This window comes from Rhinichthys klamathensis, unplaced genomic scaffold (assembly GCF_029890125.1).
Source record: "Rhinichthys klamathensis goyatoka isolate OS25496 unplaced genomic scaffold, OSU_Roscu_1.1 h1tg000497l_1, whole genome shotgun sequence".
Classification (NCBI taxonomy): Eukaryota; Metazoa; Chordata; class Actinopteri; order Cypriniformes; family Leuciscidae; genus Rhinichthys; species Rhinichthys klamathensis.
This window is the reverse complement of record NW_026606980.1, coordinates 192,265-264,353: the sequence shown is the minus strand read 5'-3', so window position 1 is coordinate 264,353 and position 72,089 is coordinate 192,265.

The following is a 72,089-nucleotide window of genomic DNA, read 5'->3' as shown; positions in this document are numbered from 1 at the left end:
CAGCAGCAGGACACAGATCCTGGGCTCAATCCAGATCTGTTCTACACCACCAGTCATTTGTCAAAGGATCTCTCTGCGCTCTCAGTCCACAGCACAGACTCTCATCTAGAATGAATGATGGGAATCGAGGCAGGACTGGACCACCGCTGAGATGTACCACAGCACATCTCTTATGAGCCTAATGACCCTCCCGTGACATCAGAGTCAATTTAGGTTTATTGTCCTTTATGTCGTGTCACTTAGAGGAAAAGTTTACCCAAAAATGAAAATTCTGTCATCATTTACTCGCTCTCATGTTGTTCCAAAATTGTATGATGCATGTTCTTCTGCAGAACACAGAAGGGAACGTTTGCACTCTTGCAAAGTGTGTTAAAACCAGACCGATGTTTTCAGCTTTTTTTGACATGCATAAGTAAAATTAAATATATATTTTTGATAGACCCTTTTTGGTCTGATTTTTTGAGCGCATACAATTCTTTTTGATGTTTGCAGAACACAAGAAAATATTTTTTCTCACTAGTTTTTTCATAGTCAGTGATTTAGGGTACATATACACATCATTGATGTACTAAAACAGAAAAGCATGACATCACCGTTTTCATAAGTTTTGTAGTTTACACAGAGATGATAACAGTATAGTTTTCAAAAAAGTGCACTTTGAAACCCGTTTTCAAACGTTTATTTTTTCAGGCCCCCATGAAGTCCCGACCAAAATGCATAAAACGTTTTCCGTTTTTAATTGAAAATGGTGTCGTCTAAACGACCCCTTACAGTCTGTCAGTAATTGTCGGTAAAATGTGGTGAATTTGTACACAAGTGATAAATTGGTGACTTTAGTGGCAGTGCTTTAAATGAGATGAATTACGAGACTAAAATTTCCTTGTGTTACCATCCTGGTTACTTTGCTAAAGTGCAAATTACCAGCATGCAATCAGCAAGGAAAGTTGGCTAAGACAAACTTAAAGTCACCATGACATCAAAATGGACATTTCTTTCTTGTTTATAGAATATTGCAGTGTTTGTTATAAATTTATAAAAATTGACAAAATCAAGTCCCACCCTACATTTTTTTCTCTTCCGAAAAGCTGTTTCACTCGGATATAAGTCACAATATAGGGAAGAAAAAATTATGGCAACTTACGTTTCAAGCTGACTTAACATTTTTATCTGTAGTTTTAAAAACCTTGACTGTAAGAAAATGTATTGTATCTTATTATTGTCTGTACAGTAAAGCTTTAAAGGCAGAGAGCCATACAGACAGACCATGAGCTGTTAAAACCTTGTGACCTTGAATTGTATTTGTTTTTTTACAAGTTTTTGATTGTCTGCTACATATTAAAACAAAGTTCAACTGGTTCGCAAGGATTATGAGCATTCTGTATTCCTAGTAATCAAAAAATGATTTGTGAGTGATTGTCAACAGGATCAGCGGTGTTCCCAGTGTTAGATTCTTTTGTCTTCATAAAAAGCTTTGATTTCAGCTGAAGTCAGTCCTGCTTCCAGAGGAAACTGGGGAAGAGTGCAAACAGAATGTCGGTAATAAATTTGGAGACAATAGAGAAGAAAATTAGACTGCATTTCAGCGATCCCTTTTGTTATTTATGAAAGGATAAATAAGGATAATGAGTGGTGTAAAAATACCATGTACATTTTTAGTTTCCTCTTTGTTCACTCTTTGCGATGGCTATAATTAATGGTGGCCCTCACGCAAGCTTTTTGTCCTCCCAGAGGGATGTGCTGTACGGTTGCTAATTCAGTTTTGCAGTTCATTCAAATATTTGGGGTTTTCTTATAAACTGGCAGAAATATCCCATTTAAAATGATCAAACAATTAGATGTGTAGTAATGATATATTACACTTGCGACGACTTTATTGGGAGCAGCAATTTTAGTATTATCATATGACATCCCCTTCAGCCAATAAAATTACAATCTATGTGTCATGTGCTTGACATTTTTGGCAACAAGGAAGTGAAGGAGACATTAGCACATGTTAGGTCCCATGTTGTCTAGGCTCCTTTGTGAGTTAATTTAAGACAAGGAAATATATATATATAAATTCCATTAAAAATATATATTATTAACATCCAAATGTGTTTGACTATTTTTAATGCACATTTTGTAAAATCAATAACTCGTCAACAAAATCAACAAAACATCTGTAAGAATCGAAAGGAGAAGGTTAAATAAAGTTAGATGGTACGCGAGATATCGCGAGCGTAAGGGAAAGAAAAAAGGTGAAAAAGAGGAGGAGTCGAGAGAGGGGAAGTGAAGAGATGAGTGGGTTGAAGGAATGGTCAATGTAATCGGTGGAACGATGTTTAAGAGAAATGTTGAAATAAACACTGAGTTCTGAGCACAGAAGTCTTAGTCTGCCTCTTCTATCAAGCGACCGCGACAGAAGCAGAAAATAGTCAAGAATCCACGCATTATACTCGGTAAGCACGGATTTCTCAAGACCCGCGAATCTGAGTATTACACTGGTGGCAGTGCTGGTTGGCTATTTTTTATCTTTCTGTTTTCGGTATGGACATTTGAACTGCTTGACTCTGAACAACGTGGAATAGCCACATCAACCTGCAGGCACGTTAATATTGCCCATAATATTTTACGTGCTATATTTTTGCAAGTTCGGATTACGTGCCATATTTTTTTTCTTTCTTTTTTTTTTTTCTTCTCCCCCCCCTCTCGCCGTTGCTCGCACGCACAAAATGTCTGATGGTGAGCATGATATCGTGGAGCAGCCGCAACCACATAATTCACATGTGCCCTTCAGAATTGATCTTCCTGCTCCCTTTTCGGGCGATAACGCTGAACCATTCGGCTCCTGGATACAAAGATTTGAAGTTGCACTTAATGTCTCTGCCACACCACCAGATAAAGCTAAACTTCTTCCTGCTAAGCTCACGGGACCCGCATTTGCATATTGGCAGTCTCTCTCCCCTGCTGTTAAAGCGGACTATGATCTGACTAAGGCCAGTTTAGGTGCTGTTTTTGGACGTGCCACGTTTTTGGCCACATTTCAAACATATTTGAATGCTCGTCCCCGCAAGCCTCAAGAGCCTCTCGAAGTTTATGCAGCTGAGCTCACCAGCTTAGTGACAGAAGCTTTTCCTCAGTATGATGTCACGGCTCGAAATTGTGAAATTTTTCGTAGATTTGTTACTGGCTTAGACCCTGCACTTCAATTGAAAATACATGAGCATGGAGCAGTGACCTTGGACAATGCTTTAAAAATAGCCAGTCAATGTGAACGTGCACAGTTGGCCATCAGCATAGCTAATCCAACAGCTATCATGCCAGTTACTGTGCATCAGCAGCCTTTATCTGCCACAGCGACGCCAACGCCCGTCGCAGATTTGGCGTCGGCCATCGCTGACCTCCGGATGGACCTGCATACTTTACGCCAGTCTCACGAGCGTCGGACTGACGACCGCCTTGATGTACTCTCACAACAGATCGCCAACCTCCAGCACAAGATGACAGAAACTACACACGCCTGCGCAGCTGTTGACTACAACATAACACCACGAACTCGCCAGTCTGAGTGGGATGACCATCACCATCGTCGTCAGGATGGCCGCTACCCGTCACAGCACCCACAGAGAGAACGACGACAACGACCTTATGATGACTACAGCTCCTCGCACCGCTGCCGCTCTTCTCATGATCACGCTACATCTTATGAAGACCCCCGTCATCAGAGCCATCGCAGCTATTCTCCCCCTCCCCTGTGTTGTGAGTCACACACCCCATATCATTCACATCCCGATCAACATAGCCCCCATAGACACAATTATACACACCCTAGGCCAGACCGCTCCCCCTCGAGAGAGCGCCGACCCCATTTGGTCTATGATGACAGATCACATGCCACTCGCTCACCCTCACCAAACTCACATTACAGGCATTCTACTTATCGCACCCACCGCTCACCATCACCAGCTCCGCATTACAAACAGCCACCACACTCTCACACATCCCCTACCCGCCATGTTCATTTCTCTTCAGTAAAAAGAGATACTGCCCCTCCTTCGCCACATCAGGGAAACGAGTAGAAGCTGTCATTGGGGACCAAATGTCAGCTCCAGCACACTCAATGGTCCACTCTGATGATATGTGCTACACATCCACCCCACCTACACCATTCATTCAAGTTACGCTGGCTGGTACCGAAATCTATGCTCTTGTCGATACCGGTTCGGGTTTATCCCTCATTACCGACGACTGTCGTAGATCGATCCCAGCCTTGGCATCTCAACCTGTTAATAAGTCATTTGTGTTGGCCTCCTCAGTCACAGGACAACCATTAGACATACTGGGCTCTGTAACAGCCCTTGTGCATATTGGGGATGCCACATTTTCTCATATTTTTCACATAACACGAACAGCAACCCATCCGGTGCTTATCGGATGGGATTTCATGGTCAAACACGCAGTTACGGTCGATATACCACACAAACAGCTACGATTGTATGACACTACAGTATGTCTTTCACCGCCACAGTCATTCATTCCAGTACAGGGCGCAGCGTTCTCTATCGCACAGGTAACTGTGCCGCCAATGTCAGAAATGACGATCTCCATTTCTATTAAAGACGGTGTTGTCGCAAACCCCTTCACAGCCTCATATGTAGGTATTGTAGAGCCTCAGTCTCCCCAGGCTGTGTCTTTAGGCATCGCACGCACTCTAACGTCGATTCAAAATGGTAGAGGCATCGTTAGAGTCGTTAATCCGACCAGCCAACCGGTCTCTTTAGAGGCGGGATGCCCCGTGGGCCAGTTTTTCTCTATAACGGGAAATACACAGGATGAATATGTACTAGTTTCATCTGTTACCACCTCCACTGACAAAACATGCACTGTTCAGGACACGCTTTTAGCAGATACCTGCTTAGATGCAGACCAGCAGTCTTTGCTTAAGGATTTGCTGACAGAATTTGCAGACATTTTTAGTTCACATCCACACGATTACGGACGGACCGATTTAGTCACACACACCATTAACACTGGAGATGCAGCGCCAATCAAACTACGCCCATATCGCACATCACCAGCGACGCAGAATATTCTACAAGAAGAGGTGTCTAGGCTTTTGGAGTGTGACATCATTGAGGAGTCACAGAGCCCATGGTCAGCCCCGGTTGTACTCGTTCGAAAGAAAGACGGTACACACCGGTTCTGTGTGGACTACAGACGACTCAATGCAGTCACAATCAAGGACTCACACCCTCTTCCTCGGGTCGACGACACTCTTGATAGGCTGTCTGGGGCACAAATGTTCAGCACGATTGATTTGACGGCGGGTTATTGGCAAATACCCCTTAACCCGGCAGACAAAGAAAAAACTGCGTTCTCGACGGGAGCAGGGCTTTATCAATTCCGTATGATGCCCATGGGTATGTCAAACGCGCCGCCTAGCTTTCAGCGTTTAATGGAGTTGGTGCTCCGTGGTCTTCATTGGAGCATTTGCTTGATCTATTTAGATGACATAATCGTTTACAGCGCAGATTTCGCACAACATCTGAAACACTTGCGCGACGTATTTGGACGTTTCCGTTCGGCCGGACTTAAACTCAAGCCGTCTAAATGTCATCTGGCATGCTCCTCGGTTACGTTTCTGGGCCATCGTGTCTCCAGTGCCGGAGTTGAGCCTGACCCATCAAACATTGAGAAAGTTAAGACGTGGCCAATTCCAAAGTCCGCCACGCAGGTCAGGGCTTTCTTAGGTTTATGTTCGTATTACCGAAGGTTTATAAAAAAACTTCGCTCATACAGCAGAGCCCTTACACCGGCTAACACACAAGGGTGTTGCGTTCACTTGGTCAGTTCAGGCGGATGAATCGTTTCACGTCTTAAAGGAAGCATTGACGTCGCCGCCTATTATGGCGTTTCCGAACCTTTCGATACCCTTCCTACTTTACACAGACGCGTCCTTGTATTCAGTCGGCTCTGTCCTCTCACAGCACTTGGATGGCAAGGAGCATGTTATCGCGTACGCCAGCCATGTGCTGTCTGCGTCGGAAAGGAAATGGTCCACTTTCGATCGAGAACTATTCGCCATTGTGTGGTCAGTTCGCCATTTCCGCCACTACCTTGCGTGCCACCCATTTACTATCATCACGGACCACAAGCCGTTGGTCGGACTAAAAAAAGCTCCCTCTGGATCACGATCCAACAGGTAGACGCGCGCGCTGGGCAGTTGAACTAGACCTTTATGATTGGTGCGTGCGCCACCGCGAAGGTGCCAAACACTTGAACGCAGACGCTATGTCTCGACGGCCTCAGGGTGAGGTTGTTTAACAAGATAATGGCAACGAACGGAAGTCCGCAAAGTTTTCGGTCGCCACACAGACCACATTGTTCAAGCCTCAGTCAAACCCTGCGTCAACACCTTTGCAAACACCAAAAATGGATGTTAATTCTCTAGTAGTCACGCCTGTTCCAAGTTATGTCACAGCGAACCTTATTCAAATTCAAAGCGACTGGAAAGTAGCAGAACAACAACGATCTGACTCTGACTTGGCCGCTGTCCTCTCATGGGTAGAAACGGGTCATAAGCCCCCTTTGTGGAGGCTCCGGAACGCGTCACCATACGTTAGGAAATTGTGGTCACAATTCAGTCGGTTAACAATACATGAAAATGTCTTGTGTAGACTGTCGCGTGAATCTCCGGCGGATGACGTCCTCCAAATTATCATTCCGACGTCCTTGGTTCCAGACGTACTGACCCATGTGCACGGCGATCCTTCAGTTGGCCACTACGGACATGCTAAAACCCTGAATAGGGCTAGGCGGCTCTTTTATTGGCCCTACATGTCTGCAGACATTTCTAAACATTGTTCTTGATGCGCGGCCTGTCAGTCACGACGTTCGCCTGTGCCTCGACCACAAGCTCCGCTCATTTCCATTTCTCCTGATCGACCATTCGAAATCGTCGCCGCGGACATAACCGAGCTGCCTCCGTCAACTAAAGGAAACCGTTATGTTTTAGTGATGATGGACCTGTACACTAAATTTGTAAATCTGTATCCTTTGAAGGATCAGACAGCTATCTCTGTGGCAGGTTGCATTTTTGATCATTACATACCGCAACATGGGGTTCCGGATGCCTTGCACTCCGACCAAGGCAGACAATTCGAATCTGACCTCATTCAAAATCTCTGTAAGTTATTGGGCATTAAAAAGCTCCGCACATCACCCTACCACGCCCAATGCGACGGCGCTGTGGAGCGCTTCAATCGTACCCTAAAAGATGAGCTTGCTAAATATCTCTGAGTCTGGTAGGGAATGGGACGAACACCTCACACATGTCGCATTAGCGTACAACACCATCAATCATTCCAGTACCGGGTTCACGCCATTCTTTTTAGCGCATGGACGCGAGGCCCGCGTTCCCTTAGACGTGCTATTTCAGGACAGCACCTCTGTCACTTCAGCCACATCGGGTACGCCTGCAGCGTTTGCTCATTCACTACGACGCAGATTATCCTCTGCTTATCGATCAGCAACTGCCTTCCAGGACAAAGCGCAAGAACAACAACGACATTACTATGATCGTCATGTGAAGTACACTCCATACAAGGCGGGCGACTTGGTACTCCTTGATGACCCAGCCAACAAGCATAATAAACTACGTCCTCGCTGGGTGGGTCCTTATGAGGTTTTACAGTCAATAGCACCTCTTGGTAGTCTTACTCCCGTGGATTTTGCTGTTCGTGATACTTCCAAACCACACGCCAAGACCAAAGTCATTCACTATAACCGCATGAAGCCATACATCACTGACCACTCACAAACACACGCACCCCCCTCACCTCAGTTAACCGCCAAACCAAACACACTGAACACACTATCAGGTCTCCTTCCACCTCATGTTACGCCAATGGCCCCAGGGCCTTCCGCTGGACCCCGCAGGCCACGTTTGCCGCCAGCACACCAACCTTTGCCGCAGCACGGCCCCTTACCTGATGTTTTAAAGGACAATGCTAGAGACATTTGCCCCGCACCTCCCTTGGTACAGCCCTCCCAAACGCCAACTTCGGTGGTAGTGGGAGTACCCGCTGGTTCCCCAGTGGCCCCGGTCACGCAGTCCTCCACACTACACGGACGACCAAGGTTGCGTCGAATGCCGGCTTATTTGAAAGACTTTCAATTGTACTAAATGGTGTACCTTGAATGGTGTACCTTGCGGTTTTGATGTGAGTTGGTTATATCATTATACAGTAGGAATAGTATAATGAGTATTTTGTGTTATTTTTTTATTTTTATTTTATTTTTTGATACCACTGTAAGTTGTTTAACAGTATAACAAGTTCATTGTTCTCATGGTTATACAGCAGTGAAAAACAAAAGTGTATAATAATGTGTACGTTTCATGACATGCACTGTTATATCACGTTCTCTTGCGTTTTGTGTCAACATACATAGAAATGAGGACATTTCTTATAGGAAGGGGAGTATTATGTAAGAATCGAAAGGAGAAGGTTAAATAAAGTTAGATGGTACGCGAGATATCGCGAGCGTAAGGGAAAGAAAAAAGGTGAAAAAGAGGAGGAGTCGAGAGAGGGGAAGTGAAGAGATGAGTGGGTTGAAGGAATGGTCAATGTAATCGGTGGAACGATGTTTAAGAGAAATGTTGCAATAAACACTGAGTTCTGAGCACAGAAGTCTTAGTCTGCCTCTTCTATCAAGCGACCGCGACAGAAGCAGAAAATAGTCAAGAATCCACGCATAATACTCGGTAAGCACGGATTTCTCAAGACCCGCGAATCTGAGTATTACACATCTATGCGTTATGCATAAATGACAAAGTCCTTTTAGGGAATACATATTTTCTGTGTAGCTGGCACTATTGTTAATTTCTGGCACAAATTTGTCTGTGCTTTAGGTTGATGTAGCTCACATAAATGCCCTCTTTGCTTTCATTTCATTTTTGTATCATTATTTGATGCTGCTACACATCAAATATAACTGCCTGATCACATTAGTACTTGTACATAATGTTTAAATTAAGATTTGGAATTGGATATGTGCTGAAACATACAATATGGATGTATTGAGATAATGTTAAATGTAATTGCATTTACGTATACACAGCTTTAAAATTGTATTTTATATTACAAATATTTGTACAGTTACATTTCTCTTGTGATGAAATCCTTCAAAATGTTGAAGACAGCACCAGAAATCATACTGAAAAGAATGAAATAATGATAATGTCAAATCAGGTAAATGCATTATTAAATAAATCTGATGACATTGAACATATTTAATTTTATTGTTTAAATACAATAAAATCAACTTATTGATTCCATAAATTCAATGTTATATTAACCTAAAATGTTTTGTAAAACATTTGTACATCTCTAATCTTGTTTAGTCATAAAATATTTCAGTTTTAGATGCTGTCAGTGCATCAATAATGAATGTTTCATAGTCTATGCCAAAGTATGAAAATATGCATGTCAGAATCACACATACAAATACCTACGATTACTAATACGATCTCATTGAATATTATAAGAGTGGAATCATGCACACATAAAAGTCTGTGTGGTGTTTGACTGCTGTGATAAATATGTAAACTTTTGGGCTTGTTAAACAACAGTGATGAACAGCAGTTCTTATCTTTGATATATCGAAATGGTTGCGACTTTGCAAAATAAATTGTTGACCCGCACACACACATACTGCATGAGCAGCTCAGCCTACAGACGTGTTTTGAACCACTAGCCGTATCGCACAAACAGATCTTGCATAAGCAAGTGTTTCTGTCAAGTGCAGTTGGCATCACAGCCTGAAAAGGACAATATTTTTAAAGCATAGCACATGACAGCTTCACCAGTGGACTTTCCATCTTAAACTTTAGGAAAGGCTTCATTTTTGTTTGACATTGAGTATATCTTTGTTCCCTCTTCTTCCATGACTGTTTTCATCTTGCTTTTGAAAATTCTCTAATTTTTTTTTCTTGCACTGGCCCTGACTGCATGTGCTTTCCTTGGTTTTGCTGTAAAACAGAAGACCAGCCTTTTTTTTCTGTTTTCTGTCCTTCTCAGAGAATATGTTTGCTTTTGGGCCTCTTAAACTATTCCCAGTCAAAACAGTGTTGTCACTTGTATGTCATGCCAGATTGTCACGCATGAAGAATGATTTTACCGTTTGGAAAGAGCTGTGTGGTGGGTTTTAGTTCCACTTGTTCTTGACTTCCGATTTTTGAAAACGTAAACACATTAAAGCACCTGGATGAATCGTTTGTATCTTTGTACTCCAACTTTCTCAGCATTTTCAAGCTTGAAGCCTCTGTGTGCTTGTGCTTTTGTGAAAAAGCTTTTCTCCAGGCCTCTCAGCAACACATTTCACGGTGTGTTACAGATCTGTTAAAGTTGTGCAAGTGGATTGTCAGTTTGTTATTGGTCTAAAAAAAAAGTCTATGGTCCTTTTTTCATAAAATGAGTCTTGTATTGTCTGTCTTTCCTTCTCACTGGCCACTCTGTTTCTCTGTTGTGCTTTCTTTCTGTTCCTTCTCTAATAGCTGTGTGATAGTTGTCAGTTTTACTGTCTCTTGTTTTGTAAAACTGCTTTTCCAATGTCTGCTGTTTTTTCACACGGGTTTCTTGTCTGTATTTTATTTAACCATTGTGCTGGTGTTGTTGAGCCTGGGTTGACAACTGCAAACTAAAATCTGGTATTTATCAGTTCATTTTCGGTTGCATTAATTCGAGTAAGAATACATTTATATACTTTACTAGCTTGGCTCATTACATTACAAGTAAGTGATTTAACGTGATGTTTTTCCACTTCAGCAAAGGGGGCAAACTTAGAATTTTTCCTTAGTGTATTAATCATTGAAAAAATGAACGAATTTCATAATACCGTAAAATATTATTATAATTCAAAATGACCATGACCCTTCCAAAATAGTTGTAAAAATGCTCAAATTTGATGAATAGAATATTATTTGATGAATAGAAGGTTCAAAAGAACAGCATTTTATTCAGAATTTTTTGTAACATTGTAATTTTTTTCACTGATATATATTTCAGAGAATATTAGTTAGAATATGAATCAACCTCCTTAGCCATCTTGCCACACTACCATCTTCACAAGCGTACACACTTACATGCAATTGTAAATCCGGCCTAGTTTCAGTGATTGCTTACCTTACAATTGACGGCATTACATGCAATTACTGTGCCTTGGGTCTGAATGGTCGCTAGACTAGGCCAGACAGCTGGGCATCACAGCTGACATAAATGGTAGCTGGAGATTGGCATCTTTTAATACCATGCTGCATAAAAGGCTAATCTTGCTCAATCAATGGCCCATTGAAATATTGTATGGAGTAAGGTAGGAGACAGGGGCAGCCAATGCTGACAGCCCGTAGTTCTGTGTATTCTAGTTCTGGGGGCTGCATTCACTTCACAGTGGAGGCCATTCTGCCTTTTCAAAGACCATTTGCTTATACTGATGATTTCCTGCTTTAGTTTCCAATGCAAAGCTGTGGTGAACAATCATACACTTTTTGTGTCCTCATACAGTGTTCTAAACTTTAAGTTAATTTAGACATATTTAAATACACATATTAATACACATGACAATTAATAGCTCAGTTGCTTTAATGATTTGAAGTCAATAGTTTTCAGAGTAAGATTTATTATTATTTAATCCCAAGTGTGTTGTCTTTGTGCTCTGTTTTTCTATTTTCTATTCAATGTTTGATAAGTGCATTTATTTTGTGCAGAGTTCTTAAATTAATTTCAAGTGAAGCATGAATAAATGATAATGAAGAGAAACGAAGAGTCCTAGAAAGAATTGTATTTAGTCAATTGCATATTCAAGATATATTCATTTCATTATGTTGAGAAATATCAGATGAGACTATAGATTTTATGTGCTTATTTAAATGATGCACATGCACAATTTTTTTCTTTAATTCAAAGAGAAATTACAACTATTGTTCTGTTGCTTTGTGTGAATGTGTTTACTGTATTCTACATATATTTAGTCCACTGGATTTGGCGTGTTTGCTGTGTGCATTTGGTGTTTAATGCTGTACCATGTTTCTGAGGTGCAGGCGTTTTATTGCATACTAGAGGATTGGCCCGAATCAGCCCATATGGTAGCATAAATATTAGCAATACACATAAATAACTCCAGTATATATTCCAAGAGGTTCAGGATAACGTGGATCCTACAAACAACCATGAATCAATTTTAGGAAAATAAATAAGTATTCTTCAAATGAGTTGCCTGTGGGCCCATATGGACAAGTGACTCTGCAATTTCCTGCTTTGTTTCATCTTATTTATTTTTCATTTCAGCTGTGAGACATGGAGGAGAATGATTGTTTGAACAAATGTCTCTGATGCTTCTGAGGCCATAGGGTTGTACTTATCTTGTCCACACAGGTGGGGGTCAAATTATTTGCGGAGAAGTATGGAAATGCGGATGGAAATCTGTTTGTTTGGTGGAAGTCCTTAACTTGACCCTTAGTTAAGCATTAAGCGCCGAAAGCTAACAAACATTCCTTAGACAGGTAAAAACGACGAGGCTTTGGATGCACTCTTTCACAAACCACATTCAATAACAATATTTTCCCAAATGGAACACCATATTTTGCTGCAATTGATATTTTAAGCATTCAACAGCTTCCTATCTGAATTTATGAAATATGAAGTTTTATGATAGATGTTATTCGGCAGCAAATTCTTGGCTGTCTTTTGGTGTTTTTGAGAAAAATGTTCTGGAGAAAACAGTCAGGTGAACTGAAAATAACCACATTCAAATCAATTTGATCCGTTTGGTCTTTTAAATCTGCTTCTTGACTGATTCTGCAGTTCTGTCTCAATATCCCTTACGAAAAAGAAGTTTATTCAAGTGTGCTATTAGTATACTTATTTTTAACTAAAAATAAGAAAGTATAATTTCAGTCTTTTTCAGTGGTTTACAGAAATATTCTTTACTGCTTAAAAATTTGCTTGCACTTAAGTATACTTGACTTATGCTGACAGAAAGGTCTAAGTATTTTTGGCCTACTTGTACTCAATCTTAATCGAGATATACTTAAAAGTATAATTAAGGATTCTAAGTATACTTGGCTGTTAGTAGTGTTTACTCTTTTGATTGAGTAGCCTATTAAATACTTTTTTTAACTGAGTTTTTATTCTGTCTTATAAATTTACATTGTTTGAAAATATTGATTTATAATGAAAACAGTTATGTTCCTAATTCTGAGCATCTGCTTTTTTTTGTTGGCTAGTCCACTGGTAGTGTACATAGGAATTTACTTCAAATCTACTTTACTCTTTCCCCTGAAGTTTACTACTTAAGGTATACTTAAAAGTATAATTTTATAGACTAAAAAGTGAGCCAATTTAGTTTTGAAAAGTAGTATTGAAACAGTACACTTACCAGTATACTTCTAGTACATTGATATTAGTATACTTACATAAAGTATGCTTAAAAATATACTTGAAATTTACTAAAGTACTGAACTTAAAGTATGCTTGTTTTTTTTGTGAGAGATATAAGACTCAGTTTTCCCACTCAAAACTGTTTCCAGATTCAGCTCATGTGCATGTGAACACCAGAAGGTTCTTCTGAACAGATGGCACATCATACACCATGAAAGGAACGGATAGTAGCTGGCAGCGTTCACCCATGAGAAAGACACTTTAAAAAACCATAAATGGCAACTGTATCAGCATTCGCAACAGCTAAAACTGTAAATTGTACCATTCTGTAACTTACTTCAGTGTGTCTGGAGAAGCTATAGACAGGTGCTCAAACAGACTTCAGTTTAGACGGTCACTGGACCAGACCAAACAAAATGAACAGTGCGTATAATTGTGGGATGACTCAAGAAAAACACATTATTATGTTTTGTGCATTAACACATGGTGCCCACTTCACAACTCTGAGTAAAATTACCTAGAAATTTCTGCATTTGAGACATGGATCAATTTTTAAAACGGCTGCAATTCACTAAATTGTTGCTTCAGTGCAAGTCTATTCACAAAGTTACAACAAGTCTGTGCATCTATCTATAAATAATTACTGAATTGAATAAACAACAAAATGATGTACAATTTTGAAAAGACATGAAAGTATGACAGAAGTTTTGTTTAAAGTAGTATTTGTGTGTACGACTGCTTGCTTATGTTCATTATTGACATTCAATATTGTTGTACTGCTGTACCTAGTGTAACCTAGTGAGCTGCCGTCATAGGGAGCATTTCAAAGCATCATAGGTGTGCTTTTGAGACAAAAAGTATAAATATGCTGCCTTATCTCATTACATGTGAAGGTAACTGTAGTGAAGTTAGATGTTATGGGAAGAAGGAGGCGGGAACCTGCGAACATTCCAAAGATTTTAATAAAATAAATAAACAAATACAAAAAAAATGAAAGACGGCAGTCCCTCATGGTCAACTGCCACCACACATAATAAAACAAAACATCAAATAAAATAGTCCAGGCCTGGTCCTCTCTCGATCTTCACGATCGTCGCTCCTCCTTTTATGCTTCCGTTCCTCAGTGAGAGATACGAGACCGGTGCGTTGCGCAAGTGTCGCTCATCAGCAATCACGCCACCGGCCTCGCACCATTCTCTCACGGCCCTCTGCCTCGTCCTGCTCGCCACAGTAACATTACATGTATACATTCTGGACAATACAATCCCATAGTGCCAAAAATGATTAACCCTCTGGGGTCTGAGGTGTTTTCGGGGTCCTTGAGATGTTTTGGCATGCTCTGACATTTCTGCTTTTTTCAGTTGCTTATAAACATATTAATGGCACAGGTGAAATCACACTCTATATAGCACACACAGGGCTACCATAATATGTGAGCAACATGTATGTACATGTTTGTATTTTTGAGAGAATATTGTTTATGCGTGGTTATTGAAAAAACTAAAAAATAAAGTTTCTAATATAAGGCCACAAATAACATACTAAATATCTGTCCACAAGACTTTTGACAAGTGGATGTTGTTGCCTAGAGTTTTTGCTTCAAATTGATCTGAAAATCATTCTGCCTAATCATTCACATAAAGCAATAGATTGTTTTAAATTGTGAAAAAAAAATGTTGTTTGCAAAGGCAATATGCGGATGGGCGTGAACGGTCCAACCCCCTCATGAATAATTAGGCAGTTCTCACCTGAGCAGACTGCATACTAATGAGCCTTTCATTCAGGGGTGTCACACAAGAAAGAATGCAAGGACAATATATATATATATAAATAAATAAATAAATATTTATACACACACACACACACACACACACATATATATATATATATATATATATATATATATATATATATATATATATATATATATATATACAAACAATCAAAATATAAATGAAAGCCAAAAGCACATTTTAAGTCACCTTTTAGCCATCCACATACCATTTTTAGCCATCCACCACGGTAAAAATAAACCAGTCGCATTTCAAAGTCGTTCGCGAAATGACCGCCAGGTGGCGCAAAGGGACATTTAGCAAAACGTAAGTGGGGCTAATGTCTGTAGCCTAAGGATGAAATACTACAAGTTATGGTAATTTCCAAATAAGCCTACAACAAACATTTATAGCCTACTCCGTAATTGTTGGTCATACAGATAAGATATAATCTTTTAAAACTGTAAAAGGCTAAAGTATAGGCCTACACTCACAGGCTAAAGACAAAACGTTTTCTCGCTCATGTGAGAAACAGACGTTCGGGTGTTTCTCAGTGAGAAAATTCATAGCCGAGCGGTAGAACTTACGGTTAATCATCAAGATGACACGGGTTCAAATCCCGCACAAGCCTGGTCTGTTGTAAGTTTTATATTTATTTAGATTTGTCTAGCTCTAAAACTCTGTTACACCATACAGTTTTTTTGCTTATATATATAAAATACAATTATCATGCATTTCCATTTTACACACAAAATAGTACCCAACAGAACGACTTTGCATCTGTATAATAATAGGCTACCAATCGTAATTTCAAAAGCAGTTCTGTAATAAATAAATTATATATAGCCTATATATACTATATATATTTCTTTTTTCAGGGCTGCCAACTCTCACGCACTGAGCGTGAGAGACTCACGCACTGAGCGTGAGAGACTCACGCAATTGACCCAAATCTCACGCTCTCACGCCACACCCCCGATTTCTCACGCTGAAGTGTCAACCCGGTCGGTCAAATTCCTAAAAGATATAGTTTATCTATAGATCTACCTGTTGAGCCACTCGTGATCGACTAGTTATACCGCAAATTAGTTAAAATATCCCGTAATCTATCTAGAGCGAGCGTGCATGCGAGACAGATATTGTGCTCCAAACCATGCGCGCGCATGGCAGAGAGGTCTGTTCCCTACAACCTAGAGTTTTAAAAAACATGGTTTTAAGTAAAGTGTGATTTGCCAGGGGGGATTGGGATTTCCTTCTGGTCTAAACATCCCTGCTTCTGCTGAATTATTTTAATCCCCACACCCAGCTAATCAATGCTATAGGCTACTTCACCAATATCAAATATATAAAATAGAGATATGCAACAGGCACGTTTAAACGAAAAACAATAAAATCAAAACCAGCGTTTCAGTTGTTCATTAGTTCCAGTGGCCCTAATGCATGCACGGCTTTTCAAAATTTCACAAAACGTGTTGATGAGATTATTTTGAATGAAATATTGAAGTTTATAATTAAGTGTTTTGGCACACCACGCCGAGTGGCCCTATGCATTTTTCTAAAGTCGGGTTTTATTCTGGCATGGTGAGTTAGTGTTCGACAAACGTGGCGGCGCGTTCATTTAGATTAATTTATTTTTCTCATTATTACAGCTAAAATAACTTAATAGGCGACTCCGTAATTTTTTGGTCATACAGATAAGAGTAGAGTAGCTTACATCGTTCAAAACTGTAAACTTGTATTCATATTAGGCTAACGACAAAAACAGTAGCCTATCTGTCGTCTCTGTCTCCGGGAACTGCGCGTCACAAAAATGAACCGAAAGCCACTTCAGCTCAGTCACGATAAGAAATCGGCTATGTCTAAAGCCTTTAAATGTCTAAATATTTAGGCTAATAAATGTTATCTGATTATGTAGGCTAATCCTTATGAAAACGAGAGGTACAGAGGATCTACTCAAACTGGAAGCGCTTCCCAATGAGAAAATCACAAGACAAGGGTGAAAATCTCGCTCTAATTAAATGTAGGCTAAATCGCCCTGAATTAAAATGTAAAAACAGATCAAATAATGTATTTGTCGAAATGTTGCGATATTGTTTCATTTAAGTTCATAATTATTCTATAAATGTTATTTAATTTAGCAGCATTACCACGAAGCACCGTGTTTCGATATTTATTTGAATAATACAAAATAAAATAAAAACTTAATTCACAAATTGCATGCCTGGTTGTAAGGATCCAAAGATCCCTGTAGACTTTAATATTGAGTTGAACATTGTGTTCATGACAACAAATTAACATGTGATTTTTCAGATTATATTTAGTTTTACTTTTATGACAGAAATATCACTAGGCTACATGTAACTTAAATCATTTAATTCCTTCATTATCAACACTGTCTAGAATAGCGATTTAAGTGTGAATTGCGACTTCTCTTTGTGTTAAGTCAGCCTCATACTCCGATAGCCTGTGGGGGGGGTTGGAGGGACAGTTGCTGGACAAAGGTGTTAATGTTCCTCTTTCATATGGAGAGTGTCGGATAGCCAGCCTGATGAGCAGGCAAAATTATTGTAAGGATAAATCTGTGTCCAAATGTAGGCCCCATATCTTATTAAATTATAAATATTGTAGTTTATTTATTGTAGCCTTAAAGTTTTTTTCACACAAAATTTCAATTGAAGTTATTGTAAGGTGAATTCAACAAGGCATGCTGTGTCTTTGAAGCAACAATTAAAGGCTAAATAATTTTTTCGTGATTTGTATGGCTGACACGCAGCGACATATACAGTATGATCAGCTGTATGATGTGTTTTACCCTGAAATGTTTAATTTCGAGAGAGACGCGGCGCGCGCAGCGAGGGAGACTAAATAAACTTGTTAAAAAGAGATCCAGCGCGAGAGAGGCAAAGAGAAACGCATGTTTTTAATTTAATTGTTTCTTTGGACAATTTTCGTTTTGTACTGTTTTAATTGTTTAATTTAGCTGTAATTTCTTTGGCAATACAAATTTAAAATGTCGCAAGAATAAGATTAGCCTAGTGTTTCTTATTTTGCATCGCAAAAGAAATAAACTCTAAACCCGATGCAACCCTGTTTTAAATAAAAAAAAACTGTCCCGACACTTTATTTAAACCTTGAAATGTTCGAACTTGGTTTCAAACTTAAGTAATTTTAGTGTTCTTTTACATTACACAATAATTTAGCAGACTAAAGACGAGCTTCTTCATTTTCATTTTCTGATGCAATCGGCTGACAATCTTCATCAGTTTTTGTCGTTTGTGCAGCGGCTGCGGTTCTACAGGAATGTAGCAAATTTATGTTGTAATGATAATTAAACAAAACTCTTGACTTTAAATAAGTTAACAGTTATAAACAGTTACCTATTTAAGCATCAAGGTGGTAAAATATAAACGCTGTAGGCCAACATCGGTTAACAACATGTAGGCTACATTGAGATTCGATCTCGGGTCGAATGAAGCTCCTCGAAGCTCGTGTTGTTGCGTTGATCACTGAGCTACCGTCTGTACGCTGTTAAACTTGTAAAGCCTCATTGATGTAGCCTTGATGTTGAAATGTTTTCATTATTTATTCAATTACATTTCAGTAGCCTAATTTCAGTATTGTGATTATGAATTATTTTAACTACGTTTCACTTGTTGAATTCATCTGCTACCAGCTTTCAATCGCTCTGAATCAGCGCGGTGCGGCAGCAGATTACGCATTAGAGAGAATAAACCGGAATAAACGAACACTTTTCAGAGTCTATGACTGTAGCGCCTCTTAGCGGTAAAAGGCAGCAAATACACCACACATTTTACCGCCGCGGTGGAACGGCTGATGTGGGCATTGTCATGGCTTGCCTCGACATTTGCGTTTGAATAGCGCGCGTCCTCCGTGGGCGTGTCAGATTAACGCGTAATGAAGTGTAATGAGCTGGGAAAAAAATACTGAAAGCACTCTCTTTTCATACAGATTGCATAAACTGAGAATATTTGTTTTTTATATAAATTACTTCATTTAAAAGAAGAGAATTCAAGCTTCATAAAGAAAAATCTCTCGTGCCTGTGTGACAAGTAATCGCGGAGTTACAGTTAATCTTAGGACGCGTTTCAGAATGGACTTCACTGACAGAGAGAACGCTGAACTCGCATCATGTTTGTTTTTCTTTATTTGGTGAAAAGCACAACACTTTGTTTTTATTGTGAGTATCCACAAAAAAAATAGAAACTTAACAGGATCTAATGATGTATCACACTTATATGTAAGATCAAAATCAACCCGAGTATTTTGAGTCTCTTTTGAACAAACTGCGGCGACCCGCTCCACGAAACATAACAAACTGTTCCAGCCAATGACCGACAAGAAGGGCTTGGGGGCGGGGTTTGGGGGGTTAGTGCGCGGATGAGGAGGAGGGAGGGTCTATCTAGCCTCCGTTTTGTTTGACAATAGTTCGAACGTCAACAAGAAGTGACGTCACCCAGGATCGCTTAGAGAACCTTTAATACAAAAAAAAATCAATCAAAATAGTTGTCAGTGTTTAAACTGTTTTCAGTGTAATTAAAAAATATATTGTGTGTACATGTATGCTATGTACTTTATGCTTATTAGAGTACTTGGTTTGTAGTTTAGCCATGACCCTAACATCTAACTCTAAAGGTGTGGTCACATTTACCATTATTCAACAAGTTTCATGCGAAGGCGAAAGATTTTCCAAGTTTTTCTTGGATTCGTTTTGTTGACCCACATAAAGCTGCTTGGTTTGAAAGTGACTTTGGTGTTAACTGTGCTTCATGCGTCGCTAAACTATTGATAATTTACAATTTATTAGAAATTTCTTGACTTAAGTCATCTATTTGTGTCTAACACTATTTGTGTTGCGGGCTGAGCAGAGTGTTCAGAATGAGTTGTGAATGAGATTCCATTTCATTTAGGATGCTGCCTAAAAGGGGTCATGAATTGAGAAATACAATTTTGCTTGATTTTTATTTTTTTTTGACATGTAAGATGTCATTGTATTAAAAACATCCTGCAAGTTTCAGAACTCAAAACTTCCTTGTTATTCCAAAAGCATATTTTATTGAATCCATGTTCCGAACCGACTCGTTTGGAATTTTGTCACATTATGACGTCATAGTGTGACGAAAGACCCACCTCTGCAGAATCAAATCAACGCCTACTTCTACATTATCATATCTTTGGCCCCACCCACTGGGCTGTTAGTGAGATGTGAGGAGACGAATAATACTGGATCACATGGACTAAAAATAACTGGTAACGCTTCATTTTACAGTCCTGTTACCCATGAACTTACTATGTACTTATTATAGTAATTATTATTACTGGGTAATAACTAGGTACTAACCCTGAACCTACCTCTAAACCTACCCCTAACCCATGTACTTACCTTATATTAGCCAGTACTTTCTAGGTAAGTACACTGTAAGTACACGTAAGTACTGTACTGTAAAAAAGGATCCTAATGCTGCATGGGAAAGTGGCCATTTATTTTGTACTATTTGAATGTCTCAGTAGAGCATTATTAGTTTGTTCAGTACATTTCACTGTGTATTCTTTGGTAAAGCACAGGTTTCGGCACAGGTTTTGCAAAGTCTTTTACTGTAAGATATGTCCCAACAGTAATGCCAAAACATGTAAGTAACCGTGTTAAATCGTATGCCTAATCTGTGATCAGTGATTTCTGATATGCAATGGTTCATGTACAGTCAGACGTATGACTTTGTGTCAAAATCGTTTATTGCTGTTTATGTGACAGTAAATCAAGTCAGTGACTAAATGATAAACTTCCCATTGTTTCTCTTATAGCATGAATATAATCTGTTATTTAAATTGATTAAATTATATACAGAAAGCCATCAATGAATGCTCCCTTTACAATCGCTGAAGCTGTCAATCAAACAGAGCGAGTTTATCAGTGACTAAGTTCTGGATTCTCCCCAAAACTCCTGTTATAATCAATGATGCTGTCTACACTGCACAATTAATCTTGTATTTACATTGTGTTTGAACTGTTAGTTATGATGAAAGTATTTGTGAGAGTGCAGAAATCGAGTTGCATTGATGAGATCACTGCATTCATGCGCTCATCAGAGATGACTGTGGTCGGCTACAATGCTCATCGTTGCAAACCTTCTTGCCACGGAGGTACATCTAAATATAATGCTATAATCAACACTTTTCACGATTAGTTAATCGTGACAGCTGTTATAGTAAAAACGTAGTAAAAGATTTTGAGAGAGTTCCACATGTAATACTTATTTCATGTGCAAAGATGTCAGCCAATCATAGCAGTGGGCGTTTACATTGAAGTCTCACAGCAGACACGAGGGCTAAAATCAGGGTAGGAAAAATGCCTTTTATTTCTAAATTATGAACATTTTTGATGTAAAAATCATACTAACATTATAAGTGCACCTCAGGAAACATAAAAAAAAAAATCCAGTTCATGACCCCTTTAAAAGGTAGCCTATGTAGGCGGTTCACTAGGTTTTGTAACAGAGCTGATGCTTCAATTGCCAAGAAAAAAGCACATTAATTCTGTCAAACAGTAAACATCTGGTTATACAAGGTATTATGGCAGAACACATATTATGTTTGTGTGGCAACCACGAGAAATAGACAAAGGAAAAGGAAAGTTCAATAACGAAAGAGATTGTACTCTGAAGGGAAAAAGAACACTACATATGATTTGATCTTCGACTACGCCACCCTGGGAATTTCACCCAGATAATATTATCCGCGCACAGGTTCCCCACTAAAGACAGGAAGAAATGGAGACACGGGTATTTATGCAAATATTTTGTCCCATATTGTCCCAAACATTAACATTAAAATACAAATACAATGTTAAAAATGAAAGGAAACTGCGGCCTCGCAAAAGATACTTACATTCCCCTCACACACACTCACACACACACACTCACAGCACAAGGGCCCCAGTGAAGTGATCAGTCACGGCACACGGTGAAAACACCACCACCAAGAAGGGATGGGAACAGTACATTTCCAATGCCAAGAGGCCACAGCTCCTACAAAGAAACCGCACACACACACACACACACTCCACAAAGAAGATAAATTAGTAAATGATTGCATAAGTTGACAGGTGGATGGCAACTGTTCATCCATCAACAAGCCTTGATATCAAACCTTAGTAGTCCAATAAATAAATCATAAACAACCAAATTCAGTAATATTTAACCAGTCAAAAAAAAGAAAAGAAAAAAATATATATGTTATACATATACACAAATCAAAACAAGTAAATTAAAATGAATTAACAATATACAGAAATAAATCCAGATTCACATCAATAACATCTTTGCCAAAGAAACAGTTCAAAACAAACAAAATTATACGAAAATACTAAAAAAGAAAACAAATTGATCCTACTGCAAACAAAAACTCAAAACGACAAAGCAAGCAAAATTCCAAACAAACTGAGCAGAGCACAGGGCAGTTCGTAATCTTAAATATGGGCTAAACATTTACTTGGGCAGCGTGTGTGAAGCAGGGATATGAGGATGTAATTTGAGCACAGTAGTATCAGAACATCGTCAAAACAGCCTATGACAAAACAGCGGTGACATCACTGCCCGAACTACAATCCCCCTGAAATTCATACAAATGATTAAAAGACAATTTAAATATTTTCTTAACAGGAGAAATTTAGATGCCAACCTACCGTTACAGAGCTTTGGGATCAGATACTTAAAAGGACGTCCCTTTATAGTTCACAGCAGTCGTCAATCACACAATTACAAACTCGAAAACAATACAGGCGAGTTGCTATCGGACCAGTTGCTATAATTTAACATGGCGATAACAATTCATTAAAACCTGTCATACCCACACCTGAAGGACACAGACACCCACACAGCAGCCATCCGGTAAAGACGGAGGAAACCGAAACGACGTTTGTAGTGGAAAATAGGTCACAGCATGAAACAGTTGCCAACTAAATAAGAGCAACAAACCATTTAGTTGCCACATACACACTTGAGATTGCACTCATTCTACCATCGGTCCACTTACCCCGGGACGGTCACAGCAGCATGCGGCACCAGGCCAAAGAACGCAAACAAACAGACGAGACCTCACCTGAAGATGCACTCAAGCTTAAAGGGTTAGTTTCAATTACATAGAAGCCTATGGAGGAGTGAGACGACTCTCAGATTTAATCAAAAATATCTTAATTTGTGTTCCGAAGATGAACGAAAGTCTTACGGGGTTTTCAACATGAGGGTGAGTAATTACTGACAGAATTTTCATTTTTGGGTGAACTAACCCTTTAAATGCGAGCGCAGATTAATGACGTCACATAATTTACTATAACACGGACAAATGGGATTCAAGCTTATCATGCCACATTTGCGTTAACATATGCTATCATCATTAGTCTCCGAGGTTCATGTGCTGGTGTGTGGTGAGCGCACTGGCGCCGTTGTACTGTGGCTGCCGTCGCATCATCCAAGTGGATGCTGCACACTGGTGCTGGTTGAGGAGAGAACCTCTGATAAGATTGTAAAGCGCTTTGGGTGTACAGTAGTACATATGAAAGCGCTATATAAATGCCTCATTCATTCATTCATTCATGTGTCTCTAGAGGGTCATTCATATTTTTCATATGGTAGTGATCATTGCCCATTTCCAACACAGGCTGATTATAGCAATTACAGTTCATTTGACATTTAACACAGAACTCTTAAAGTAACATTGTTGAGATGGCAATGAGATGGCGAGATGGCAATTATGGCATAATGTTTTCATCCAAAGACCTGCAACTAAACTAGAAATGACAGTCTCTCTGAACTGATTCTGACAGCGGATCAAGGTTTGGCTGATTAGCTTGAGCCAGTTTGCTCCTACTGGTTATTTGTTGTGACTATATAGCAAATAACATATACATTACTAATATTTCACAATATTATTATGGAAGATTAACCAGTGCCTGATTCTTTTTAAGGGCCCTTTAAGTGCATGAAATGGAATTTGTTATTGTTTGGATTAGGGATGCACGATATAGGATTTTGGCCGATATTCGATATGCCGATATTTTCAAACTAATTTTGCCCGATGCCGATACCGATATATTTGTGTTTTTTTTTAAGTGCAAAAAAAGCTTATTAAAGCTTCTATTAAAGTTCTCAGTCAAGAGCAGTGAGTGATTTCCTCTGTGTTTTGTTGTTTTATTAACATTAAAGGGATAGTTCTCCCAAAAATTTATATTGTCATCATTTACTCTCTCAAGTTTCTTTCTTCTGTTGAAAATAAAAGTTAATTGGAAGAATGTGGCTAACCAAACAGTTGCTGTACTTCAGTGACTTCCATAGTATATTTAAGCACAAGAAAGAAATGAATGCAGGTTTGGAACAACATTAGAGTGAGTAAATAATGACAGAATTTTTATTTCTGGGTGCAGTATCTCTTTAAGGACAAGCGGCAGCATATTATTACTGTCTCTTTAAGAACTGCACGCGACGCGTCTAATATACACGCATTTTTGTCAAGCAGATTTTCTCTGTTTGCTTTCACTTTAGACATAACCAACTTTGTTTATGTAAACCTTGTGTGTATTTGACAGTATCAGCGCAATAAGACTTGAAAGATTAGTCCAGTATGCAGGCGCTGTGACAGACTTTTAGTTCCTGTGAGCGTCGCGTGTACGCGCTCAGAAAAGCGCATGTTAGAACAGCACTTCAGCACGTGAATGGCATGTTTACCTAGCAAGACTTTGACGCACATGCAAATAATGAACTTTTGTGAATTGCGGTGTCCCGTGAGTGTAACTCTACCTCTGCGCTTACATGTGATGTGATGTGAATGTACGTCGCGTTTTACAGTATGATGAGATGAAGGCGCCAGAATTGAACTGATAGAATGCACGATACTATGATATTTCTTCAAAAGCAGATCGTGGAGACATTTTAATCGTCCACGATCAAAAACCGCGTGAGACGCACTCCCCTAGTTGGAAGTTTAAGTTGCTGGCGCTCATGCTTCGTTCGCGGTCGTCACGTGCGCATAGGAAACACGCCACCCTATCGGCAAGGCTCATCGGCAGAAATATTCATATCGGCGGATGATGGTCATTTTAAGCTTTTATCGGCCGATACCGATGTTGTCCCGATATCATCGTGCATCCCTAGTTTGGATTTGTTAGTGTCTAAATGCTACTGTTTTTATTCCCCAGAAAAGCTGCAAACCTTCAGAAGCATCTTCATGTGGTTTTCATAACAAAGTCAGAATGTAAAGAGCCGTAATTCTGTGCAAATTTATGTGAGAATAATTTGCAGGAGAGCAGTTATGGGCGCTTATGCAAAACCTGAGATTGCACGGTGGGATAATGTTTCCCCTCCTCCGACTTAACAAGGTATACCTCTTTGCAAATAGTGCTTATAACTATGGCCAACTGTTCAGAATTAAAGCTAGTTTTCTCAACATGAGACCTCTAAAAGACCGCAATTTTATTCTCAAAGTGCTTTGTCTGTGCAAACCTGTCACACACACAGTACAACTGAAATATGTGTTTGTTCTGCTGTTAAGGTGTGAAAAATGGCAAATGCTCATTTTTTTATTGGCACATTTTGCACAGGTTCACTGTTGGATCATTTCAGATTATGTTGTTGCCAAGACTTTGTATACATACTTTTAAGAAAGTAGTAGCATACAGGAAAAAAAGTAGTAAAGAAAAATAAGGAGCATTTCTTAAGGAGTTTTACATTTTGGTCAGGGACAGCCCTAATTATATTACAAGCATTCTTCAAAAATAAAATATCACAATAAATAAAATATAAGAAGCTTGGTAAGGGAGCCAGCTTACACTTTTAAAACACAGCTTATGATGGTGACCAGCAATGCTCAATGCTCATGTTCAAGTTGTCTTTTCTGCCATCTTATTTTAAGCGAACTTAGCTGACCAAGTTGCTGAAATTCCTTTCAAAATAGTTTCCTTTGTCCCTGTACCACTTCCATGTGGCCTTAAACACAGTGTATTCATAAATATTCAGTAAGGAGTCCCTGCCCACCTCCTAGAGCGAAAATCAATGGTGCAGTAATGGACCTGAATAGAAGCTTTGTTTCGAAAAAGATTCACCCACCAGCATACCAAACACAAGCACCTTGCTGATAGAAAGATCCATCGGGACAGTCCGCAAGCTATCATCAGTGTAAAGAAAGAGGCTTGCTGTTCTTGAGTACTGGAATAGGAGAAGAAAAAAATGAAGTTTGTTTAACTGCATTGTACGTGGAATAATCGACTCCTGAATCATTAAAATTTATGAGGTAACATGAGACTGGAATGAGATTTTGATGAGATGTCAGTGTCTCTCAATGATGCTTTCCGAGGTAGGGATACATACAGGTGAGATAATGATTTTGTTGACAGGTGACGGAGAGAGCTGCTTCACTGTCATGTTTGTCTAGAAGGCCCTCAAATTATTATTTAAATTTATGAAAACAATTCTAAACCATAAATACACTGAAGGTGTTTTAAGTGATTGTTAGTAAAAAAACACAACAAAAGTGCAGGTGGGTCTGACATATTGAATTTATGAAATTAATTTATTATTGCATGTATTTGTTTTTATTTTTCTGACTGTGGCATCTTTCTCCTTTTATAAAACATATTTAAAGTGCCCCATTATGCTATTTTAAAGTTTCCTAATGTCAAAAAACTGTTTCATTTTCTCATAAAATACATTTGCACATCACCTAATTTTCAATGATTCTCAAACGAATCAATCTCTCTAAATCCCGCCTTTCCGCAACCTACTCTGCTCTAATTGGCCAGACAGCTCAGTCTGTTGTGATTGGTTTACCATGTACAGCGTGCTTGTCGAAAACAAAAACGCCCATTTCATAACAACGTCAGCTCTGCTTGTCCTGAGGCTTCCTACACCATAAACTAAACACAGTAACGAACAATGACGTTGATTTTACCATATCAATGTGAGCGCGAGTGCGATGATGAAACATGGGAAGAACTATTCATTCAGGCCATCCTTAAAAATATTTTGGTTTGCAGTAACAGCAAAAAAAAAAAGGGTCGGTAGGTAGGTCTATTTTTTTTTTTTTCAAGATTCAATGTAAAAAAAAAAAAGATAATTTTGGTCATGGTGATTACGTCGGTATGAATTTAAACAAATTTACATATCGTGACATCACTGACTGGGTCTTCAACCCATGCCTTCGGGCACACCATTGCGAACCTCATTCTGATACAAGTTATAGACCACAAACAATTTGAAATCTGTCAAAAAAACATATTTATTGCATTAATTCCAGCTGCATTCATTTGGAAAAAAAATAGGCAGAACCAATAAAAAAATAAAAAAAGAAGCCACCAGATTTCAATGAAAGTGGATTTTCAGAAGGAAACAAATAAATTAAAATGACTAATCTCACCAGCGCCGCACCGACCAATAAAACAGCGCTTTGGCACCATTCGTTTACATTTGACCCATACTGTTACAAGCCCCCTTTCTGGTCTAGGGGCAGGAAAGGAGGGTAACAAAAAGTTGCAGGGAGAGAGTGAGAGATTTGACCCATAAACATCTGCTATTATTAACGGAAATCAGTGAGGTCAAATGGCTAGGCGCATTGTAGAAACTATAGGCCTATTAAGTATAGTCCTGACATATTATGGAATGGTCGATTTTCTTTTGTGCTATTTAGTACATTTCGGTATGGGATGTATTCGGTATTCGGTATGATTATTGGTCAGCGCGGCGCTGGTGAGATTAGTTCACGCCGCGCTGACCATTGGCTGGCGCAAGCAAACACTTCTCCCTGCGCTGTCGAGTCTGTCGCGACTCGGTCCATTGAGCCACGCAGATTACAAGTCAGCGCAGCGCGAACTCTGTAACACACCGCGCCGTTTGTCCCACTTTCGGTGTGTTTGGCTTCCCACACTTCGTCCCCTTGGAATTATAAGGTTCTATCTGACATTTTTGTCAATTTATTTATTCACATATTCTTATTCTGTGACCACTTCTTTACATTATGTGATGTTGTTTTTTAAGTTGTGTACATTTTGGAACTTTTTATTTAGAAAATCCTTGATGGAATGACCTCAAGCAGTCAATCCTATCAATCCTAGTCTCCTTGATGGAATGACCTCAAGCAGTCACTCGGCGAGAACGTCAAGAGCGCGTAAGTTGTTTTTTCTTAATATCCAGTTCTCCTGTTGCTCTGTTTACCATTTGTCAAGTAAGTAGGGCTATTTTCGATTCTTTGCTTCTTTGTAATTTTTATCTTCACTAAATATCTTTATTTTAATTAGACGCGTTCCTATTTTGAATATCTGCCGTCTTAAGGGTTGTAGTCTGTTTGTTATTGTAGCACTTAAGTATTGCTGTTCATAACAGCTCGTTTCGATTTGGGCCATTGTCGGGATATTTGCTTTCGCTGTGCTAATTGCAAGGACTACCACAGCTGTCCTCACTCAGACGATTGATAGCATTATTTCTATGTAGTGTGCGCGCTGTCGCGGAAGCGTCAGCGGAAGCATTCAGCTCTCGTGTTCAGCCTCCTCATGTAAAGACCTGCGACTCTACCTGCGCGACTCCACCGAGCAAGGACACCTGCAAGGCACTTAAAGTATCTTCTTCACCCTTTCCTTTCCTACCTTTATCTTGTTTCCCATTATCATTATGTGCTTTCAACACATTCCTGTTGTCTCTCGACAACGCTCTCTCACCACGCACAGAAGGCAGCGCAATACTGCTTATCTGCGCCCGTTTCTCTCATCCTCACACTCACCTCTCACTCTTTCTATGGGTCTATGAAATTGTCAATCAGCAATCAATAAAGCTGACTTCATTCCAGCCTTTGCATCTCATTCTACTCTTAATATCTTGGGCTTGACTGAGACCTGGATCCGTCCAGAAGACTCAGCAACCCCTGCTGCTTTCTCTAACAACTTCTCTTTCTCTCACACCCCTCGCCAGTCGGGGAGGGGTGGGGGCACTGGTCTTCTCATTTCTAACAATTGGAAATATTCACCTCTCTCTTCTCTATGCAATAACAACTCATTTGAATATCATGCTATTACACTTACAACTCCCATGAAGATCCATATTGTAGTTATTTATCGCCCCCCAGGTCAACTGGGAAGCTTTGTAGAAGAGCTGGCTGTGTTGCTGTCCTCTTTCCCTCAGGATGGCATCCCACTTGTAGTCTTTAGCGATTTCAACATTCACCTAGCGAAGCCGTATGCAACAGACTTCATCTCTCTCCTAGCCTCTTTCGATCTCAAACGGCTCATCACCACCGGTACTCACAAGTCAGGCAACCAACTGGACCTGGTTTACACACGCAACTGTATCACAGACAACATTTTGGTGAAACCTCTCCAAGTTTCAGATCATTTCCTCATTACTTTCAATCTACAACTCACTACCCATGCTCCACCAACCTCCCCACCATTTACTTTCAGACGAAACCTGCGCTCACTTTCTCCATCCCATCTTTTCTCTGCTGTGTCATCTTCTCTTCCCTCACCCTCACATTTCTCATCCCTGGATGTGAATACTGCAACGGATACTTTATGCTCCATCCTAACCTCTTCTTTAGACAATATCTGCCCTCTCTCCTCTAGGCCAGCACGCACCACTCCCTCTAACCCCTGGTTATCTGAGGTTCTTCGTGAACACCGGACCAAGCTCAGGGCAGCGGAGAGGAAACTCCTCTAGCGCCTCTAACACACGTTCACTGTTCAAGACATTCAATTCTCTCCTCTGTCCACCTCCACCACCACCCACCTCCTCTTTAACTGCTGATGATTTTGCTAACTTCTTCACTAACAAAACTACAACTATCAGCAGTCAGTTCTCAGCTTCACACACACAGGAACGAACCCAGACTAATCTCTCCCACAGCCAGTAACCTTCTCTCCTCCTTCACTCCACTATCCGAGGAAGAAGTATCTAAACTTCTCCTCTCCAGTCATCCTACCACCTGCCCTCTAGACCCCATCCCCTCACACCTTCTACAAGCCATCTCTCCCACACTTCTACCAGCTCTCACACACATTATCAACTCATCCCTCCACACTGGCATTTTCCCTACAGCATTTAAGCAGGCTCGGGTAACTCCTCTGCTTAAAAAATCAACATTAAACACATCACTTCTAGAGAACTACAGACCTGTCTCTCTCCTACCATTCATTGCGAAAACACTTGAACGAGTTGCTTTTAACCAAGTATCATCCTTCCTGTCTCTGTAAAACCAGCTGGATGTCAACCAATCTGGCTTCAAGAAAGGACATTCAACTGAGACTGCATTGCTGTCAGTCACAGAAGCCCTGCGGATCGCAAAAGCTGCTTCCAAATCATCAGTTCTCATTCTACTGGACCTGTCTGCTGCCTTCGACACTGTGAATCATCAGATCCTCTTGTCGGCCCTCTCATCACTGGGCATCACTGGAACCTCCCTCAACTGGTTTGAGTCCTATCTCACAGGTAGGTCCTTCAAGGTCACATGGAGAGGTGAGGTATCCAAAGCACATCAACTGACCACAGGCGTTCCTCAGGGTTCAGTTCTCGGACCGCTCCTCTTCTCCATGTACACCACATCATTGGGACCTATCATACAGGCACATGGTTTCTCTTACCATTGCTATGCTGATGACACCCAGCTCTACCTCTCATTTCAACCAGATGATCCCACAGTAGCTGTACGGATCTCAAGCTGTCTGGCGGACATCTCGGCATGGATGAAGGAACATCACCTGCAGCTCAACCTGGCAAAGACTGAGCTTCTCGTCCTCCCTGCCAATCCGTCTCTACAGCACGACCTCACTATCCAGCTTGATTCATCCTCAATCACCCCATCAAGGTCGGTCAGAAATCTTGGAGTAATCTTTGATGATCAGCTGACCTTCACAGACCACATTACAAAGACAGCTCGATCATGCAGGTTTGCTATGCACAACATCAGGAAGATCAGGCCTTTCCTAACTGAGCATGCAACACAACTTCTCGTCCAGGCCCTGGTCATTTCTAGGCTTGATTACTGCAATGCTCTTCTGGCTGGACTTCCATCATGTGCAACTAAACCTCTACAAATGATCCAGAATGCTGCAGCTCGTCTTGTCTTCAACGAGCCCAAAAGGGCCCACGTCACTCCTCTGTTCATCTCTCTGCACTGGCTACCACTCGCTGCTCGCATCAAGTTCAAGGCTTTGACGCTTGCTTACAGATTGACCACAGGTTCAGCTCCCTCCTACTTCCACTCACTACTACAAGTCTACATCCCTACCAGAAGCCTACGATCGGTCAATGAGCGACGGCTCGTGGTACCATCACAGCGGGGCACAAAATCACTCTCCAGAACATTCTCATTCACGGTTCCATGCTGGTGGAATGATCTCCCCACCCTCATCCGGAATGCAGAATCCCTGACAACATTCAAAAGACAACTGAAAACTCATCTCTTCCGGGAGCACTTAACATAAAAAAAAAAATAAAAAAAAAAAAAAATCCTTTCCTCTAAATCCTCGCTTGCCTGGCTTATGCTACTCCGAGCTATGTCTGAACTTTGTATTTTGAGCACTTCTTGCATTGTTTTTGCCTCTTCACGATGACTCGCTTGGTTTAGTCCTCAGTTGTAAGTCGCTTTGGATAAGAGCGTCTGCTAAATGACTAAATGTAAATGTAAATGTAAAAAGGTTATTTCTACACAGTCAAATGGAATGCAAAAACTTTAAAGTTCAATATCTCAAAACTGCTGAGAACGCAGATAGAACCTTATAATTCCAAGGGGACGTTATGTGTGTTTGTTTGTCAGAGCCTGCAGTTGCTGTGTGACGCGCGTTTGCGGTGGGCATATCATGACGAGCTGGACGCGCTCCGAGAAAAGGCCGTTAACATCGATTCCCTATTCTCCTATTTGACCATTAAGAATTTCGATCGACTAAATGTAGGCTCATACAGACGTATTTCACAAGCAGCCGCGCCGCAGCCATCATCACCGAGCGCGAACCATTGACAGTGAATGAAACGAAGCGAACGCACAGGCCATAGTGTGACATGCGTAAACCAATGGTGTAAACATAATCATAATAGATGACGCCACGGGTTTTTATTTAAAAGAAAGAACGTAGCCTACGCAATTTATATTCACAATACTTACTATAATATAATTTATATTATTTTATTGCATTTGTATTAGTTGTTTGAAGAGTAAAAAAAAATCGGTCGGTCTTAATGCAAGTTTACAACCGGCAAGTCGGTCGGACTAAAAGGGGGAAAATTAAATAATTGGGTCGGTCCTAATTTGACAGGGTCGGTCGGGTTACGGCAAACAAGAATATTTTTAAGGATGGCCTCAACCCGAACCTCCATCGCAAGGACGACTCGAGCAGGACGTTTCTCAATGATACACTACTCAGTTTGAGGTACATTATGAGATGTTGCAACTGTAATTCCTCACCATCAGCATTAACAAGTGCATGTCCATCAACAAACCGATTATTTTACTTGTACTTATTTATTTACAGAGTATTTTTCAAATTTATTGGGGTGAAAATGTGGAAACTGTATCAATAACAATGCATACATTAGCCGAGCTCTAGGGTGAATGACTGATGTAACATATGCTAAACGTTGGTAAAACAAATCTTGCTCCATGCTTAATCTTTCCTCAAAGTAGTGAGAACGACAGACAATCTGATCTGCATTAATAGACACAGTTTTAGGTAATAGTGGCCCACAACTAATCAGCAGAAGTGTTTCAGTAAGACAGTAATAATGTGAGTTAACCAGTCAGCAGGAGACCTAAATATAAAACTCAAAACTAAGTATTTTGAACGCCATCTTTCAAGAGCAAGCGGTTTGCGAATCCTGCATTGAACTAAAATAAAGGGAACACAGCTAAAGTTAAGGATTATACTGCTGTGGTATCGTGGTAAAGATTCATTTTAACCACTGATTCTTCACATGCTCGTCCTTGGGCAGTGAAAAAAAAACTGGCTTTACCTTCACATGGTAGAGCACAGCTTATTCTCGACATGATGCTGTCCAGTATCCACAGGAATCAGCTGCAGTCTTTGAGGTCGTTCAAGTTTTCCCTGGTGTCTGTGCACGCAATAAGTGGGCGTGCAATATGCTAATGTTTCGTCATTGACTTTTGAAAGACAATAACTTTATATACGGTGCACTTTCAGATTTAAAACTTTGCAGTATGTTTTAATTCACTTAGAGCTGTGTTACACACTACATGAAAGGTCATTTTCAAAAATACATAATTGGGGCACTTTAAATATTTTTAAGGAAGGTTTTTTTTTTCAAGGAAACCTTGAAGATTTTCTGGATTTCCCCTATTTCAATTTTTACTCCTGAGTTGCAGCCGGCCTGCCTTGTTCCTGCTAAATGCAAAAACATTTTGAAGACAACTTTAATGTCCCACTTTGAGCCACCTTCCCCCCCTGACCCGACTAGGCCAACCAGGTTGAATCCTGTGGAATTACCCAGAAAAACCATTCAGGCACAGGCCTCTATCTTGTGGAATGTAACGCACATTAGACTCCTTTGTTGAAGTGTTGAAGTTACACGACTTCCTCCGAGGGGATGACGCTTTAAAACATAGGTTAAAGTCTGAGAGAAATGCTAATACATAAAAGGTGAACGTTTTCCATCACCTCTCAGAAAAGTCAATAGCATTGGAATTCAAAGTAGTTGCATACTGTATGACTTTAAAATCATATCTGTCAAAATTAATGCAATAGTGCTCATTGTCTTTAAGTAATCTATAAATTTTAACACTCTATGATGTTTTATCTATAATATTTTTCACAACATACACTACCATTCAAAAGTTTGGGAATTTCATATTTAGGGCTTGGCATCAAAATGTTTGATAACCCCTTCTTTAATAGACAACATAAAAAAAAAACATAGAATAGGACCATATTAACTAATCACGCCAACTGTAATGTGTAATTTTTCTGAAGTAAAGCTAAGATAAATATGAGTATACAGTATGTGTTCTTAATGGGATTGAAAGATTTTCACTTTCATTCTGCCTCATACAAGCATAAAAATAGGCTATACCTAAAATACCCATTCACATCAGGGTTTTTTTTGTGTTCTTTTTTTTACTGGTACCATTAGGCTAGGAGTAAAATATTCACAAACCTCAAAAATGATTTCTGTACAAAACAGGAAACACTTTAAAGGGGTGGTTCGGAATTTTGGACATCGGGCCTCATTTACAAGTGAGCCTTAGTGTTATTTATCAGTAGAGACATTTTTAAAAAAAAATCGTCCAGTCGTCCCAGTTGCGTAGTTGGCCGGTGCTAGGCTAGCGCGAATCAATGGTACCAGTTTTAGCCTGCCATTAAAACAGTTTTACCCACTCCACAATACACTAAAAGCACATCAGTTATAACGCCAGACTATCGATGTAAATGTCTGTTGATAGAATAATGTTAAAAATCAAACTACTCAATGTAGTTTGACATATCAAAATATATTTCAATGATCGCATTACATTTACAGGAACTAGTTTCTCAGCAGCGGCGGAATTTTACTTTGCTCCGGGAGTAGTACTGTGCCGGAAAGTAAACACAACAGAATCGCACTACGGTACAGTCGGAACGCCAAGTTAGCTAGTAGTAGCCTCGATTTTGAAACATTCGATCAGAATTGACAGAATTGGCAAAATGGTTATTCACTGTATTTTTAAAAGTTGTACAAATAAAAAAAAAAGATGGTCAACAAAAAGTTTCCACAGATTTCCAGTAAGAGATCCAGAAAGGAACCAACTATGGCTTCTTGCTGCTGGCTTGGATAAGGAGTCTTTTTACAGTCTATGATAAGGAGACACCGACAGAGACACTACTAAAGGCCCGAATTTGTAGCGATCATTTTAGATCAGACGACTTTGTACAAAGTGATCGAAACGATAAAAAGTCACTGAGTTTGAATGCAGTTCCAGCCGTCTTTCCCGATGCACCAACAGCTACAGATGAACAGGTAATAACTTTTGTTAGGCTATTCTAACCTCTAGCTAATGAAGCTAGTCTTTCATAACTGATAGATCGACACTGACAACGTTTGTGGAGATAACGTTACAGTTCAATGCATTGTGGAGAGTGACACTATAGTGTAACTAACGGTATAACGTTAGTTATTTTATGAATTGGTCCAACAGTCTGTCAAACATTGTAGGGCTATTGTCTTTACAATCCACTAAAGTTGTTTATTTGTCTTTATGTAATGTGTAGCAATACATTATATTTAAATATATATATCCGGCTCATACATGTATGGTTCGTTGAATAACACACATTCCTCATCTTCTTCAAAGTCCGAAACATTGTCATGGCTTTCAAACGTGGCCATAATTATATGTCTTGTTGCTTTATTCTTGAAATAAACTCTGTTTCTGTAGTGATGACGAGTGTCAGCGGCAGGTAAATACACTTGCGTGATTGTCATGTGGACCGGCTCTCTCGGTTGCCTAGGTAACATATCACTCCGCCGCTGCTGTAGACTATGCTGATAAATACAGGGAACAAAGTATAACTATTGCAATGCGATGAAAGGGTAGTTTGATTTCTAACATTATTCTCTCAACAGACATTTACATCGATAGTCTGGCGTTATAACTGATGTGCTTTTAGTGTACTGTGGAGTGGGTAAAACTGTTTTAATGGCAGGCTAAAACTGGTACCATTGATTCGCGCTAGCCTAGCACCGGCCAACTACGCAACTGGGACGACTGGATGATTTTTTTCTTTTAAATGTCTCTACTGATAAATAACACTAAGGCTCACTTGTAAATGAGGCCCGATGTCCAAAATCCCTTTAACATTTTTGCCCTGGCAGAGAGCGAGGGAGTTTTATCCCTGAACAAGACAAGTAATTATAGATCCACAACAAACGGTTTCACTGAAACCATATAGTCTATCTCAGCAGCAGGGCAATACAGGGCAACTCTTTTCTCTGGAGGATGAAATAATTGATTGTTGACATAGTGGTCAAGCTCGGAAGGCAAAAAGTTTATGCTTTTCATTCTCGCAAAAATGAAAAAGGCACAAGCAGCATCACAGTAAGAAATGCACTGTTCACATTTTTGCTTAGTGTGATGCCATCAAATTTACAAATGGCACACAAACTACCTTAGAAACACACGTTAATCACATCATAAATGCATAAATATAATATAACATTTCCAACAACAGGCAATACATGTATTGAGCAATGCTTAACCCCAAAAATAACATAAATAATGTGTATTATGATACATTTTTAATTCATATTATCTGTTGAATATCTAGTGTGCGGTTAGTCACCTACTGTAACATGCACTTTTGCTTTTCTGTTTTACTTTTCAATGTTATTCAGGGTTTGCATGAACTTCTCTTTGATTATATAAAGTTATAATATAGTGGAAAGTAAACTAGCTATGATGGTGTATGTTGATGGATCCTGAAAGGTGACCAAATGCACATAAATTGTGAATATGAGTAGGTAGTGACAGATTATGTACTGCAGAATGTTTGCCAAAGGTGCAATTTTACACTGGCATCAGCCACAGCAGTTGACACACACTTTTAAGGAACATTAATCCTTGTGCACTGTGTATTTGCAATTTATTTCCTCTCCCTCTCTCTATTTTTACACAAATGTTTAGCCAACCTTTGCTTAAACCTTTAAAAAGGTCTGGATGTGAGAATTAGGTGTGAGCCAGGACCTTAAAGGGATAGTTCACCCAAAAAAATGACTGCCATCATTTACTCACCCTCATGATGTTCCAAACCTGCATGATTTTCTTTCTCTATTGAACACAAAAGATTTAAAAAATAGTATTTAGTTTCATGCTACAATATTAAGTCCTGTCCAGTAGGTTTCGATATTGGCTACCAACAATTATAAAAAACAAGATAATCCAGGTATAATAATTATTGTGCCGCTGGCACATTTCGTCCATACACCTTCATTTCCTTCACAGCAGTGCTTTCGTTCCTCTCTGAAAGCCGAAACTTAACACCCAAAAGTCCCAAATCTGCCAAATAGGTAAGTGTTGTAAAATGCAGTCTTCTGTTGCCAACCTGCGAGACAAGTTTGATATTAAACAGTGTTATTAAAAGCGCATTAATGAATGATTCCCTGTTCCCCAGGTGACTTTCTGTGCATGCGCCTCGAGTCAGAGCTGAAGGTGGATAAGCAAATGGGCATCTGATACGCATTAGCTCTTAAAGTGACAGCAGCATAATATACCTGCTGCAGTCTGTCATTAATGATAATCAAAAAAACAAATGACAAAGGAAAATCACTAACTGATCTTGACTGAATAACTTAAAGGGTTAGTTCACCCAAAAATGAAAATTAAGTCATTAATTACTCACCCCCATGCTGTACCAACCCCGTAAGACCTTCGTTCATCTTCGGAACACAAATGAAGATATTTTTGATTAAATCTGAGAGGTGGATCACTGCTACATAGGCTGCCTAAGGGAATGAAACTTGACGGCCCAGAAAGTCATTAAAGAAAATGTTTAAATATTCCATGTGCCTACAGTGGCTCAACTATAAGTTTATCAAGCGACGAGACTACTTTTTGTGCGAAAAAAAACCCATAAATAACGACTTTATTCGACTATTCCATTACTTCCTTGTGGAAGAGTTGAAGAGATTTCCAGAACGCATGCGCGAGAACTGAGATGAGGACGTTCTTCTTCGACTACTTCTTGTTACCGGCTGCTCACCGCTTAGGAGTATTACCGCCACCTACCGTATGAGATGGTTCGAATAGGTACGGTTGGTTAAAAAATTTAAGTCTTCATATACGTCGAAATCAGCAGACATATTTACGAATTGAAAAGCGTATGTACAGCGCGCGTCTTCCTCTGCTTGTAAACAGAAAGTTTTGCGCTTCCAACACGTCATCTTATACGGTAGGTGGCGGTAATACTCCTAAGCGGTGAGCAGCCGGTAACAAGAAGTAGTCGAAGAAGAACGTCCTCATCTCAGTTCTCGCGCATGCGTTCTGGAAATCTCTTCAACTCTTCCACAAGGAAGTAATGGAATAGTCGAATAAAGTCGTTATTTATGGGGGTTTTTCGCACAAAAAGTAGTCTCGTCGCTTGATAAACTTATAGTTGAGCCACTGTAGGCACATGGAATATTTAAACATTTTCTTTAATGACTTTCTGGGCCGTCAAGTTTCATTCCCTTAGGCAGCCTATGTAGCAGTGATCCACCTCTCAGATTTAATCAAAAATATCTTCATTTGTGTTCCGAAGATGAACGAAGGTCTTACGGGGTTGGTACAGCATGGGGGTGAGTAATTAATGACTTAATTTTCATTTTTGGGTGAACTAACCCTTTAAGTATAGCTTTAAAAAGGATTATTCTATATTTAACGGTGTTATTTTACATTTGATTATTTAATTTTTCTTTTTGTATAGGCTATTACTTATCTGATTACCTGACAAACAGTTGATTTAATTTGTATATTTGTTCTGTTGTATTTTTTTCCCCCTACATTAGTTAACCTATAGGATTAGGTTTTTCTGAAGTATCTATAATTGTGAAATTTTACTGATATTTTAAAATACTCATATCGTGAAATAAGACTTTGATCACATCGCCCTCCAATAATCATGTTAAGTAGTTGTGATTTCACTATTGACCAAAAATAATCGTGATTATGATTTTTGCCATTATCAAGCAACCCTACAGTCCAGAATTCTGAGTATACCGATTATTATGTTGTTACACTAACCAGGACACTCGACTGAACCCTTTACATCCTCGCTCATCCCATCTGGAGATTTATGCTTGCAATTGTATGGCTTTGTACTGGAAATGCACATGACTGAATAGCCACAAACAAAGACTCCTGCACAAAGCCAAAAGCCAGAAGCTTTCAATTTAGTGTCTGATACATTCCTGCAACACATGTTTGGAACTGCCACCGTTTGTTTCAGCGTTAGGGCTGGAGGTGATATTTGCATTTAAATGCTCTTTTCTGTGAACACCTGTAATGCTTTAGACCCCCGTTTTTGTCATGTGGACAGTGTTGTCACATTTCAAAATTGTAGCCTACTGTCACGTTTTGGTTTTGTTTCATGTTCTTGTTTCATGTCTGTCATGTGATGCCCTGTTCTAGTGATTTGATCCTGCCATCATGTGTTATGTGTGTTCATTGTTTCGTTGTTCACAGGTGTCCCTTGTCTAGTCATTAGTCTTGTGAATTTAAGCCCTCATGTTTGCCATGTGTCTTTGTCAAGTATTGTTTCCTGGAACCACTGTTTGGTAAGCATGTTGTCCATGTTTTTGAGTTCATGCCACACCATGCTTTTGTTTTATGTTTGATCACATTTTTCTAAATAAATTTCACTTGGGTTCTGTAAGGGGTATACAGTCAAAGACCCAGAACCAGATATGAAGAATGAAGACCCGGAGTCAGAATTATAAAAAATTAAAGAAAAGTTTTACTGAAGATAGTTTGCATTTTCATCAGCAGAAGTCAGCTTCAAGACTCACACAGGAGTTCGTAGGCCGCCCCCCTTACAGTTACAAAGATCACAGCAGTTATACCATTTCCAAGGTCTAAGCTACGTCATTGCTTACAGGTTGAATGATTCTCATTGGCTAAGAAACATTAAAGCCTAAACAATTTAACACATGTGAGGAGATAGGGGTGCCTATCGCCATTAGTAAAGATAGTTGTCGTCCACTCATTAGATTTAGGTCTGTGGTGGCCTCGCAGGTTAGAGAAGGGCGCCGGGGTGTCTGGTCCGAACGTCCAGAACCTACAAAGAATGTCATACGCACACACACACAAATAACAGACACTAGCAAATAACAGCTCCCATCAAGGCTGAAGAGAGTCTGAGCTCCTTATTATCAGTTAAGTATACCAAAACATACTGCTAAAACATTCACTCGTTTGGGAGAAAAACAGATCACTGGCATTTACTCCCAAGGAAGGAAATATACTGGAAAGAATACATTTTAATACAACAATTCAAGTTTGATAGTAACGCTCAATATAGCTTGACCATATGTCCAGCGAAGAATCATATGTGCCCACGCTGCCTTTAGGACCCTCTAACCTTTCTACTGATCCCAGAGAAAGAGACAAACGGCCTTGTGGGTTACGTGGCCTTCGTGTCCTGCGTGTACTACGTGCAATCTCAAAGTAAGATTGGAATGCACCTAAAAGAAACTGGTTACTTGCATCCATGCATTTAAGAAAATATAATTTCACAAGCACAAGAATATAAAAATTATTATGTGATAATGAATATATTTGATTATTGATTTTTATAAAGGAAGTATATAACCATTCAAAATGATATATGATTATATATGTATTTGAAGAGGCAAGGGATTTTGACCAACCCTTCAGTCCCCCGTTTTAGACCAATGTGGGGTCCAATACCGCCACGTCTGGTCTAACCAGTGAGGTCACTACGGAAGGGAGGAGTGGTGACGCATGCTCCCCTGACGGGTCACACTTGTCTCTTCACCTCGTCACGGACATGCTGGATATTAAAAATTCCAGTCCCCATTAAGAGGCTCTCCCACCTTCCACTCACAACAGGACATCAATGTCATTCTTCCTCAGTTTATCAGTCAGGTTAAAATTTTTATAAAACACATAACTGATTACGAAACAAGTACATATTTTTTCTCTGGAAGCCAGGCTAAATAAGCAAGCACTATTGCTGTATTCCTACTAGCATGGGCTAGATCCACAGTCACTACTCAGATCCTAAATAAAGACATTGTCTATAATCATGAATACCAGAATATATGCACTAGTTTTTTTATTTTTTTATAAAATTATGATTTCCAAATCCTTTTATTATAAACAAAGTTGGATGGTTAATCCATTATTTTCACTACCCCTTTTATAGACCCTTTAGGTTCAAAACACAATGGTTGTCTAACTAAAAATAAACAACAAACAATAAAATATTAATAATTAAGACCCATAATAATCGATGTAAGCCCTTTAAGTCTTTACTGAAATCATCCTTCAGTTTACGGTCACATAGCATGTACCATTTTAATTGTATAACATCTTATACCCTTTTTTGTTTGTTTCAAAAATAGAAATAAAATAAAACAAATTCACATCATCATTTCAGTCATTATTTTACCACTAAAATATAGGATCGTTCCCCATTCTGCTTAATAAAGCTTTTGTTTATTCCTTATCTTTATATCACTTGAATCCCTGTCAATCATACAATGTCTTATTGTTTTTATTTTGAAACTCACTTTTTCATACCATTTAAACTTAATTTGACTTCCATAAATCCTATCAGAAATTGTATTTTCATAACATACATTTTCTTCTACTATATTTCTTCCATCTTGCCCTAAATGCCAGTTCCTTCTGCATCCGAGTCTCTCACCACTGTCAGCCTAGTGACACTTAAAGTTCCCTCGTTAGGGGAATCATGGTATTTTATTAATTCTTCAATACTCTTGTTTTCTTATCATTAACTTCAACTTTATTTTTCATTATAACTACTTCTCACAGTATTTGTCTCAGTTCCACTTATCTTTACAGTTTTACAGAAACCAAAATATTATGTTACTCAGATCCCAGCCCACAGCCATATAGCTGCTTTCTCTTTTTACCTTTATTAAATTGTAGTTTTCTTAGACATCTAATGTCATACATACATTTAATCGATTGAGAAATAAAACCTTTTCTTTTTAGAAGTTATATTCACTCCTTCTTTGTTCGCCCTCCGGCCTTTCAATAAAAATGAGGGAACTCACTCTGGATAATTTGGATAGTGACTTAGCCAATGTGCCACTTTGTCTCTCTGCCGTCAAGTCTATATATATATATTTTTTTTTTTTCCCTACGTTTAACCTTATGATCCCACCTAGTTGTCTATTTAAATTTAGACCCTCAGTTGAATTTAGACAAGAGTTTTACCCCAGAATGGACGGCAATCTTCTTTACAATTCCAATTTATATAAAATACTAATCCAGAGAGTAATTCAGTTCAATATCATAAATGACAAAAGCATTCATAATTACCAATAGCAGACAGAGCTGGAGAACCAGTCCAATTAAAGCTCGTCCCATGTTCTGCATTGTCTTTTCATCAGATTGTCTTAGAATTATCAACTTTTTTAAAGTTGGTCATTTCACTTAACCCATCTGTAATGATAAAACACTAATTCCAGAGGTTAATGACACAATATCCTCAAAATCAGGAAATAATAGTACCCCAAACTAATACATACAAGACATAAAGTGCTGTCACCATCATACGCACTCATACTAGACACGCATATGTTAACTGTTCATTTTCAATATTAATTTTTCTTTATGTTATTGCTAAAAAGATTTAAATTTTAAATAAGATTTTAAACTTCCCATTTTCCGGTAGCTTCTACCTAATTTTACATGGTCTCCCAACCAGTTTCAAAGCATGTCTTGTTCATTATTCATTAGAATTTAACAAGGTCAGCTGGGTTGTTTTGTTTCATTATCATTATTTTGCTTCAGCTTGCTCTAGCAGGCCAATAATGGAAAGACAGACACAGTTACCATCCCTTCCTCTGCTCAAGCAGTCTCTCTCACTATAAATAAATTTCTAAGACTGTAACTTATATAAAATGTAATATTAAATTCGTTACAATAATCTTTGACCATTCACCTTTGTTATCCAGACTTTTCTTAAATCAAAAGCTGTCTTCATCTTTAGCCACCACCATGTCTAACGACCTTCAGGAGTTAAAACTATGTCATAGACCTATTAGTTCAAAATCAACACTATGATTTTCCTTGCCCATAAGGCAAACCAGTACATAAAAAGTTTTGCTACTGTCTCCACAACAACTAATGGGAATCACTTCATGGCCTCAGCTGGTTCTTGAAAGCCCACTCCTGTTAGCCCTTTATCTATAATCTCCATCAGGGTGTTTTCCCCTGGCATATTTGCAGACGCTTGTCACAATAAAAAAACAAGCCATACAATGAATGCGGTTTCTGGTGATTGGTATTAGAGGAACACTCACGTTTCGGGGTCAGACTGTCTGTAACTCCTCACAGCGCATCCGCCCTAACGATAAAGGATGCTGCTGGCCTCACAGTCATCCGCTCCACTCTCATACCTTTCTCACATAAACACCTCCATCTTGAGATGCCCAGTGACTTTACGTGATCCACTCTGGCTTGGGTTGCCCCCTGTCTGGCCAATAGAAGGTCTTACCCGTCATTGAGTAGCCACTCGTGCCCACTGGTGACCGCTCTTTCCCATCACAGGCTGTTTGCTTCAACAGAACTCAGCTGTTTTCTAGAGCTTAGGAAAGGCACGTTCAAGAGTCACCAGAGCCATTCCGATTGCCTAATAGTGTTCACATAGGGAGACAGGTCAAAACAACAGTATTTAATCACTTAAATCCATTAACTATCTTAAAAGCAGCAACCTAGCTACTTGGATTATACTCAGTGAATTTAGATCACAACCGTACATTCAGTGTACTTTTCCGTCGGCCCCTCCCCCGTTTCATGGTGGGGACTAAGATCAGACAAAGAAGTTACGGGTCCTAAAATAACCTAATCAAAGATGTCACGACAAATAGCTTATTATCACTTATGACACCGACTCAGGTAACAGCTTTTAGCTGACATTGACTGAGAGAGAGACATTGAATGAGGGAGGGACTGGTACACTGCACTCTGAACGTCTAACTTTATCTACCATCTTTTAACTCTATCCCAGCTTAAGGCATCTTTGCCAGATATTACATACGGTTTCAAATAAACATATTATTTATATTTGTCTTTTGCCCACACATCAGGAAATTTAGGCATTACAAATTTCCACTCAGATTGAGTCTGTTGCACTGGCAGTTTCAGCCACAGCACACATCAGATTCAGATAAGCAAACTGTTTCATTACAGCCAATAACAAACTTATCTTTTGAAAGCAAAACATCAGCTCTGTTCTTTTCATGGTCAACACTAGCAGGCCTTTTTTTGTTTAATCAAATGCCTTTCAACACATTTTACATTTAGCAACTGTTAATTCAGTAGCCTACTGCGTCTGCTTATTTGTTCTTACATAATGGTAATTATTCTAGTTCTCAATAACATTTCACATTTCTCAATCTCAATTTTAGTTGTCAAGTTCTCAATTACCATAATTTAATATTTGACTTAAGTTTTCTCTTGGAGTTTATCAATCTCCAATTAGGATTCACACTAAGTTTGACGAGGCAAGCACTCTCTGCTTGTGATACTTTTGCAGTTATTGTAAATCATCTGTGAGATTAGTCTCTCTATATCATCTAAAACCTTTTTAAAAATTTTAATTGCAACACAATCATCCTTTAAGTTACTTTGATATATTTTGCAACTCACATTTGTTGGAGTCATTAATTTTACATCAACTTATAAAAATTACTATTATAGATCTTTTCTTCAAAAGGATTCACTTTAAGACTTCAATCTTTTGACCTTGTTTTATCTCTTGTTCTTTCTCAGACGACAACTTTAATATCGTCATTTAAACACTGATCTACTTTCAAACTCACATTATTACCAGAAATGTGTTGTCATTTTATCACATTTTTAAACACCTTCTCGGTGGGAATTTAGAGTTACGTATTAAATGGTCCTGATGACCACCATTAAAACACTCTCTGTCATCTGGTGGGTTCATGTGTCAGCCTCAACGGCTCCAACTTACTGCACGCCCTTGAAGCAGTGTGTCCCATTCAGGAATGCAAACAGAGCTACTGATTAAGCAGTTCTCTGTATTCTTTTACAGTCCACCAGTGGCGGATTTAATCATAATAGCCCAATCATAATCTTCATCATTATTATTGGCAGAACATTAATTTTCATAAGCTGCAAAATATTGTTTGTTTGTAGCCAGTCAAGTTGTTTAAATTTCCAATCAGAATCAAAATCCTGACTACCATTTACTTAATCATTTCTGCAAATTTATTTAAAGTGAGGGCTTTAGAGCACAGCTGCTTACAGCGTTTGCTTTTCCTGTCTCACTATTTGTTTCAGGACTCTTCAGGTTACTGATTAAGTTATTACATTTTTTTTTTTTTATCTTAATCATAGTTCATACTCACCTGAAGTTATTGCAGAAATGGAGGCGGCGATCTTTGAACAACACAGCTTGGCTTCTGCGTGATGAAACTGCAAAGTATACTCCAAAATCACAGTTACATATACTGGTCCATGCCAATTTGGGTCACAACTTTTTAAATTTTTCTCTCGGAATTGTTCCTGATGCATCCCTGGCAAACAACCCTGTTATTGTTAGTATCCCTAACTGCCTGATTCACTTCACTAAGTTCGGGGATCCCCTATCTGAGATGGAAGAGATTGAGCAGGTTTACGGTGCCACTGGACCTCTAGCCCAGGGACGTGCTCTGCTGGGGTGGTGCTACACCAGTAATGCCCAGCGGGGCCCCCACAGAGCACGCTTCGCTTGCGCTGTCTGCTGCCGTTACCCTTAACGACGCTCTCAGCGACTTCTTATACTGTCAGTAGTATAATTAACTTACTCCTTCACTCGCCTCATCGGAGTGAAGCTTCACTCGCCTCATCGGAGTGAAGCTCTCCCGCTCTCCTTCAAAATCTCTTCCAGTCAGACAGCCCTAACAATTAACAAAAGCTTACTACCTTGTTTGTTGATTTGCCAGGGGTGTCACCGAGAATAATTGCCAGCGCATCCTCCACCATAACTGTAAGGGGTATACAGTCAAAGACCCAGAACCAGATATGAAGAATGAAGACCCGGAGTCAGAATTATAAAAAATTAAAGAAAAGTTTTACTGAAGATAGTTTGCATTTTCATCAGCAGAAGTCAGCTTCAAGACTCACACAGGAGTTCGTAGGCCGCCCCCCTTACAGTTACAAAGATCACAGCAGTTATACCATTTCCAAGGTCTAAGCTACGTCATTGCTTACAGGTTGAATGATTCTCATTGGCTAAGAAACATTAAAGCCTAAACAATTTAACACATGTGAGGAGATAGGGGTGCCTATCGCCATTAGTAAAGATAGTTGTCGTCCACTCATTAGATTTAGGTCTGTGGTGGCCTCGCAGGTTAGAGAAGGGCGCCGGGGTGTCTGGTCCGAACGTCCAGAACCTACATAGAATGTCATACGCACACACACACAAATAACAGACACTAGCAAATAACAGCTCCCATCAAGGCTGAAGAGAGTCTGAGCTCCTTATTATCAGTTAAGTATACCAAAACATACTGCTAAAACATTCACTCGTTTGGGAGAAAAACAGATCACTGGCATTTACTCCCAAGGAAGGAAATATACTGGAAAGAATACATTTTAATACAACAATTCAAGTTTGATAGTAACGCTCAATATAGCTTGACCATATGTCCAGCGAAGAATCATATGTGCCCACGCTGCCTTTAGGACCCTCTAACCTTTCTACTGATCCCAGAGAAAGAGACAAACGGCCTTGTGGGTTACGTGGCCTTCGTGTCCTGCGTGTACTACGTGCAATCTCAAAGTAAGATTGGAATGCACCTAAAAGAAACTGGTTACTTGCATCCATGCATTTAAGAAAATATAATTTCACAAGCACAAGAATATAAAAATTATTATGTGATAATGAATATATTTGATTATTGATTTTTATAAAGGAAGTATATAACCATTCAAAATGATATATGATTATATATGTATTTGAAGAGGCAAGGGATTTTGACCAACCCTTCAGTTCTTTGCAACTTGCCTTCAGTGGACGTTCATTACAGCTACAGATTAATTGCTATCTGTGTCTATTGTGCTGTATCAACGAATGAATGATCCTTTTTTTGATCCTCATCTTTTTTCATTTCTGGATGTTAAACAATTCATAAGCAGTCATTATTGAACCTGTTAATAAACCAGGATCAAATTTTACAATGGATAAACACAAGAGTTGGGAAAAGACAAAATTATCATTAGGGATTAATATTTGTCTCAAATATAATTAAATTTAACATGCTAAATGCCTCAAAAAAGGGAGGAAGAATCTGATGGCAATCTCCTTAAACCAAAAGGGGGGTTCTGGATGAATATGAGCATTAAGGAGGTTCTTTACATGTAATTTTATTAGTTTTGGTAAAAAAGTGACAGGGCTGATTATATTATTCAAATATTTACTCATAAATTATTTAATAATTTATTCAGGACAAATATATTTTTTTCCCTCGTCTCGTCTCATCCTCAACTCATCGATCAGGGCTAGTTGTCACATATTATTTACACAGTAATATATATTTACAGTTTCACAGCCTTTTCTTTTCACTTTTTTGTGACATGCAGTGTAACCTGTCTATGTGATGTAAATATTCATTGTAGTCTGACATGATTGCTGATCTTTTTTTGGCAAAATAATTGTCATTGATTCCACCCTTGCAGTTTTGAAAAGCATTATCAGATTCAGATTTCTCCATGAGACGGTAGGATGAAAGTTTTATGGATCTGTGTTCTCCTCTATGTGAACAGGCCCTTTGGGAATCTTCTAAACAGAGGGCATCATGGGAAGAGCATGTCTTGCTGTTGCAAGCAGTATTTGATTTTCAGCCAAACTTACTAATGGCCAGATGTTCATCCTCCACACCAAATGCATTATTCTAAATTGAAGCATTAGTATGAAGAATGACACGTTATAATTAATTAAGCAAAGTGATGTGTGTCGTTTTGTTTAATGAATGCTACCAATGCAGCAAAATGTGAATTGCTGCCTGTAATGAAAATGTGATCTTACACTTATTTAAAAAAAAAAAAAAAATGAGTTTTTAATAGAGACATACTTCTTAGTGTGCCTTGACAGACTGTAGGCCAGTGATAGTTATGTTCAGTGACATATGACTGAAAGTAAATATACGATAATTGCAAATAACTGCAATTCACTCAAATATTTTAATCATGTAATTAATTTGTAATTGAATTAATTACAATTCAATTCACTGAAACCCCCAATTTTACGATACACATGATGGGAGCATTGTATGTTACATTGGATAGGTCACGTTTCATGGTCTTCTTGCACATCCCATTAAAAACACTTCTGTGGTCTATGGATTAATTTTATTTAATATCTCCCATCTTCATTGTTCACTGGCCTTTTTTTGGATTTTAATTCCTTGTGGGCTTTGTTTGTGGGTTGAGTAATTATAGCCATCATTCTTTCAGAGGTATGATGACATTTCATGCACGTACAGCTCCATATAAATATCCTTACTGCAGGGGGATTTGTTCTTGAGTTGTTATGCATTTCTCCACGGTGGGGATATTTCACTCTTGTGACAATCAATTGCTCTACCAGTAGCATGAATTTGGCCTGGCTTCATGGAAAGGCTGAGAAGAGTTTCTTAATTTTTTGTTTGGATAGAATTTTACTATTTGGCATAATAATGTAGCCTAGTTAAAATTAGTACCAGGCCATTGGCCTTTTTGCTCAGTTGAACATTAAGAATCAGATAAAGGGATTTTTTTTAAATCTGTGAGGCATTCAATGCATGATATTATTACTTGGGCTGTCAGTTAAACGCGTTATTAACGGCGTTAATGGTCTTTTTGGCCTAGCAAACTTTGTAGTTTTTTTTTCCACATGCTTTTGCAACAGACGAGGCATGCGCGGCGCTGCGCTATGAAACCCATTCATTTCAATGGCTTGCGCCGCGCGCGAGGGTGTTTTGTTGCGTCGTCGACCAAAGCGCAAGCGGATCTAGCTAGACCGGAAACAAAACAACAGGCACGCCGCACACACTTGTTTAGGCTTGCGAGCCGGCCAAATAGTAGGTTAACGTTACGTTTTGAGTGGATGACGAGCGCGAGACGCGGAAATGGATGCCAATAAGATTCTGAATTGAAAGTTTACTTTTAAAAAGTTGCCAAATGGTTCCATTGACAAGACCAAAGTGATGTGTGTGTTTTGTCGTTGTGAACTGAGCTATCATCATCGCAGTACGTCCAGTCTGAAATACCACTTGATGGCCAAGCACACACACACACACACACACAGCTGATGCGAATTCTCCACCCCCTTGTCAATATCAGGACCTCGTCAGTATTTCTTTCACCCTTTTATTGATGGACAGTGTTACATTGTGTGAGAGATTATTTGCTCCAAGTGAGAATGTTAGTGTGAAATTGAACACAGTATATGCCAATGTTGTTTTCAATAAAAAACATTTGCACAAAGCAAGCCGATCCACTTTTCCATGTTGATGAGAACATTAAAATGAGAAAAAATAATGGGACAAAAAGAAATCAAGAGACATTTAGAATAGATAAAAATGTGCGATTAATTGCGATTAATCACGAGTTAACTATGACATTAATGCGATTAATCACGATTAAATATTTTAATCGTTTGACAGCACTAATTACTTTTATAAAAATCTCATAAAGTTGGTTTATTTAAGCTTTAGAGTGCGATGCTGGAATATAGACAAAAAAATTGTGATTTTCTCAAATATTAGATCGATTTGATTTAACATTTTGTGGTTACATAATACATCATTCTTATAAGTTCAAATATATATATATTATAATTTGGTAAATGTTAAAATGTGTATTAATATTATCATTGTTATTATTATTATTATTATTATTTTAATAATAATAATAGTAGTGATAATAATAAATGTAAACTACTATTATATATACCCTGTGTTTTTTGCCATATACTGTAGTGTTATTTATGTTACATTTACCAAATATAAAAATAATAATAATACTATATACAAATTATATATTAATTTGATTAATAATAATAATCAATGTTAACATTTGCCAAATTTAAATAATATTACATATGAATTTGGTTAATGTTAACATTTCTGTCAGGACCACCATCGTCGAATACCATTGACAAGGAGCATACAGTTAGGATTGGCGGTATGGTTCTGTTATGGGCAAGAACTCCTGACTGGCGAGAGGAGGAGCTGGGGATGGGGGAGGGTAATGAGCTCCTGAGAAATGTGATAGCTGTTGATAATACTGAAGGAGCTTATATATGTATACAGTGATAGGAGTCGTATTCCTATAGGTATAGATGTGGATCAGCTGAGAGTCAGCTGATGCGAGCTTGACTAACGTGTCCTGCCAGAACTGACGCTATGCTTGATTTTTATTATATACAGGTATAGCCATTATATTTCTGCATAGTTTTGTGAAATGTAAAATTTACTGTAGGACAGTGACAATTATTTAATACAACGATTAATAAATGATTTTCAATAATTTCTCTTTACAATATAATGCATAAATATGTTTTATTTAAGGGAGATGGTCCCCAAGTGGATTATTGGCATCAAAAGTTTGTAAATCCAATATTTATGAACTGTACATATAAATTTAACTGAATTGAACCCGGCATGAAATGTCAGAGAAAACAGCAAAATCATTGCCATTTGACAAATGGAAACTCTACCATTCCAGTAGAGTCACCTCCAACAGCAATCACTGTTGTCCAGTTCTAGAGGTTTCTTCATCGGACAGACAAGGCTTGTTGCCTCGCACTCTCCCAAAATCAATATGATCCTGGGGAATTTTACATCAGGCATGATGGGTCTGACATACAACCACCATTCAGCTGCACTCGGATGGAAAAGAGTTGCTCGTTATCCCAGTAATAGAGTAAGAGTGGGCTGTTTTTCCTGAGAGGCAGAGATTGAGATCCCATTACTAACGGGCCCTGGACTGTGGCCCTTAAAACCCACCCCACGATATGACCACAAATTGATCCTCTCTGGCTTGTCTCCTAAAACACAATCTTGGTTAGACCTAACTGTTGAACTGATCTGGCTAGTAAATCAGATGCCTTAAGCATTTTATAGTTAGACAGCAGCGCATAAATCCTGTTGTTTTGGAAATCTGTTCATCAGCTCATCCCTGTATTCTCTTTCTGTTTGCGTCATCTATTTTTGTGCCCTCTCTCAAATCTCATGAGCTCCCATACTTTTCTAATTGTCTCAACCTGATGGTCTTATGTAAAATGGTCAAATGTGCATGTGATACACGTTGAAAGATTGAAAATTGGTGTTTTGGATACAGTATACAGGTGCCTGTTCACTTTCTGACGTACTCTAGTTCACATGCTTGAGTCTGTCGACAAGAGGACAAATGGAAAAGTAAATGTAAGCTTAAAGGAACGTTCGCTTTGACGCGTCCTGTTTAAACGGCTCATTTGCTCAGAGACTTCAGAAGGATACCAGCGTCATGAACAAGTGGCTGTTTTTTACAATGATGTCATGGAACGCGTCAGAGGATTAAATGTTTGTTCTGAGAATTTGACTGCAGATTGTTTTGTAAACGAGGCATGTATTGGAGAGTTTGCAAAGACGCTGTATTGGTTCGCAAACCGTAAGTAACAAATCTATAATGCTTTGTCTGTAAATTACCATTTTATATGGATAATGTTTTCAATACACTTACGTGCTATAGCGAGTGGTCGTTTATACCGTTTCCTATGCAATGACGTTAGCCAATCATAACAGTGTCCGTTTAAGCCTTAAAGGGGTCACCCCTTAAAAAAAACGGATCATTTCAGACAGATGCTCAGAATGAGGGTTTAAAATAATCGTCAATGTCATGACCCCTTTGGGGTTCTTCATGGAACCATCAATGCCAAGAAAAAATATTTTTAAGAGTGGAGAATTTGTCAAAGATACTTAATTTAAAGGGGTCATATAATGCCATTTTTGTACAAGCTAATATGATTCTTTAGGGTCTAAATTAAAAGTTTGTAATATACTTTAATTAAAAATTCTCATTAGTATTGTAAGAAAACACTTATTTTACCTGGTCAAAAACAGCTCTGTTTTCAGCATGCCGTTTCAGTGCATATGACTTTAAATGATAATGAGCTTTGCTCACCCCGCCTCTCTGTTCTGCGCATACACCATTTGTAACTCATTAACACAATAACCATAACGCGTTGTTCATTATAAACGTGGGATTATGAATTATATTGAGAACGTTGTACATAGAAAACATGCTGTAATGTACCCTGAGTGTAAACCGACGCATTCATCGTGAAGCGTGCAGCTAGCGATTTGCAAAGATTAATATAAATATTAATTTAAAGATTAATAAAACGTTACACTCACTTTAGTTCTTCTGAAGGTTCAGCAGGAACACGAATAGGTTCCGATCCTTTATTCAGGACCAGCTTCTTAGCAAAACCAGCTTTATACTGACCCTCGTTTATAAAGCAGTCTGGTGAGAAATGATTCGCGCAAACATGAAAGCATTGACGTTGCTCGTGGGGAATATTCCCTTCGAAAACAAACACAGCCACTGCGTCTTCAGCGGTTCGGATTTAGGAACATTAAAATGACTGCTGTGTTCCTTATTGCACCCAAGAACAGAACACCACAATCGCTTAGACGCCATTCTGCTCATAGACAGTGCTCCAGCATATCAACAATGACCGCGCCGATCCGCGCGGACTATGATTGACAGGACGAGCGAGGGCGGGTCTGTGTTGAAACGCTGCTGTCAATCAACAATCGTGGGAGGGGCTTCCGACCTTGTGACGTCACACGGTCGAACGGCTTGATTTGAGGCAGGGGAAAACATATAAGGAGATTAAAACAAAAACACTGGATGGATTTGTATCATTATATGATGGTTGTGTACAGGCACTGCCAACACACATTTCAGTACAATCAACTTGTAAAAGTGCATGTACCATTATATGACCCCTTTAAGAAAATCTTAGTAGACAAGTTGCTATGCAAACATTGGATTAGGCCAGTGTCTTGATTGCTTCATATATGCAAAGGCAGTGTTTTCCAGCTTTCGGACAGCCTACGGTTAATGATGATGACCGCTACTCATCCCATTGATTGTTGTGGGCCTCTTCATCAGATCAGTCACCCTGGGATCTTGGATCAAATAGAAATGGTATTACTCAAGACAAGAACACAGTTTCAGTTTATTTCTCATCATTCTCTGATTGCCAGGTCTGCAGTTGTAGGTGAAGATGGTGGAACGAAATCAACCACAAATTAATGTAAAGTGTTTTTTTTATTGATTTTGTTCATGGTACAAGTGGTCAAGTGTGGCTTTCCCTTGGCCAGGGTTTCCCAAACTGGCTTGCGAGAGAACTGCATATATGTTGTGAACATACAAATGTGTTGTTAAACTATTTAACTTAAAATATCAGGAGATTCTGCAATCCGCATACCTTTTCATTTTACAACGAGAGGTCCCTGATATTGTACTGTCAACCAAGCAGTCGTGGGTTGTGCGTCGAATATCCTGTGTCAGCTGGAGTCTTTTTGAAGAGCTCCTGAGATGTGTTTGTCTGAAAACATTGCAGCATGCTTTGATATATCACAAACCTAAGCTTGTCATTTTTAAAGAACCGTCCAAGACTTGTTTCAGCAAATAAACGTCACCTTTCACAACTAAATTACTCGGCATGTAGTTACCTACTGTACAGGATGTGTTTGATCCACTGCCATGTCAAGGGAAGCAGATTCGGTGTAACTCTTTAAACCACTAGTCTGGAAAATAATTTTGATTCTTTGAAGGACTTTAAACTTAAAAGACACTCCGAAGTTATTTAATGTTGACTTGTAACTTATGACAATGCTTTTGAAATAAATAAATAAATCTAAACTTAAACTGGAGGTATCACATATTTCATATTCGTTTAGCATTTAGATTTAGTGAAATGTATTGTATTGTATTGTAAATGCTGAATGTAAATTGAGGGTTTTGAAGAATGGGGCAAATTTGCTGCACAGTGATATTTAGCTCAACATAAGCTTTAAGGAATTGTTGTCTCTAGAATGATTTACTCTCTTCTGTAAAAGATGACTTATCTCTGCAAATGTCTTTGAGAAACACTGGTTCCAGGCAGCTGAAATCGTAAAGGAATAAAGACTTGGGCCTCTAATACAGTAAGGTAATTAAAATACACAATCCTGCTTGGTCACCATTGTCCCATTGTGTAATGTTGCCTACTTAAAATCTTGTCCAGTAGATCATACTTGCAATAAGCAATTTTGGTCATAAAGAGGGGTAAATGACAACTAACATTGTGTGTTCTCTCTCTATCCAGTGTTTTCCACCACAAAGCATTTGTTTATTTAGTAATAATGAGATATAGTATAAATTAGTAATTGGTTTCAGGGCTAATTCAAGAAACAGATAAAAACTGAGACAGACTAAATCTAGAACTGCAGCAAAAGCTGTTTTAAATGCAAAGGGTGGTCACACCAAATATTGATTTGATTTAATGAATATAAGTTAATTAATCAATTAAATCTATTTATGATATTACTTTTGAAAGCATCCTCACTTTGTGCCTTTCCACATGTACTGTAGCTTTGCAGGTACTAGGTCTCTTCAAGCGTCCTGGAGACATTGCCACAGTTCTTCTGGATTTAGTCCGTCTCAGTTTTTTCTGTTTCTTAATCACAGTCAAACATGATGATGGTGAGATCAGATCTCTGTGTGGAGCACCGGCTGTTGTCAAACTCCTTGTGTATACAAACATCTCACTGGATTATTACAATTAATGGCAAAAGGGATGTTTGGAAATGTAAACTGATATTTCCTTCTGACACACTACAGCAAAGGATAAATAAATAATGACACACCAGAAAAAAGACAATTAACTATCTTAAAACCATTCTTGTGTGTGTGTGTGTTTGTGTAGTTCAGGTAAACCCTTTTTTGGTACACATGAGGAAAACAGCTTATTAATCATACAACATCATGTTTGTTTGTTTTTTGCACAAAAAAAATTTCGGTAACACTTTATTTTGATGGTCCCTTTTGAACATTATGTTGACTATAAGTAACTTTGCAACTACAGTACATGTCAACTAACTCTCATTAGAGTACCAGTACACTGTCTGCTTAAAGCTACAATATGTAGGATTTTTGCAGTAAAATATCCAAAAACCACTAGGCCAATGTTATAGATTTTGTTTAGTTGATTACTTACAATATCCCAAATGTTTTGTAAATCATCATCATGAGAAAATTGCGATTTTAACCAAGGAAACGGGACGTGTCAGCAGGGGTGAGGAGTCGCCAGTCATTGACGTCATATCCGCGTTACCCTTGGTTTCCGCTCGTACTGCCATAGTAACCATGGCGACCGACGTGGTTATGCCTAGCAGGACGCTCACGCTGTTGTTGTTTTATTCAAACATTATGGACCATGGCAAGCAGACTTTAAGACAAAAAGAGGACTAAAACGAATATCAACATCTTTGGAGATGCCGAGAGGTCCGCATCCGCGACTAACTTCAACTTGACAGAGACGCATGTGTTGCATGTACTTTATTAGACACTGGTGAGCAAATCTACGCTACATAAAACTAATCAATGTTATTTAGTTCAACATGATGAAATGTTAGAATATGATCTGTATGTTATTCTAATGTTGATCTAGCTTACTGCTAATCTCATATAGCCAACAAACAAACTAACTAACAACATTCAACACACTCAAATGCAGTTTAGTGTGATATTGTAACTGTTAGAGCAAGTGAAACAGCGCTGCGTTACCTCAAGTTTAATTCGTCTAATAAACTGACCTGTGTGTGTCAAGTCAAACTGGACAAAATATAAATTAATTATAAACAACAAAAGAAAAGAAAAAAGGGAAAAAAACAACTATAGTAGTTCTCTCAGCCAATCGGAGCAAGGGGCGGAAAACGGGAGAAGGAAAAAAGAGTTGGGGTGTATGAGACGAGTCGGACACGAGCTCTGTCGAAAACTGAACAGCTGGACACGGAGAAAGTGCACGAACTGTAAATACATCGTCAAATCCCGAAGTGGCAGCCGGTGAGAACTTTAATAATTCGTTTGTTTCTGTGAATGGAAGAGAATTACGCTTGTGTAGCGGCGAATGCCGGATTAGTTTGTGACGCAGCATATACACTCACCGGCCACTTTATTAGGTACCCCATGCTAGTAACGGGTTGGACCCCCTTTTGCCTTCAGAACTGCCTCAATTCTTCGTGGCATAGATTCAACAAGGTGCTGGAAGCATTCCTCAGGGAGTTTGGTCCATATTGACATGATGGCATCACACAGTTGCCGCAGATTTGTCGGCTGCACGTCCATGATGCGAATCTCCCGTTCCACCACATCCCAAAGATGCTCTATTGGGTTGAGATCCGGTGACTGTGGAGGCCATTTTAGTACAGTGAACTCATTGTCATGTTCAAGAAACCAATTTGAAATGATTAGAGCTTTGTGACATGGTGGAAGTAGCCATCAGAGGATGGGTACATGGTGGCCATAAAGGGATGGACATGGTCAGAAACAATGCTCAGGTAGGCCGTGGCATTTAAACAATGCCCAATTGGCACTAAGGGGCCTAAAGTGTGCCAGGAAAACATCCCCCACACCATTACACCACCACCACCAGCCTGCACAGTGGTAACAAGGCATGATGGTTCCATGTTCTCATTCTGTTTACGCCAAATTCTGACTCTAACATCTGAATGTCTCAACAGAAATCGAGACTCATCAGACCAGGCAACATTTTTCCAGTCTTCAACTGTTCAATTTTGGTGAGCTCTTGCAAATTGTAGCCTCTTTTTCCTATTTGTAGTGGAGATGAGTGGTACCCGGTGGAGTCTTCTGCTGTTGTAGCCCATCCGCCTCAAGGTTGTGCGTGTTGTGGCTTCACAAATGCTTTGCTGCATACCTCGGTTGTAACGAGTGGTTATTTCAGTCACTGTTGCCCTTCTATCAGCTCGAACCAGTCTGGCCATTCTCCTCTGACCTCTGGCATCAACAAGGCATTTCCACCCACAGAACTGCCGCTCACTGGATGTTTTTTCTTTTTCGGACCATTCTCTGTAAACCCTAGAGATGGTTGTGCGTGAAAATCCCAGTAGATTAGCAGTTTCTGAAATACTCAGACCAGCCCTTCTGGCACCAACAATCATGCCACGTTCAAAGTCACTCAAATCACCTTTCTTCCCCATACTGATGCTCGGTTTGAACTGCAGGAGATTGTCTTGACCATGTCTACACGCCTAAATGCACTGAGTTGCCGCCATGTGATTGGCTGCTTAGAAATTAAGTGTTAACGAGCAGTTGGACAGGTGTACCTAATAAAGTGGCCGGTGAGTGTATGTCTATGTGCTCAGCACGTAAAGTTTCCGTGACCTACTTTCTGTAACTGCTCATAACGTGACTATTTCAAGCTAAATTTGGTTCTGTGTAGCAAATCTTAATGTTATTGAGTTACTGGTGTTTATTTGTGTACCTTTTGATTTGTATTTCGATTTAATCGCGGGAGAGAGTGACGATACAAATTATTTCTGAAGTTCACGTGTGATTAAGCAGATCGTTAAACGTGATCTGATTTCATATACACATTAAAAATGTGATAAAGTGAAGCTTGTTAATATATCGTTTGAGAGTGCTGCATTTCAAAAGAGATACAAAAAATGACAACAACGGATGTTTAATAAGTCTTTATTTGCAATTCATTTACATATTTTGTATTTTTATTTCTGTTAAAGGTTTTTCACCTTTCTTCTGTCTAACTATGTGAACATTCATCATAATTGATACAATAAAAAGAAGAGTGGAATCCAGTTAAGGCCTTCGTTGATGATGTGTCTGTCCTTTTCAAGCGGGGAAATTGTGCACACAAAAAAAAAGCAAAGCTTGACAGTGTGAGTATTAATTCAGCACTTGCGTGTAGTTCGTTAGAATGAAATGTCCTTATTCCTTTATATCTGCGGGACTCGTGTGGCGCTGATATACGTGTCTCATTAGCAATCGCGCCCTGCTTCATACCACAGTCATGTTAAAAACATCAGTGTATTCACTCATCCATAAAAGATCCATCAGCTTGACGACAAGATCCATAATTCCGCTTAATGCTTTGCGTCATCATAATACGCCTTTGTTATTGGAAGAGGTAAGCGACCCCTGGTGGCCAAAAATCCTACATATTGTATCTTTAATATCTGCTAACTTTTTATTGTGATGGTCCTCTCAACAGACATTCTACTGACTAAGTACCTTTGCAACTGCATGTCAACTTATTCTAACCTTAACCCTACCAGTCTACTAGTACTCTACTAACACTCTAATGAGAGTTAGTAGACATGTAGGTGCAACATTACTTATAGTCAACAGAATGTGTTAAAGGGACCATCAAAATAAAGTGAAACCAAAATTTCAAATGCAGAAAGGAAACTTGTGAAATATGCCGCAATGGAAAAGTCAGAAAGTATTTCAGATAGCAGTGTAATAAAATTAAGTGTGATAGTGTAAAGACAATAAGACAATACGATATATATTACATTACATTACAGATACTGAAGACCCCTGAAGGCATTTTCACTTTTAAAGTAGCGCCGGTATTAGTTATGCGGTTTGATACACAATACAGTTTTGCCAAGTACGACGACGAGAATTAGAAAACATCTGACCATTGGGTGGAGTAATTGATCAATCAGAATCAAGTATTCCAGACAGGCGTGTAATAATGTTCGATAAAAGGCGCATGGAGGCTAAAAGTTCACAGTAATGCATGTTCAATATAAACAAACATCAGTAGTCTACATTAATAGACATACATATTTGTGTTTGCAGTGCAAGCAGAGTGCAAATTAGAATCAACTAAGTGTAAGAACATTGCTGACAGAATCAATAATATCATTCTAATAAATTATAGAATTAGAGCAATCTTATTGATTCTCTGTGTCTGATGCACATTGCTTCATTATGGTTGATTTGTAGGTGATTTCTGCTTCTCCAAGAGCACCCGAAAGCATTGTAATTCTTTCAGGATGATATATGCGCCATATCTTTTGAATCTGATATGATTCTCTCTGCCAGGGCTGCTTATCTCAACAGATCAGATCAGGTAATTAAGCGACATCATGCAAATAGCTGATAATGACGGCTGGCATGATCAGAAGGCTTACGACGACATTCAGAAATGAAATATGGGATCTTGAAATATACATTAGCATTTTATTTAAACAGTTTGTTTTGAATGTCTGAACGTTGTGATCTCACCGAAAGATAAAAAAAAAAAAAAATAGAGCTGTCAGCCAGTGGTTGTGCAAGAGGAAACCGGATCTCTGGGGCCTATTGCCTGTTGAATGAATAAACCTGTCATTTAGGGCAGTATATCTCTTTCTGGACAGATAAATATGGAGATGCAACATCTTTTAGCAGGGTAATCTCATTAGCATTTGTATGTATACATGTGAAGCGTACATGTACTAAAATGTGCTGACAGCATGTAAAACATCAAACATTTTACAGCTAGAGGAAAATCTTAAATTTTTTCTTTTCCTCTGCAGACTAGTTGGAAACAGAAATTCTAAATCAAATCCAATGTAAACAAACTAGAAAAAATTGTTTTTTTTAAACTTGTTTTTCAGTAAAATATAAAAAAATCTTTAAAACACTATACATTTATTTAAAAAGCAACACTGTAAGATAAGACTTGTTTTCATAAATTGTATCTATGAATGTGTGTATAACTTACTGCTCTTAAAAAATATAACATGGCTCTTTATATGTTTTTTGTTTAAACTATTTTACATATTATAACTGGAAATTTTAAAACAATAAGAAGTGTTTGTTTTTTTGCTGTGCAAATTATCATATCGGTATTCTTAGTTTTCTGTAAGTTGTCATTTATTAGATTAGATTGCATTAGAAATCGTTATTAATCCCCTTGAGGGGAAACTTATTTGCCACCATTACACATCACAAACAGCACAAACAACTAAACATTACAGCACAATCAATTCATACAATAATTACACAGCTTCATTAAAAAAACTCACTGCAGCAGGAATGAATTAACTTTTAAGTCATCTAAAAATACTATATAGTGGATGACCTTCAAGGCTAAATTGAATCAGGAGTAAAACCAATAATCGAACCAGCCTTCCTAATCATTTTATTAATCCTATTTTTGTCATCAACAGTAATACTTTCTCCCCAACAAAGCACTGGATAAAACAAGGTACTGGCCACTATTCCCTCATAGAAGACAAAGAAAAAAATACTTACGATATAGTGAAATATAGTCGAAAGTGCAAGGGAAACACACTGATTATGTTCTGTATCTCATTTTAAAATGTAGACATGCTTCAGAAACCAACAGATAGACCTAATGTCATCACAATCACGCCTGTTTGGTTGAGAGAAACATATACAAGATTTTACATATACACAATACTTTCTCACACTGACTCTCAGATATGTCACTGATGAGCCAAAATATCATGACCAGTCACATGGTGAAGCGAATATCATTAATCACGGCCACATATTAAGGTCTGGATTAGATAGTAAGCAAACAACCAGTTCTCATAATCAACATGTTGGATGCAGGAGAAATTGGCAGGAATAAAGATCTGAGTGACTAAGGGCCAAATTGTTATGGTAAGGCGACTGGGTCAGAGTATCACAGAAATGGCAAGGCTTGTGGGTTGATCCCTGTCAGCAGTGGTGAGAATATACCAATAGTGGTCTGAAAGCACAAACCGGCGACGGTGTTGGGTGTTCAAGGCTCATCGATGCACAAGGACCACGAAGGCTATATCCCGTCTGGTCCGAGCCAACAGAAGGTCTGCTGTGGCACAAGTCACAAAATTTTAATGATGGTTATGGTAGGAATGTGTCACAACACAATGCATCCCAGTCTGCTGCCTACGGGGCTGCGTAGTTGCAGACCAATCAGAGTGCCTATGATGACCCCTGTCCACCTGTCCAGCGTCCCACTGGACCTTGGAGCAATGGAAGAAGGCCGTCTGGTCCAATGAGTCCCTTTTTCTTTTACATGACGTGGACGGCCGTGTACATGTGTGCTATTTACCTGGGGAAGTAATGGTATCAGGATGCACTGTGGGACGACGACAAGCTAGTGGAGGGAAAGTGATGCACTGGGCAATGTTCTGCTGGGAAACCCTGGGTCCGGCCATTCATGTGGATGCACATTGGACACTTTCCAACTACATTGTTGCAGACCAGGTACACCCCTTTATGACAATGGTGTTCCCTGGTGGAACTGTCCTCTTTCAGCAGGATTAGGCCCCTAGCTACACTGCACACATTGTTCAGGAATAGTTTGAGGAACATGATGAAGAGTTCAAGGTGTTTCCCTGGCCTCCAAATTCCCCAGAACTCAGTCCAATTGAGCATCTGTGGGATGTGCTGGACCAACTTTGATTCACGGCAGCTCCACCTCACAATCTACAGGACTTGAAGGATCTGCTGCTAACGTCTTGGTGCTAAATACCACAGGACACCTCCAGAAGTCTTGTAGAGTCCATACCTCAGTGGGTCGGTGCTGTTTTGGTAGCTTGGGGAGGAACAAAAACATGTTAGGTAGGAGGTCGTAATGTTCTGACTCATCTGTGTATGTGCTTTTTGAAGAAGCACCAGAGGAAATGGTTGTCATTGAAGATTTTTATTTGGGAAAATGGGACTACATTGACTTTATTTTCTTTGATGGGTCTAGAGTGAATTTAAAGAGGTTTTAAATGAGAAAAATCTTTAATTATTTAAATAAAGTCCTCTCTCTGAAGCCCTGTAAGCCTGGAGGTGTTTTAGTTCCTGTGCTCATTTGATATGACTTGCCTCTTTACGCAATATAGTGTACCTGCAGTTTTGCTGTTGTGTCTCTTCAGTCTCTGTTTGCTTACAGGTTTATTCGCCCTCCAGTCCTTTATATTCTCGGACTATTTTTAACGTGTTATATAACCCATCAATGGGATATCATTTCACTCACTTCTGAATGGCAGAAGTTCAGCTCAAACACATACATATAGCTATAATCTATACACAACAGTGGTAGATGGATTCTCATTTTGATGTTTCGATTTATTGATTATATTTGTTGTCACATGTATTTTGCATTAGTGGTTAACACATACTCGTTACATGGAGCAGGTACAAAGATTTTCCTTCTTAAAGGAGTTTTGTGAAGTTTTGTGCAAAAGATACTACTTTTTCAAGAAAGTAACCAATACCAGTGCCATCCATCTTCCTATTTGCAGTCAGATCTCTGAATCAAATCAAGGCCATTAAACATTCTGAAGGCTTCAGTTTTACATGACATACTGTACACAAAACTTTTATGAGAGGATGTGAGATGAAAGAGATGAGATGAAGAGACAAGGGATAGATAGTGGAGCTACATTATACAAGTTATAGTACTATTTGTACTCTGGTGAAATACACTGTGTTCAAATATTACTCTAAGAAGCTAATAACTCTAAACTTTAACCAAAACAATCAAGTATACAACCCACCAATTGTTTAATGGTTAATGGAAACATAAATCAGGCTATCAATTCATTATATACATCGCACGTTCTGAGCTTTTATAAGCACTAAGTTTCAGTACGAACCGAACGGACCAATTATCTGCGCAACATGACTGAAGCCTGGTTTGCGTGAATCACTGTTTAGGTGCTTAAATAATATAAAATACATGCAATTATGTTATTAACCAACTTTGCATGTGGATGATACCACAAAAGACCATTTTACAACAAAAAATAAATAAACAAACAAACAAGCAAACAAATAAACCTCATGAGGGGAGCATGTCCTGGGACCCCGCTAAACGGTTCACACTTCAACTCCCCCCAACCGCCCCCCCCCCCCCCCCCCCCCCCCCCCCCCACCAATCATATATACACCAAAACGTAAAACAGTGGTTTTCTTGGTTGTATTGTTTTACAACATTATGTGGTGGAAATGACACTTAAAATATTTTTTGCAATAAAACAGCCAACTCTTTTGCCTTGCTAAGGATAATTTTAAAGTTATTGTTCGCAAATACAAATTATTAAATAATATTTTAACAATTTTTATATAATCTGACAAAACTGAACCTTCACTGGAATTGACAAAACATCCTGTTCAAGTGAGATTAAATTTTATTTGATATTGTTTTCTACACACTTCATGTCTCACATTTCTCAAGCTCTTTACTGACACTGTTGTCTACTTGGTAAACAAGTGGTGCAGAAGTCTTGGTTGTAATGGAAATGACACAACTCACAGCTGTAATTTGGGTAACAACTTAAATGAATAATTTTAAGAAATGGTTTGCTGGACTTTGTTTAGAATAGCCTATCATAGTTGTAAGTTTTTTTAAGAATGACAATTTTGGTCTGAAAGGAGGATAAAACTAAATATATAAGAACATTGAAACCAAATAAATTATGAAGATAATGTGACATTCAAATAACAAAAGGAAAAGAAAAAAACAACCTCTGGGACACGAATGTACCTGAAGTTGAACTCACTTATTATGAAGACACAAATTAAATATTTAGAGCCGCTGGGTGGATTCTCTATATTTATTTACTCTGAGATTAAATGGTATTGAAGGCTTTCATGTTTTGTTCTTAATATCAAACTTAAAAAGAGACAAGCTAAACCACACAGCACAATATGAAACGTCCCTTTGTTTGTTGAAAATTTGCGTCTGCTATAGTTTTGTTTGTGATGCTATATGAGTTCTTCACTGGCTGAACGGTACAACTTTGATGGATTGTTTTGAGAAAGTTGCCCAGAATGGCCCGAGGCTCAATTTAATTCTCCTTTCGCAAAAGCATGGCAGTAACTTTTCACATTTCAAGTTTGTGAATTATTGATACGTCCTTTCAGACCTCTCCATCAATCCTCCTGTTAGCTGTAAGTGATTACCTCGAACCAACCAGTAACCAACTTCAAAAGCTGTCTCAGAAAGTTGCACGACTGGGAATTCAGTCGAAAGCTTTAATGTGAGACTAATGTGTCAAATAAGAAATGTAACCCCATAGCTCAGAGGTACTAAAGGTATCACTGTTATAAGATTAGTTTCTTGCTGGCTTTGTATTAAAGAACACTGATAACTCATGCACTGAGCATAATACACAATCTGATGTCTGTCATTATTTAAAAACTAATTAGTGACTAAACACGAAACTGTAATTTAAAATCACTGATGTAAAAAATGATTGAATTGCGGTTCTGATAAGTGCACATCAGGGCACATAAAAGTGATATTGTGCTCTTGGGGATTCAACTCAGAATCTGGCCACATCCTGATTTCATTTTTCCCTCGCTCTCTTTTTTTTTTATAACTGTCCTGTCTATTAAAGGCAAAAAGTAATAAAAAGTTAATGCTGTCTTTTAGTGGGCATATATGTTCCTCTTATCTTATCTTATCATTTGATAAGCAGTTTGCTTTGCTACATACAGTACGTAATCCATATACCTTAATTTATTTTATCCTCCAGCTATACTCTTCTAAAGATATTTGGCACATTGTTTATTTTTTTCTGCAGAAAATAAACCACTAATTAAAGTTTAAAATAAGAGGAGATATCTGTTCAAATACGCATTTTATTTCATTCTTTAAAGCAGGGGTATCTACAGGGGTCCTCTCTTTCATCTCTAATGAATTCTGTCTGGTACTTAGCTTAAGCAGTAAACACTATGAAAAACAGTTGTAATAACTCTCTCACCATTAGTAGTAGGCCTAATAGTCAAGTTTATAATCTTGTGCAAAATGTTAAGGTAAAGATTTGTCGAACGACAGTAGCTCTTAAAGGAACACTCCACCGTTTTTTTGAAATTGGGATTATTCACTGTCTCCCTTACGTTTAGATAGGTGGGCAAATGCATTTTTGTCCGTGCATGCATTGTCTTAGTCTGGCAGCGCCGCCGCTAGCTTAGCTTAGCATAATGAATGGAATCCTATGTTGCCAGGTAGCATGTCGTGAGTCAAAGTGATGAAAAAAATAAAAAAAATTACTTCTTGTGGCCTGCTTATTCACAACGAGTACAAATAGCAATGCAGATTAAGACTAGGTGATTTCCTATGCAGAGATTGACTTGGGACTATATGGGGGAGCACAGGCGAAGCACTGCTACTTGGGCGCAGAGATATCACGCAACACCTGAAATAAAGCTTGCCACAAAGAACCGGCGAAAGTAATGATTATGCATGAAACATTTGAATTGTTGATAAAGTTGATAAATTGATAAAGTTGACGATGCAGACTCGCCATCTTCGCAGTAGTGAACGCGCCTATAGAGAGAAATGCACACTTTATATGAAGTGTGCACGCGCCGGCGCCTCCGTGTCCTGATTATATTGTCCACTATATTTGCTTCTTTATTAATCCAGGCAAATAAGTTGATGAAATATTGACTAATCATTACTTTCGCCGGTTCTTTGTGGCAAGCTTTATTTCAGGTGTTGCGTGATATCTCTGCGCCCAAGTAGCAGTGCTTCGCCTGTGCTTCCCCCCATATAGTCCCAAGTCAATCTCTGCATAGGAAATCACCTAGTCTTAATCTGCATTGCTATTTGTACTCGTTGTGAATAAGCAGGCCACAAGAAGTAATTTTTTTTATTATTATTATTATTTTCATCACTTTTACTCACGACATGCTACCTGGCAACATAGGATTCCATTCATTATGCTAAGCTAAGCTAGCGGTGGCGCTGCCAGACTAAGACAATGCATTCACTGAGACAAAAATGCATTTGCCCACCTATCTAAATGTAGGGGAGACAGTGAATAACCCCAATTTCAAAAAATGGTGGAGTGTCCCTTTAACTGGTTTTGATTTAGGACTTTTTCATTTTTCACTGCAGTTTCCTGAAACTACCACTAGAAGCAGTAAAACACCAACTTTTACAGTTGATTACAGAGGCAGATTATTGATTAATAATGACTTATTTTCATGCAATTCCTTGCACAATACTGTTATGACCTCAAAACAAATGTATCATAGTGCATGATTTACTATTAAACTAATACATTTTGATGTTTACTGTTTCAGAGAAAATATAACACGCTATTTACTTTGAATCAGCCATGAAACGTAATACAACCAACGCAATATCATTTGGCAAAAATATACCCTGACACTGACTGTTTAAAGTCGTCCTGAATCGAAAGTTACGTTAGTTTTTTCTTCCCCTGGTGTCTGAGTGAAACTGCTTTTGGAATGAGGAAAAAATGTTTCCTCCTTCAGGAAAGATTGGATCGTAGGAAGTTGGGCGGTGATAAAGATGGAGGTAGATATGAATGCCTGTTTGTAGTCAGTTGTGGAGGACATTTAGTCCCACCCTCTACTGAGACACACGTCATGAAGATCGGTCGTTGCGAGGGGGAGGGGAGGCTAACATTTATGATTAAAGATTATGAGCGCATAGAAATGAAAAAATAAACCCGCTTCTGCATAGCGCCTCTTGTGGACGAGTCAGCTGATAAATTGCAGCAAATAAATTGTACCCGGAGGACATCAGGTTTTGCAGAAATGTAGGCATAGTCACATATTTCCAATGAGCCAGGGTTGAGGTTAATATACATTAATATAAAAATAACAATACAGAAATAATAATACAGATAGCCTACTATTAATAATTAATAATAATGCTACCACAAACTACACAGGCCCAAAAAATGCAAAATTATTATCATGAGTGAAGAGGAAAACTGTAAATTGTGTTTAACAGCAATTTAACAGTTTAAAAATGTGTTTTCAAAATGAATTTCAATTGTTTCCCTGCAGCCAATAACCCACCACATAAAAAAAACATTATGCTTGGCACAAACCATGTTTATTCTCATTGCAAATTCATATTTAATGTAGTCTAGGTCATATTTTATTTTACCTTGCATAGTTCTGTTCATAGTTTTGAGGATGAGTGGATGTCATGCAATCTGCTCATGTTGGCATCTGCGTAATTTCCAATAATAATTTCCAAATACCGTAAAGTTTGATGAGATACATGGCCTTGGACGATGCAAAACAAAAGATTTGGAAGGCATTTATCCTCCCTTTTAAAATTAAACCTGGCGATTAAATGGATAAGCTATTTGATTTTGCTAGCTTAACTATGCACACATAAATAGTTTTATAGATTTATCAAGCAGATCATTAGAAACCCTAAAGAAAGAAATGCCTCAATCCTCTAAGCTAAAACCACTTATACCATTGGTTTTGTTCTAAGCATGTTAAAGCATTTTAGAAGCACTGCTGTAAGGTTAGTGTCAGAGAAATATTATCACACATTGCCGTGTTTCTCCTGATAGAAACACAGTCCCTGAGGCACCAGCATTCTGTATACACACCTCTCAAAACATGAAAAATTTGAACAAATCAATAGATTAATTATCCATCTATCATCCAGCTGTCACATTCATGTTAGGCGCTGTCAGTATTTTTCACCCTGATCAGCCTGTAGTCTTCACACATGAGAAGACCCACGTGTGTGCAGTGAAAATACGGATGCAGGGCTTGATCAAAACACAGCGTAAATCTCCAGAAACCCTTCAGCCATTCGTTTCCATCAGGCCTGGCGGAGTGTGTCTACACACCAGTCATGAGCGTGAGCAATGGCTTGCCTTTCCCTGAAGAGAATGCCATTATAACTTCACAGCATGTTTTGAACAGACTTCACTTTATGGAGTGGTGGAATAGAGTAACATTAAGGTCAGTTTCAATCAAATGAAATATTTTCCAGGAAAATAACAAATAAAGACACTTATTGTCACGTGGTGATTGTACAAGTAAGCTCATGAAGACGAATAGCTCAATCAAAACAGTTTTTAAACCAAAAATCCACAGAACACCTCATACTGATTTCACAACCACTTAACTTAGACGAGACCAGACAATGTATGTGTACATAGACTAAATTAGTTAAATCATTTACATCACCAAAACACAATGAAACTAAACCAAAACAGAGCATACAGTACATGTTACACTGATATAATAAAAAAGACCAAGCTTGTGAAACTTTTCCAATATGCATTCTTTAATAAAATCATATTTTGAGGTCAGCTTAATAATTTATCTAACAGCTATTTGTTCTCTGCCTTTATATTAAGAAATAAAAGTGTTTTCTGATCTGAACATAAAAGAAGAATTACAACTGAAATGAAAGTTAAATTATTTCTGTCATTATCTAGACTAAGAATGCTGCTTTTCCCTTAATATAAAGTACTGCTTTCCGTTCAATCAGATTACCAAAAGGTAATATTTAACTCAATTGATATTTATACTCAAAATGTATGAAACATTTAATGACATTGAAAGTATGCTATACATTTTAACATTATAAAATACAGTAGATTGCATCATAAACAACTGTTTGTCCACAGTTTGCGGAATAGTTTACAATGGCTTAATTTTAGTAAGTTATTTTTCCTTTAAGGTACAATTACATTTCCTGTGCTTATAAATATTTTTAATTATTTGTCGCGTTAAGCTGCAAGGAAGCGCACGACACAGGAGATTCGGTGAAATAAACTGAATTTAATAATATAACCACATAGAACTCAGGAGAACACAACCATGAGTCAGAACAAAGAACTAAGGAAACTGTGGGCTTAAATACACAGGGAGAGAAATCAGGGTAAAACAGAACAAATGTGTTGAAACGAATTAACAGCCAGGGAAACTAACTAACTCAGGTAGGCAAAACCGGAACAGAACAAAACAGACTATACACGTTACATTATTATAATAAGTCTACTTTTATAATATCTTAGAAACTTTATTGATTACTTTTTGCATTGTTACTTTAAATTGTTGCTGTACTTTTCTAATGACGCTACAATAATGCCGCCAATGACAAGAGTGAAATGTATATCCTCTAAAGAAATGAAGGGCAGTTAAGTACACTGCTCAATCCCCTCCGCTTCTTTCAAATTCCTCGCTAGACCATGAGGTTTTGTAGCGTCGCGGTCCACAGTATATCTATGCATCAGAGTGAACTCCAGGGAGATTCATATCCTTTCTTCTCAGAAGGCAGTGTCAGAACCAATCAGGGAGAAGATGGAGCTGCACACTGGGAATGCAGATTGCCAGAGGGTACTCACATAAAACTACTCTTAGAAAACTTTGGGCTGTAGGGAAAGGATACACCCTGAGGATGTTTAAAAGTTATCAACTGAGTTGCATAATAATGCTGCAAGTATGGGGAAAACTAGAATTGATAATCTCAACACGACCATCTTTGGCCTTACTGTTGAGTTGACACGTCTCCTCCGGCACATTGACCTGTGCGTCCTTCGACCTTCCACCTGTGTTAACAACAACTGGGAAAATGATTTACTGGGGTTTTTTTTTAGGCGCTGTCTAAATGACCACCTGTCAAGCCGGTCTTGATCTCACTACATTGGCTGTCAGTCAAATATAGAATTGATTTTAAAATTCTATTGTTTGTTTTTAAATATCTTCGTAATGAGGCACCACAGTACTTATCAGATCTGCTACATCCCTACACTCAGTTCTGGACTATTGCAAGTTCCCAGGATAAGACAAAAAAAAAAAAATAGAGATTGTGCCTTTTCTGTTATCAGCCCTATGGAAAAGTCTCCCGGTTCATATCAGAACTTTCTGCTACCTTGTGCTTTATAGTTTTGATTTTTTTTTTTTCTTGTACAGAACTTTGGTCAACTCTGGTTGTTTTTAAAATTATGCTTTATAAATAAACATTGTATTGTATTGTATTGTATTGTATTTACATTTGCCCAGTTTACAGTTTTAAACTTTTTTCCCGCCAAAATTTCAAATTCACTTCTGATCGCAATCGCAAAGTATGATTGCAACATTCAATTTTCCTGCAAAATCCTATTACCATTTAACATCAAAGTGATATATTGGCTGAAATAACTTTTCATTGCTACTATTCGGTGCCTGATTTTTAAATCTTACAAAATTGCTTTATGTATTCATATCATTTTAGGTCTAATTAATTCCATGTCACTTTCAATATTATGTTACCAATGGTCAAACAACTATTTCATAAAATGGTCAAATAATTTTTCATTCTGTATATTATCAGTTTGCCTAAAGGCTAATCAGTTAGCCAACGTTACTAAAGTGATAAAACATTGCTAGTAAAATGCTTAGGATACTGCTAGATATCTACTTTCATTATGTGCTTTACTAGCATGACAAATAATGGTACATTTGAACAGACAAAGTATCTGCAGATCAGTTTATGCATGATAAATAAAGATGATTAATTATCATAAAATATAATAAAAAAACAATTCACTTAAGTTGAGAAAAATATCAAAAGACAAAACATAAAGAGTATTTAAAAAGATAGTATTTAGTCTGAATGTTATTATCCAATAAATGTACACTTCTTGTTTTCAATCCATATTAATACATGTTATTGCTTGCCATTCACGTCCAAAATAGTCTTTAAGGGGAGACCAATCATTTACAAAAGTATCCAGAGTTCCATCCAGTACATTATGCAGTCTTTAGTATGGTAAGATTGACGAGTTTTTCACGCCAAAGAGTTAAAGTAGGGGAGTGTTCTTTAATCCAAACATGAAGTATGGAAGGGCGAGCAGCATACAACATTATAAATATTATTTTTGTTTCCAACACACAATTGTTTACACCAAGGATACACAATCTAGGATCCAGTGGCACTTTAATCCCAAACGATTTTTTCAATTTCCTGAACAACCGAAGACCAGAATGATGCAATTAGAGGACAGGTCCATATTAAGTGGAAATAAGTACCTGTGTTCCTTTTACACTTCAAGCAAAATTTTGTACATGTGTCATATTTACTTTGAATTAAAGGAGTCACATGCAGCTTGTTAATGATTTTATATTGTATTTCATATGATTTGTTTGATTTAGTAATTTGTCTAGCATGTTCTAATACTTTGCCCCATATCTGGTCTTCCAGTGTAACAGCAAAGTCAAGTTCCCAACTTTGTTTAATATTTATTAAACCTTTATTATTTGCTGTAACTTGGCCATAAATATATGTCATTGTTTTACTTTTCAATGCAGCTGCTTTTAATAAAATGCTATCAAGCACATTTGTTTTCCCACCTTGTTTATAGTATTCAATAGAACTAAGATGCAGGTTTTTAAAATCATGAGGGCGAGTAAATAATGACAGAATTGTCCTTTTTGGGTGAACTGTCCCTTAAATAGATCAAAATGTGGAGTTAAATTTAATAAATATATGCTCATCCAGCATACCTGGTATTTCTGTCTTATCACTCAAGTGCACATTATTAAGTGCACATTATTACTCTGACTGGACACTAGCAAACATGTCACACACAAGAGAGATAGTGTAGTTGAATTATTCAGAGATAACACATTGTTCCTCTGTCTCCTACATAACAACATGTGAGAGGAAAAAGAAAGAAAGATTGAGTGTTTGGATAAGAGCCAGTTCTACATTCCTCCGCTCAAGGTATCAGTGGACACTAGAGTGGTGTCCAGAAAATGGAGATACAGTACTGTGCAAAAGTCTTAGGCAAGTTAGTATCACTCACTCTCTCTCTCACACACACACACACAGGTTTTCATGTTTTATGGGGACTTCCCATAGACGTAATGGTTTTTATACTGCACAAACTGTATATTCCACCGCCCTACACTAACCCTAACCCTAAACCTACACATCACAGAAAAAGCTCTACTACTTTAGATTTTCAAAAAAGATCATTATGTATGATTTATAAGCTTGTTTCCTCATGGGGACCAAAAAATGTCCCCACACGGTCAAAATATACTGGTATTATACTTGTGGGGACATTTGCCCATAATGTAGAGAATTCCAGGACCACACACACACACAATTTCAACTTATATTTATGTATTTATTTGTTTGGTGAGTTGTTACTAATAAACCCATATCAGGATCCTTCTCATTCTGTTGGAGTTTATTTTATACTCTAATTAGCATTTTGGGCTGGTATATGTACCACTGGCTCTTTTGATGCTGTCATCCATAAATTCAGTGGCTAAGTTCTTGGAAAATATTGTGCAGGGGTTGTGAATTGTGACAGCTCAGTAAGATCTCCATCAGCAGCAGCCAAAGTCCCTGAGGAGGTGCCAACCAGATCAATTCCACCTGATCATAACT